At 49.0% G+C, this 71,329-nt stretch overlaps 1 protein-coding gene across 2 annotated transcripts; it reads left to right on the top strand.

Annotated features, from left to right (window-relative positions):
* Positions 1 to 12,995: 12,995 nt before the first annotated feature.
* Positions 12,996 to 60,181, top strand: KY (kyphoscoliosis peptidase). Of its 2 annotated transcripts, XM_019748076.3 has the most exons (11): positions 12,996 to 13,255; positions 16,427 to 16,489; positions 20,187 to 20,249; positions 31,405 to 31,479; positions 33,288 to 33,350; positions 36,302 to 36,384; positions 40,450 to 40,558; positions 42,128 to 42,245; positions 50,002 to 50,190; positions 51,566 to 51,756; positions 55,776 to 60,181. In XM_019748076.3, the coding sequence occupies exons 1-11, from the start codon at positions 13,120 to 13,122 to the stop codon at positions 56,669 to 56,671; spliced, it is 1,986 nt and encodes a 661-aa protein (XP_019603635.3). In that variant the 5' UTR covers positions 12,996 to 13,119; the 3' UTR covers positions 56,672 to 60,181. The 2 variants fall into 2 exon arrangements, with proteins under 2 accessions (XP_019603635.3, XP_019603642.3); XM_019748083.3 differs by lacking the exon at positions 20,187 to 20,249 and having other exon boundaries at positions 55,776 to 56,814.
* The last annotated feature ends 11,148 nt before the right edge of the window (positions 60,182 to 71,329 follow it).

Below are 71,329 nucleotides of genomic sequence, written 5' to 3'. Positions count from 1 at the left end.
CCTGGTGCATCATCTCTGACTGTCATTGGTCTGACCCCACAGTGGCATCTCCTGGGGAGCCTGCGGGAAATGCAGATTCCTGACGTTCCCTTGAACAGCATATCAGACTCTGGGAATGGGCCTGGCATCTGAACTTGAAATGTGCCCCTCTACCCCTCCCTGTGATTCTGCTGCCTACCAACATCTGAGAAGTACTGTCAGAACCCTGGACCAAGGGCAACGTCTTTGCTCTGAACGTGCCGATGCTGAGAGGACCTTGGTTCATAAGGCTTCTCCTTCCACCAGGAGCCTAACTAGAAGTATCTTTGTGTATCTATCCACTCCAACCCCAGCTACCCCAGCACGCACTCCCCTCTCTTTATTATTCTCTTTATCTGTCTCCAGGAATTTTTTTGCCTGCCTCTGTTTCTCTCTCCCTGACTCCCTCTGTCTCTCTCCATGTCGCTCTGATTCTCTCTCTCTCTCTCTCTCTCTCTCTCTCTCTCTCTCTCTCTCTCTCTCTCCCTCTCTCTCTCTCTCTTTCCTCTCCTCTCCCTCTCTCCCTCATGTCACTCTCCTTTAAATGCTCTCTTTGCTCCTCTGTTCCTATTGTTCTCTCTTCCTTTGTTTGTCTCCCTCTGTCCTATTTGTCACCCCATGTCTGTCTCTGTCTTTTTCTGTCTCTCTGTTCCTCTATCTCTCATTCTCTGACTGCTTCTTTCTATCTTTCCCTTTACATATCTCTCTTTCTGCCTTTATATAGCTCTTTCTTCCTCTCTCTCTTCCTCTGTCTGTGTCTCTCTGTCTGAGTGTCTCTTTGTCTCTCTTTGCCTCTCTCACTCTCTGTGTCTCTGTCGTCAGCTCACTCTGTCCCATTTCTCTCTGTTTCTTTCCCAGTCTTCACCCTCCCTGGAGACTTCCAGGCTGGAGGCCGGGAACAGATGGCTGTCAGGTCTTGGCCAGAGGCCCATGTCATCACAGAGGCTCTTCCCTCACTGGTGGCTTTTCAGCGACCACCTGGGGAGTGCAAACTGTCCTGCCACAAACAGGCTGCTGTCATCACTTGGATCTAGGGCCTGGCCCAGCCCTGGGCCGAGTCTGCCTCAAGTAACCCTGTAAGAGGCCAAGCTCCCTGCTTCACTTGCATAATAGCCACTCCAGGGTCCAAAAGCTGAGCCTCAAGGGAATGGGTTAGGGGAGCCTTGCACCCAGCAGGCTTTTCCCAGGCTTCCCCGGGGCAGCACTGAAAGGTAAGGGTCCTCCATGGACACAGGCCAGCCCCAGCCTCTCTCACTGAGAAGCATGGTCAAGGCATCCATCCCAGCCCCCTCCTATTCCAGGAGACAGGGGGAGGAGAAGCCAGGGCACTGAGAGTACCCTAAAGCCCTCTGCCTGATCTCTCCCAGACCTGCAAGGTGGGGCAAGAAGTGGCCTTGTACTGATGACCTGTGGCCAGCTCTGCCCACCTCAGTCTGCAGACAGTGCCAGTGTCTGGTGAGAAGCCAGGGCTCCCCACTCGCCTGTTGCCCATCCTGTATCCCTGCCATTCTCTTACTTTCTTCCCTGTGGCATACCACAAGACAACCTAAGGGAAAACTCTGCACTGGATGCAGGAGAGGGCGGGGATATCACAGGAACCCTCATTTACTGTGTGCCATGCAGCGGCTTGGCTGCCAAATCCAGAATAGCTGTATCAGGCAGGAATCAACATATCCATTGTTCAGATGAGAAAACCAAGGCCCAGAGATATGACATGATTCCATCAAGGTCCCACAGCACCAGTGGAGACTCACAGAGGCCTCGTTACACACGTGCACACACATGGAATTACCTTACAGGAGCACCTGTCATGCGCAGGAAGTAGGCTGCTCTAGGAAACACAGGTGGATGGCACAGTCCCAGCAACAGGGCTTCCATACCCAAACACAGGTACACACAGCACCCTGTGAGGCTCCTGAGATCTACCAAGAGGTACAAATATGGGGCTGTTTCTGTCCTGGCTCCTCCTGTTACTGTACCAGAGACGTCCCTGACAGTGGACTCTGTGGTTCCAGGTTCAGAGACTGGCCCGACGTGGCTTGTGAACAGTCACCACCTCGTGTGGCGTGTGCTGGGCCACACTCTGCACCACTGCATGCTGTCCTCTCCCTGGGAAGTGGTGTGATTGCCATGGGAGACTGAGTCTCTGGTGTGCCTGGTGGCACTAGGACTGAAGCTCACTGGTTCCTACATGGCTTTTTATGGATGAAAATAAAAACACCCGTCAGGGCCTCCCATCCCAGACCCAGGGACATGAAGGGGAAGGCCTAGCTCGGGGGGCAGGAGAGGCTCTGCTGGCCTGAAGGGGCCTAGCAGTGTCCAGATGCCAGAGGAGACCAGAACCATCCCTGCGTGCATGTGTGTGGGCTCCAGAGGGAAGGCCTCTGCTCTGTGCTTTTCATGTATCCAGGAGGCCCCCTGAGCCTGGGAGCTCTCCCTGGGCCTGCCCTTCCCTGTCTCCAGCCCCCTCCCTTGTTCCCTCCTGGTGGGAGGGAGGACAGAGTGGCAGGATGCAGTGGGAGAAGGCCCGGCTCATGTTTCCCCCCTTTTTCCTGGCAGGGATTGCATGGTGAGCAAGGAGGACAGCTGAGCTGGCAGGTGGGTGGCCCAGCCATGCTGAGGGGAAAGCTGGGGAGGAAGGACAGCTGAGGTGATTTGGGCCTAGAGCAGCTACTCCCTTCATACATCCCCCCTTCCCAGACACTCTGGGGCCCTGCGTGCCCATGGCTGTTCCATTGGACTCAGCCCCAATACCTGGGCACCTGCATTCCGGCTTCCCCCAAACTCTGCTTTCCAGGGTAGGCAAAGATAAAGACAAATAGTTTCTCAACAGAAGCTGACTGTCTTCAGAGAATAGAAGGCCCACAAGTTTGTACGAGTAGGAAGCAGCAGGGCTCAAGTGAATGAGATCTATGTAATTCTAGAATCTCTAATTAGCACTGCCACCCTTACCCAGCCTCCATCATAACCGTCACGCCACACACTCTGCAGCTATTAAGAGGCATCTGTCTGGTAAACTGCAGAGCTACACCCCAGCCAAGCCCTTCACCCTGAGTTGTCACTAGAGCCCATGGTTGCTTGGGCCACCTAGCTAACCATTTGGGAATACTCCAGCCTTGGGACAGAGGTTGTCAATTGATGGTCTTTAGACATTCACCAGAATAATCAGGGAACAATTTGGTAGCATCAAACAATGAGAAATGGGTGTGGATCCAGAAAGAGCCAAGAATGATGTGTCATCAGAAAACTGCACATCCTGGGTGACAGAAGGACCTGGGGTTGGGGCTCCTGGAGCCCAGGCTGAAACCCTAACAGATGGGAGATGAAGCTGAGCTCCTGCGTGGGGCTCTACTGGGTCTTCCCAAGCCTCCCTCCACCTCCGCCCCTCTCTCTCTCCAGGAAGAGATCTTGGGCTAGAAAAGCAAAGAAAAATAAAGTTGGACATTGAACTGGCTGTATGAATGCCTCTAGATCTGGCTTGAGCGTGCTTGGTGCATCCTGGCAGAGAGAATCCAAGGAAAGGAATCTTCCAGGAGGACTTTAGATCTGGTGTGGCCACCAAGGGATGCTCCAATTCCATGTCAAACAGATACAACCTGGCATCAAACTCCAACCGCTGTGCATACCCCCACACCCTCCTCACACTGGGCACCCTAGGAGCCAATCGACTTTGTGATTCCTATTCACATACCCCTTCAGGCAACACAGTCTAAAGGTTAACTGTCAGATAGCATGTTTTTCCATTGTCCTGGACATGTTAGCTTCAAGCTCTCATTCCGATGCTCTGTATTAGCACGCATCATGCATGTTCAACCCAGCCCTGCCCCTCATGTTTAACAGGTGTCCAATCTGAGCCCCAGTTCCTCATCTCTAAAATGCACGCAACTACCTCAAAACGTTATTGGGATAATTGAGACTAGTGAAAGCAGCTAACACAGGCTCCAGCATGGAGTGAGTACTCAGTACATATTTTTCCTTCCTTCCTTCCTTCCTTCCTTCCTTCCTTCCTTCCTTCCTTCCTTCCTTCCTTCCTCTCTTCCTTTCTTCTTTCCTCCTTTCCTCCCTTCTTTCCTTTCTTCTTTCTATAGTATTTTCCCCCAAAGCAGAGTCTAAGTATCTTAATTGATCTTCCCTCAGCCCCCTTCTTCTCCTTCAGCCATATTCTTTCTGTTGCTCCTCTCAAAACCCCCTTTAATTCTGTTTCCTTCATTGGTGAATCTGCACACTGTCCCTCTACGTTGACTACAAGAGAGACTCATTCATGTCTGTGTCCCCACAACACCAGATACAAGTCCTGGAACCCAGTGTCTGGGTCCAGATGGAATGAAGGAGTTGGTAATTGGATGGCGATGGAAGATGAATGGATGAATAGATGAGTGAGTAGATGATGAAATGTGTTCGTTGGAAGAGATAGATGAATGGGGTTGGCAGTTGGATTAAGGAGTGATGTCCAGGTAGAGATGGAGGGATAGGTTAACAAATGGCTAAGCAAGATGGATGGATGACAGGGTGCATAGATGGAGTGGATAGATATGAAAGAGCATGTGAGAGAGTAGACTGGTGGATGATGGACAGATGGACAGAGGCACATGCCATGGTTGGCTTTGGACTGAGGCAGGAAGGTACAAGAAACGTCAATGTTTTCATCTCAAATCAATATTTTCACTCTGTCTCCTTCTGCACTTAAGCCATAAAGCTGTGGCAGGGGAGGAAAGGCGTGGCTGACAGCAGCAAGGGCTAGGTACCATCTTCATTCCAGGTTTGCCAAGGCCTTACTTAGTGAGCCCTCCTCCAGGCTTTAAGCATCACACTACTCAGAACCATAGGCTTGGAGAAAGCACTGGGGGCACACTTGCCCCTCCCTGGCCATTTCCCCCAGTCTCCCTGTCTGAAAATGCTATCCAAAAGGGGAACTGACTGTCTCAGCAGACCTTAGACTGTCCTCATGCCCGATACCAAAGCCTGGAAACCTGCCAGTTTCACTTCCCAGTGTGCCTGTCCCATGGAGCAGGCTTATACTCTGGCCGTGCTGAGGTTCGGCTGAGAGTTGTTCGGTGTTGCCCTCACTATGTCCAGAGCTCTTGAGTGCGGCAACTGTGTTGTCCTCACTGCCTCATTCCAAGGAAAGAGTTCCTGACCCAGAGTTGGCATACAAAATAATGCTTGTGGTTAAACAAAATGGAAAATGAGTCTTGGATACAACTGACCATCATTTGGGGGAAAGTGGAATGTCTTGGAAATCAATGATCCACCTTGACCTGGGACACTGAGTTTGGACCCCAGCTGCACCACTTCCCAGCTGTGTGACCTGGCACATGTGTCTGTACCTCTCTGAACCTCCATTACCTCACCTGCCAAATCAGGATAAGAGTTGATACTGCTCAACCATCTACTGAGGATCACAAATAGGCTTTGAACTTAGTCCTTTTGAGAACCACACCCCCCAACCTTGATAGCCAAGCCCCAAAGCCCAATATCTCTCCTGCCCACCTCCTCACCTGAAGGGCAGCACGGGGCCTGTGGGTAAGGGACCAACATGCTCCACTTTCAGGTTCCTCTAACTCAGGCTGTGCTAATCACCCTGACCTCAATCTTTCTTGGTGAATTATAGAATGAGAGTTCTCTGAGAATGAGGCATATGCAAAAGTTCCACTGCCCTCCCCCTCGTCTCATCCTTCCCAACTTCACAAGGACCATGGCTTATTAGTTGTTCCTGTCCAGTTCTCTGTGTCTTGTGCCTGCACACGTGAGACTAAAAATATCCGTGGCTCCTATTAGAGGCTCTGCCCCAGGAACAGGCAAGGCTGGAGTCTGTACTGACACTGAAAACTGGCTCCCTCATACCCCCTGGGATCCAGCCACTGGGCCTGTCCTTCTTGGGGCAGATGTGCACCAACCCCCTCCTGCCAGTCCCCGGGGGTCTACAGTAATGATAAAAAGGCTGTTCTGATTTCATTTTTGTTTTGGTTCAGACACCCCAAAGCCATTTTCTGTGGCCCTCCTCATGACCTTATTATACAACCTCCTACCACCCAGGTGTCAGAGCTCTTGCCAAGAGGACATGTGTCACACAGAGCATTGCCCTGGGCCCTGCAAGTGACCTGCCCAAATCTCAGCCTGATCCTGGAAAAGATATCTATGCCCCTTTTCTCCAAAACATGCAGAAGAGCAAATGTGTTAGGTTTAGTGCCAGGACTGGGCCCGTCTAGGAGCAAGTGTCGACTCACTGGGAAAACTACGTGAACCATCTTCTTGATCCTCTGCTTCTTTGTCAATGAAATGGGCATAAATGCATCCTCCCAGGCTTGGCCTATCTCGAGGACTACACGAGTTCATGGAAGCAAAACTGCACTTCTGTATAGAAATGGGTGACTGCCAGCATACAAACTGAGAAGCGTGCAGTAGGTGTGAAGACTCCTTGTTTCTATCAGGGAGAGGCGCATCGAGGAATATGTAAGGGGCACTTCAATAGCTGCAATAAACACTTGGTGAAGCTAAGGAGGTAATCTCTCCATGGGCTTTCATGTGCCACTGGATACCTCTCTTGGCATGGCTTGAGATATTTTGGAAGTGGTGGTGAGAGACAAATTGATTTTCATCATCTCCATCCACAGGAAAAGGCCAAGAATGCCACAGAGTATAAACATTCCAAAATTCAAACCACCTAGAATTTGGAAGGTGATGTTTCCCACATGTGCACATCATTATATGCAAGAAGAGGGGGTTGAAATAAACTATGGTCAGAAAAATAAGGAAAGTCAGTGAAGGTGTCATGCCCAGAAACACTGAAACAGGGAATAGCTGGCAGACTGATTGGGGAGAGACATAACAGAAAGGTTGAGAACAGAAATCGTGTGTAACAGAAAAGTCATAGCTTATGGCTCTAGACTGGAGTGTGTGTGTGGGGGGGGTGGCTTCATGGGATGGAGCAGTGCTGTCAAAACCAAGCTTTCCCCAAATTTGTGCTCCAGATGGTTCTGTCAGCACTGGGAGAAGGTGCCTTTCGAACTGCTTGTCCTCATTTGACCTCCTACTCCATCTCCTGAAGGCCTGCGAGAAAGGCACAGAAGAGCAAATGCTACAAATCTGTGGAAGGCGGTTATACCTCCCGGCTAAAAAGAGAAGTCTTGGCGGGCTGGGAGCATTCATGCTGTCCAATTTGATTCAACCATTTATTGAGCACCTGCTGTGTGCAATACACATAGGAGGTACAGTGTACGGGGGAAGGAGGAGACCTCAGGAATGAGGGAGACTACAGCCTGGCCCTCAAAAAGCTTACCATGGTCCGAGGTAGTTTGGAAGAGTAACCTTTTTTCTTAAACTAACATTTAAGTGCTTGTGCCTTTCAAGTAGGAAAAGGAACTGAGGATAGAAATGCAAAAAATCAACACATACACATAAATTTATGTACAAAATATTGTTAAATATCAGTGGTAGTAAAAAATTAAAATTTGAAAGAGTTACCATATATCAACTATATTATGGCAAAGGTTTATGTAATGATAGTATTCAGTGCATGTGATGGTATATAGGGCGGTTGACATTCACAGATAGTGAGATTGTAAATAGGCACAATCATTATGGAAAGTAACTTAACATGAGAGATATAGATATAGATATATAGATATATATGGCCTTAAAATAGTGATAACCTTTGTAAGTCTACTACCCAGAATTTACTCTAAAAAATAAATAGATATGTGGTCAAAGGTATAAACACCATGATATTTATCATCACATTATTTATAAAAGTGAAAAAATGCAAAGCAAATTAAAAGTCCAACAAGAAAATTAAAAAATGGTAGCAATCCAAGATGGTGGAGTAGATAAACATAGTGCCTGCATTCTTCCATGAACACATTAAAATTACAAGTAATGCTAGAACAATCAACCTGCAGAACCATGTGAACTCTAGCCAAACAGAAGTCCTATAACTGAAAATATAAAGAAGCCACAGCGAGACAGGTAGGAGGGGCTGAGACGCAGAACAGGCCCCACACCTGCATGTGGTAGTTAAAAATCAGAAGGGATATCTCGGCTTCCTTGGTTCCCCCCAGAGGAACAAGGAATGGCTACCCCCACACCAGGCTCCTCAGCCCAGAGTACTGGTGTCAGAAAAAGGAGTCCCCATAACACCTGGCTGTGAAAAACAGTGGCGATTCCTACCATTTGGGTGGGCCAGAAGGCTGCAGGAAACCCAGACATCCTCTTAAACAGCACACACACAGACTCACTCTCTCACAGGCACTCACCTTGGCTCCAGTGGGGGGCCTTGGAGGTGTACAGGATGGGGCAGACGAAGGTGCATGGTTTCAGGGGAAGAACTGGAGGACATTTGGCATTCTCCTGGCAAGGGGTCCATCTTTCATGCAGCCGGCAGGCGTCATCTCTCCTGTGTTGAGCCCACCCCCTCTGGCCAAATCTGAATCTGATTGGCCTGGTGAGCTCTGCTGCTCTACCCTGCTGACTCACTGGGCCCTGCCCCACCAAACTTGCACACAGCTGGAGGCACTTTCTCCTCTAGCAGCCAGCCCCACCCACATTGCACTCTTTCTTGGAAAACTATGAGTCCAGCAGGCCACAGGTGAGTGGCGACTGTTCTGAGACTTAGTTGCTGAGTTGCTCCAGGTTCAGCACTGGGACCAAATCTTCACTGGTCCCTCAGCATTTACATTAACCTGGTGACCATTATTCTTCCCATTCTGGTGACTCGCTGAGACCCTGCCTCACCTAAATCATTTACTGCATGAGGCAATGTGATTTCACTTATATGTGGAATCTAAGAACAAAATAAACAAACAAAACAGAAACAAACTCATAGATACAGAAAACATTTTGATGATTGCCAGATGGGAGGAGGGTTGGGGATGTGGGTAAAAAAGGGGAAGGGATGAAGAAGTACAAATTGGTTGTTACAAAGTAGTTATGGAGATGTATGGTATAGCATAAGGAATATAGTCAGTAATATTGTAATAACTATGTATGTATCAGATGGGTACTAGGTTTGTTGGGATGATAGATGGGAGGGGTTTGGGGACAGGGTGAAAAGGTGAAGGGATTAAAAAGTACAAATTGGTAGTTACAAATTGGTAGTCATGGAGATGTAAAGTAAATCATAGGGAATGTAGTCAATAACATGGTAATAACTATGTTTAGTGCTAGGTGGGTACTAGACTAGTCAGCGGGATCACATCTTCAATTATATAAATGTCTGACCACTATGTGGTACACCTAAAATTAATATAAAATAATATTGAATGGCAAAAAATAGGAAAAAATGGATACCAATACATCAATATAATGGGTAATGAGGCAGCCTTTTAAATTGGGTTTTGAAGAGATTTTTTTAAACTCTTCATTACACATGCTAAATGAAAAAAAATCATGATACCAAACTTATATGCTGAGAACCCAATTTTAATTTTTATAAATTAAAATATATACACACATACATATACAAGTATATACAAGCATAGAAACATTTATTATATATGTTGTAGTAACTATATATAGTAGTGGAAGGAAATGCTAAATAGTGGAATGTTTAATGGTGATTATCTCTAGATGACAGGATTTGGGTTGGTTTATTTTCTTCTTTATATAGCTTTTGCATTTTCTAAATGTTCAATGATGAGCATGAGTGTGACAGAGCGCCTTGTTTCACTGACCCCCTACGGAGCTCATGGCACTTGTGTCTGAGGACTGAGCTGGGTCTGCCGTCCAGCTGGAGGAGAAGCCCCTCATCTCTCCTGCCTGCTCCTACCAGCACCTGAGACCTGCCTGGGCTCTCGCTCTGAGCCCAGTTCCCCACCCGATCTAGGCACTCTGTGCCACACGCCCAGATGCCCCTTTTCTCACAGAGCACAAGTGTGGCGTTTGGCTACCTTTTCATACCATCATCCCCCTTGCCTAGCATCCTCTCCAGAAGGCCGGTCTCTGGTGGCAATGGTTTTGCTCCTGCCCACAGTAACCATCAGGCCTGCCCCTCCCCATCGTGAATCCTCCCTACTCTCCTGTCCCTGCTGACAGTGAGTCCCATCACTGCTCAGCCTGGCACCGGAAGCCCCACCCACAGCAGTCCTCACCTCAGACCGGCCCTGACTGCTCCCCAGCACCTTTGAACCCCTTCTCCTTGTACCGCAGCATCAACCAGACCACCCTGCTTTCGCTTCCTAAAATGTGTCATCTTCTCTCTCAACTCCAGCACTCCCCCGGCTCCTCTCTTTCTCCCCTAGGCTGCTTCACTGCCTGGAAAGCCCTCACCCTTCTTCTGTGGTTCTCTCCTTACTCATTCACCCCAAGGCTACTGTTTAGATGTGAGCTCCATGTGATAGTCTTCCTGGACTGTCCTGTCTGGCACAGGTGCCCCTCCCCTGAGCTTATGTCATTTTTATCATAATAGCATTACACATAGTAGGGTTTCAAGAACAAGCTGCTGCCTGAGCCAGGTAACATCTCGGCAGCAAACAAAGCAGAATTGGAAAGCCCTCTTGACATTTTGACCATCCTCACTGCAGAGCTTATTATGGCACAAAATTCCTTTTTATTGCTCTGAAAATGGCAAACTTCTTCCTCCCTCTCCATTCCTGGCAGAGCTACCTCAGCTCCTGAAGGCTGCTAAATGCACTTGACCACAAACTTTTGACTACTGTCACTGCCACTAGGTCTCCTCAACTGATGCTGATAGCACCCACTTCCCAGTTGCGACAACCCAGAATGTCTCCAGATGTTGACATATGTTTCTGGGGGAACAAAAATACAGTGAGAACACTGCTTTGGGGCAAGCCCTTCAAATACGGGCGATGTCGCCTTAACTGCTCTGGGAGATGCTGCTGATCCTGAATCCCAATGCTGCCCAGAACCTGGATCCCAGGGATGCTGCTAAATATCCTTCAATGCACAGGACATCCCCCTAAACACAGAGCTCTCTGGCCCCTAATGTCCACAGTGCCACAGATGAGAAGTCCTGCTCCAAAGGATCCGTTTCTAGGCATCCTCTGGTTGGTACGCCCCCAGGTCATCATCTCTTTCTCCAGAGGCAGCTCTGGGAAGTGACACCATGGTGAGCAAGGTCCTAAGAGAGATACTCTGATGCAGGGGAGTAAGGGGGCGAGGGAAATGGGAACATGAATTTCAGATAAAGGAGCTTCCGCTTCCCACCGCCCACTCAGCCCCATCCAGTAAGGAGAGGTTTTGCACAGAAGCTTCTGCTGGGATCTGCACCCTCCAAGGAGGTAGTCCACATTGTCCTAGGTCAGATGGGGGTACACAAGAGGTGCCTAAGCAATCTCCAACCCCAGGAGCTTCGAATAATCCATAGTTCTGACTTTCCCAGCCACCTAGACAGCAGCCAGGCTTAGCCAACCTCCCAACCATCTGTGTGTGTGTGTGTGTGTGTGTGTGTGTGTGTGTGTGTGTGTGTGTGTACAGATAGGACAGGAGAGGACTGAACTCACTACATGAGGACACCTGCATTGGGAGCCACCTACCTTCACTGGTCCCTCGGCTCAACTCTCTAGGGACTCCAGTTCAACACTTATGGAAGTCAGTGACCTCTTGCATCAGATGCTCAGTGGGCGAGGGGGCAACGGTGATGCAATGAGGCAGCCACCTGTACAGACAGCCAAACTGTGAGCCTCAGTCAGCAGAGAAACATTTTCAGAGTCTGAGGGTACAGCTGTGTGACCCCCAGCTCCATCATTGACTTGTCGCTTTACCTATCGCTTCTTTTCCTCACCCTTAAAATGAGGTGAAGAATGACAGCTACCATTTGGAGATCACTCACTATGCACCAGGTACCTCGCCCGCATGTCATTCTCAAAACAGCCCTGGAGAATTTGTATGATGCCCATGACATGTGTGAGGAAATGGAGGGGCGATGGCTTGTCCAAGGTCACACAGGCAGCAAGTGTTGGAGCTGGGACTGGAACCCAAGCCTATGTAATACAGTCTGCCTCGAAGGGGGACAAAGGAGCTCGCAGGGACCATGCTGCAAGGTGAGGTCAAGACACTCCAAAGTGGGGAGGGTTTTAGAGCAAAGGCGTCCATGTGCTCAGCATTTATTAATGGTGGAAACTCAAGTTAGGGAACTGGCTCAGGCAGGGTGAGCCCACCGTGCCAAGGGCTACCAGGCAGATGCCGCTGTAAACACTTCTGAGATCTAGAGCCAAAGGCCTTGCTGCTGTTGGCTGGGCAGGCCAAGCCCAGCTAAAAATAGATGGGCTCTCAGGTCCGGCTCCCTGCCTACAGCAGGCAGGCTGCTCCCTGCGCTCCAGCCCTGTCCTCTCCTCCTACCCCTTTCCCCACTGGGCAGAAGCCAGGCTTCCAGAAAGAACAGAGATGTTAAGACTTTCACTGCAGGCCAAAGACTTTCACTTCAGGCAGAGAACTGTTCAGTTGATACCCAGTGGGCATGTTCCAAGTTCTGATGGGGCCATAATGGGGGTGAGGGGGTCTCACCTCAATACTCCATCCATCTCCTTCTTAGAAAGGAAGCTGTAAACCTCCAAAACCCACACCGGGAAGGAGTGGGGCCAAAACTCAAACTTGGCCAATTTCAACACAACTTTGCAATTCAGTTTGGAGCCCGCTTGCTGTTTTCCCTGTTCCTGAATTGACTCACTGTTGACAGCTCTGTGTGATTCTGTATTTGCTATGGCTTTCAGAGAAGGTCTGCTTAGGGCCCTCTCGGGGAACCCCCAACCCACCCCGGAGATGGCGGGGATGAGGCGCGCCTGACCCGCCAGAGGACAGCCCTGGAATCAGGGACCAGGGGGCGGCAGGCAGGGGAACGGGGCGGGAAGCTCTGGGGCGGGTGGCCTCTGCCGGCTGTGGCCTCGGAGCAGGTCTGGGCTCCGCCGGGATTTCCTTTCAAAGGTGACTTAGAGACACTTCATTAGAGGAGCGCACTCCCGGGCGGGCCCTAATGGCGTGTTTGGCAGAGTCAGCGAAACGCAGCGCGCAGCGGCTCGGCGACGGGGGAGCGCCCTCTCCCGCGCCCTCGCCGGCTCCCGCGCCGGGCAGCGACGCGCACGGGGCCATTTGCAGTGCAGGCAGCCTCGCGAGCGGCCGCGGCGCGCCGGCGTGGAGCGAGGTTGAACCATGGAGCTGAAGAAGGACAGCAATGCTGTGTCCATCGACATGCTGCTGATCGTGCACTCGGAGAAGCGGCGCACTGCGCAGGGCACGCACTCCGACCAGCAGGCGGACCCGGGCGCGCCGCCTCAGCGCAGAGGAGGTAAAGTGCGCCCGGCCCGACCCCAGGCGGCCCCCGGCACCTCGGCCTCTTCGCCTAAGGGCCCACTCGCCGCAGGGCGCCCCTATACGCCCCCAAACGAGGTCAGCGACACAGACCCTCTCCCCATGGCTGGGTGCGCCTCCACGCTGCGGCTCTGGCGTCCCATGGCAACGCGCAGCCCGTGATTGCCCCGGGCCCCGGGTTGACTCCCTGTGCAGGCCTGTGGGTGCTTCTGTCACTCCTGGCAGCCAGTTTCCTCCAGCCACTTGTTAAAGGGTGCAGATCAGGGTTGGAAGATGCCCTGGAAGAAGAGCGCCAGAGCCTCAGGCCTCACCCCTGGGTGGCTGAAGTCTGCTCCCCACATGGCACATGCAGGGTGCAGGGGACCCGGGGAAATCTGTGTGCTGAGTCAGACTTGAAGTTGGGGAGCTCCCTTGGTGTCCTTGCACAAGTCGCGGCCTCAGTTTCCCTTTCTTGAGTCCTCACCGCACTTCTTACAGAAGGCATAACAAGTGTAAAGGGTACACAGACTTGGGTAAGGTTAGGTTTGAAATCTATTCTCCCCACCTTAACTTTCCTATTAATTTTACTTTCCTACGGACTTTTTGGGGAAGGGTAGACTGGAAAAATAAAGTGGCTGTTTATAGAGTGATTGTGGAAAGCAGGTCCTAGGCTTCTATAGTCTCCAGAGGAGAGGACACAACGTGAAGAGGTTACAGATGGGTAATAATGGAGATTAAATCAGCCCCTCAGACGTCTGGGAACCTCTGGGTCCTGGGTCCAGGAGGAAGCCCTCGCGAACCCTGGCGGAGTGGTGTTCGCATGCACTAGGCTGACAGTGCACCAGTGTCGTGGGCGTGATGCTTGACAGTCCACGCAGTCAAATGACTCCTGCCTCCCACCGCCTCTCCAGCCCCGGAGTTCCTAGGAGTCTGCCCTGGCTCTTCTGTCCCCAGAGCCTCTATACACATTGAACATTCACTTTCTACCTGCCTCACTGAAGCAATGGTGCCGTGGATGGCTTTGCCCCACCAGCTGAAAAGGCTGGAGCTGCCCCACAGCTCCTGGTGACCCCTTGGGGAGACAGGCAGGGGAAAGAAATAGATTCTGGAGAGCTGAGAATGTTGACAGATACTCCAGTCTCAGGAGGAATTTAGGGACCAGCCGTTGTCTGGGTTCGTTGGTTGGTTAGTTCTCAGAGCTGCTCCAGGAAAAACGGAAAATGCCTGCCCGAGGTATTTGTAACGAGGAAATGGGCAGAAACCATCAGCTCCTTGATAGAAATGAGACTGCTTTACTACACACAACAGTCCAGAAGGCCTCCCACAGTATGCGACATGGCCAGAGGGCCCCCAGGAGGCCCAGCTCTGCATCAGTCCAGGAGTCCCCACCTCCCTCTCCTGCTCTGATCACATCTCTCCTAAAGGCTCTGTCACTAGAAAGAAAGGGCAAGGAACACAGAGAAGCCCCGAGAATGCCAGGGATCAGGAGTGCTACGGGAGGTGTTCAACACCTACCACAAACCCTGCATGACTCCAGAGCAACGTCCTTCACACTCATGACTGGACTGTGACTCAGGGAAAAAAGACCCTGCTTGTGAGCCCCTTTTGCTGATATTTTTCTCCAGAGATTTTCATCAGAAAGAGAAGAGGGAGGGTGCACAGACTCCAAGAACTGTTGGGCAGTGGTGATGTCTAGGAGACCCCTGGCTAAACCAGCTTGCAGGCTGACGCAGCCTTAGGAGGGGAAACGCTGAGCAAGACTAGCTTGTTCTAAGGCCTCTTTGTGTTGGTGCACAAAATCCAAAACATGCCCATGCCCACTTCCGGGCATCTCCTCCTGTCTCCTACCCACTCCAGGTCCTCAGCTCTGCAAAAGAGGGCCTGAGCTCAGTTACTGTTACCATGCAGAGGACTGAGTAAAGATGTGACCAGGTGGCTTTCTGCTGTGCCCTTGTAGCAGCAAAGACTCAGAAGGACAGGAGGCAAGGAGCGTGTGCACCAGGAGACTTGGGCTGCAAGGCCACTGGTGCTCTCTCCCCTTTCCTCTAGGGCCTTAGTATTTTCCCAGCCATTGCCTTAGAGCAGTGCTTCTCAAAACTGTGCCTGGAGGCCCTCAACTCCTCTCAGGTATTCCTCTGGCCATGGAGGAAGCAGCCTAAAGCTTCCTGCACCAGGTCTGAAAGAGTCTTAGGTTTTATCTCCAAAGTCAATGTGACATATGCATTCAACTCCACAACACGGTCAGTGAGGGTTCCAAGTGGTAAGTCCCAGACCCTGACTGTGAAGGGCTCTGCAGAAAAGAGGGACTGGGGTTGTCTCGGAATGGTTGAAAGAGCTGGAGAACCAGGCTTGAGGCTGAGCTTCCAGGAACAGCACCATAAGCTGCACAGTAGAACTGGACTGGTGAGGAAAACTCCACTGTCACCAGGGAGCACGAGGTGCTCTTTTCACACCAGGAACTTGATTTCATTGCAGCTTCTCCCACTGCCAGAACGTATGACAGCTCTGTGCCAGGAACTCGACCTTGCAGCCACCACTTCCAGCCAGCACCAGAGAGAGAGAAAAAGAGAGACCATGCATACTTCCCTTCCCTGCCCTGTTGCCTCATCAGGTCCCAAGACGGAATTGGACACAGGTGCCACTGACCAGCCAGGCCTAGGCCACACACATCCATGCTCTAGCTGCAAGGGAGGCTGAGAGAGCAGGCAGCTATCACTTTCAGTTCCCAAAAGGATAGGCCGTCTTTACCCACCCCCCACTCCACATCAAGACTCTAAAAGTGAGAGATTAGGCACACACAGAAATAGGCAGGCAAAATGAATGGCAAACATTTTCTGTAATCATGCTTCCATATTTACGCAGTGGAGACATGGGAGTGAAAAACGGTCCTCTGTATTGCAAAAATTCTCTCTGGATGATCCTAATAACCAACCCCGCCACCCTTGAAAACTCCTGTTTTAATATATTTTTAAAATGTTTTAAATGTTAAAGGTTGCATTCATGCTCCCAAGTGCATCTCATTCACGGGCAGCCTCCCTCAGATCCCAGGAGAACCAAGTTCCCCCAGCCCCACTTTAACCCAGAAACGTTTGTACCTGCTGCTCATCACTCACTGGGCCTGGGTCTCAGCACCCCAGAGAGCCTCATGCCAGTCCTTGTTATTTCACAGGACTCCAAAGCATCGGAAACGGAATCCGGAAATGGCAGAAATTAGAAGAAAATGACCTGTATGGTAAATTCTCTCTTTTCATTTTATTTTTTAATCTCTGGAATTCAACACGTTGAGAAATGACTGGAAGCACTGGGTTTCCCTTGTTTGAAGACTGACTGTAGACATCTAACCATTCAGAAAGTGGCTGCTCATGACTCAGCCAGGCCTCTGAGGCCACTGTGACCCTGGAAAGTTTTCCATGGCACCAGGTCCCCTGGTTTCCTGGAGGCTGGAGGGGGAGCAGGCAATGTCATAGGATTGAGTTACCACTTGTTCACTGGTTGAGCTGTAGGGAAGGACTTGGCATCATTTGGATGATGAGGTATAAGGTGGGTTCCCACAGAGGTGGTGCTACTCACATCGTGCAGGTCATCCATCTTTTGAAAGTTTTTCTGAATGGAGAGGACAGCGCCTGCCTTAGGATGGTATTACTTAAGGCCTGGGAGATGCCAATGGCTCCCTACTGGCCTGGGACCCAGAATACAATAAAATCTGAGAGAAGTCGGCTTCCAAAGCCTCCTCTCCCTGGTGCCAGGTGCCTGTCGCCCTACAGGCCCAGGATCCTCTGAGAATTCTATGCAAGGACCAACTATACTGGGCCTTATTCTGTGCCCTCCAGAGATTCATTAGCCCAGCCTCCAGGAACAAACATCAGGGTAACTATACTGTGGGCATGTGAGAATTCTAATAAGAATCAGACCTCTACTCACAGAGCCCCAGTAGGGGTCTCAGTCAGACCCCAGGTCAGATGACTGACTCATCAAATGCCAGTGTGAAGGAACCACCTTCCATAAATGGGGAAACAAGACGGCAATGGAACAAGACTGAACAGCTATGTTCTGCTATCCTTGTGACAATAACAGAAGGGAAGGATGAAGTTCTAAAAGTAAACTCATCCATCCATTACTTCAGTAAAGGTCAACAGTGCTTACCTTGTGCCAGGTAAGGTTCTAATTGTTGGGGATGAAACAGTGGGCAATACGGTCAAGAACCCCTGCCCTCATGGGGTTACATTAAAATGATTGCAATCATAATGTCATTCACTGCAGTTCAGTCTCAACATCCTAGAGGTGAAGAGATGGCAATATGTCATCTTCAAGACACACACCCCTAGGAACCACCCCTCTGAGTCCCAGCTGACCTGCACGCATGGACAAGATGGCTTCCTTAATCTCGCTGTGCTCCCGCTCTAGCTCTACTGAAGCAGACACCAAAGTTAGTGAAACTGTGCTGAAGGCTCATGAGAATTAAATAAGAATCATACCTCCAGAGACCTGTCAGCCACAGAAATGCATGGGCAAGTGGGCAAGTGAGACGACGCAGTAGGAGGGAAGAGACACGGCATCCTCATTTGCTGTAGTCCCTTTACCCTGCCTGAGTTGTCTGAAATTCATCTCCTGTCTTCTCGGGCATGCTATCACATCAGGAGAGGATTGAAATATACTGAATTTATCCTCTTTTCACCATCTTCAAGGTTCCTGGTTTGGGGGAAGTTTATTGGGAAAACACAACAAAACACAAAGGGACACAGTCAGTATTACAAGACTCTTCTAAAAGACAGGGAGTGGGTCTCAGTATAATGTGTCAGCTGATAAAGAGGATGATTAAAGTAGTTCTTGCACAAATTGAGAGTTTTGGGTAAATGCAGGGCTGGAGAGAAGCTCCACAGAGGTCTTGAACCCAGAAAAGATAATGGTTCCACCACTCCACCAACATGTGTAATTTAGAGTAAAATTTTATTTATTTTTCAAATGTCACACTTGCCTTGGGCAGAAATTAAAATTATAGCTTCTTTCTGTGTTTTCTGATGGCGAGATTGTGAATACATACTTGCCTTGCTGGTGCTCAAGACACCCAGCCCTGGTAACCAGCTGGCAGCCCAGCCCTGGAAACTGGGTGGCAAGTTCATCCGAGAAGGAAGCAGCTGAAGGCTTGTGCTGGTGGAGTGTGCATGAAAATGGCTGAGCATGGGGTGGTCCAAAGGGGCATATGTGCCCCCTCTTGCTGCCTGTACACTCCTTGGGCTGGGGCATTGACAGGGTGAGGGGAGCCTGGAGTGCTGCAAACTTTTCCAAGCAGCTGGTGTTTGGGCTGAGCCACCCTTCCCGGCTTGCCCAGCAACGGGCTTCCCCTGCTGTGATTGGCTGCTTTCCTTGGACCTGGCTGAAGTCTGCCTAGCAGCACGGGGACTGACGCCCCACAGCTACAGGGAAACCAATTGTGCAGCCCTGACTATAAATACCCCACAGCAGCTATGCCAGCTAATTGCCCTCCTTGAGGATTCCCTTCCCAGATCCTGTTTCCCCCATCGGCCAGCCGAGCAGAAATGCAGCCAGTTGTGTCCACAGGAGGTGGCCTCCCTGTCCTAGCCTGAGTCTGGCCTGGAGCTCCAACCCAGAATACCACATGACCCTGGGGTGGAGCATCTGTGAACCTGGCCCTCGGCCGACCAACCTATCGCAGCCCGCGGTCTAAGGGTCCTGGCTGGCCTGCTCATAGGAGAAGGCTGGAGCAGGCAGGCTTCTCCAAGGCAAGACCTTGCCAGGTCGATCGCAAGCCCAGCCCAGCTCAGTGCCTCACCCACCCACCATGACTGGCTTCTGTCTGGGCCCAGGCATGAGAAGCACTGATAGCAGATCTGGTTGGGTGCGAAAAGGATGTCATCCGAATGGAACTTGGTCAGGCCAGCACCCCAGAGGCATGCTGGTTTCCAGGCTCAGGCACTGGTCCCAGTGGGCACCTGGGACCAGTGCAGCCTTTCTGCAAACCAGTGGGAGGCCAGAGGAGAAGATGGCTGGCCAGAGTGGTAGCAGTGGCAGAACCTCCGGCTGCCACAACCCTAGCCCTTCCCAGCCCTTCCCATTCCCCCTCTGAAGGAGAGATTCAAGGGCAACCTCAGCAAGACAAGACCCTCACAGCCGCTGTAAAGGGAGAAATGTATGAAAGGTGATGCCTCCCATAGGAGGGGCAGGTAAGCCTGTGGGTTCCCGCTCATATTCTATGGCAGGAATAGGGCATCTCTCCACAGCAGCCTGACCCCACTAGGCTCAGGACAGCTCTGTGTCCCAGGGACATACATTTCTCTAGTGAGTGCCCTGCAAATGTTTGTGAAACTGAACCAAACTGCAAGTCACCCCAAGTCCTAGGCTGGAGTAGGAGGCAGGCTGCCCCCAATTCTTCTCAGACGGAGGTGAAGGCTGAGCTAGGAGTCAGGAGACTGGGGGTTCAAGTCCCGGGTCTGACTCTCCCTGGTCACAGGGTCTGACAAAAAGTTAACGAGTCCAAGCTGCAGAACCCTCAACTGGAAAATCAGGACAGGACCCTCTCAGCCTGCTCCACACAACGGTGGGAATGCCAGGCGTCCCAGGCAGTTTCGGGGATTGTACCTGGCAACACCAAAGTCTGGAGCTGTGGCTACTTAACCCATGGAGGTGTCCCCAGCTTCCTGTGCTGGCACCTGCCGAGAAGTATTGAGCATGTGTATGCAGGCCTCCCAGTCATTTGCCTCTGCGTTCAGGTGTGTAAATGTGCTGATTCCCACGTGTGCATGGCGTGGGGTATACACAGGGGCGTGCATGTGTTAAAGCCAGGCCTGGGATGAGCTTGGCCCCAATCAGCCTGCCTTTCTTGCAGATGCACTCAGCTCCCAGCTCTGCCTGGGGAAAATTCCACTGTCATCCCAGTGGTCACTGCAGGTCCCTCTGTCTTCCTTAAATAGGAAACCTGGCAGAGAAGCAGCTCCCTCAGCAGACCCAGGTCATCACTTCCTACGACAACCAAGGTAAGGGATTTGCCACTAGCCATGACCGCTTCTCCAGCTCCTGTGTGCCAGAGACAGCCTCAGCTCTTAACCTTCACACAGCTCTGCTTCCACCCCCACCCCCCCGCCCCGAGAAATCAGCTGCCCCCACTGGCTCATGTGGAGCAGGAGGGCTCCACTGCTGTGGCTGGAGGCAAAACCAGCTTAGAGGTGTCCCCACTCCGGCCTCAGTTTCCTACTCTGCATTAAAGACCCAAGGCCTGGTACGTGAGAGCTCTCACAGGTTCAGCCCTAAGAATTCACCACCGGCGCTCTCAGCACTGTTGTCCTAACCTGTAAGGAGATGATCTGATGACATCCAGGGGACTGTGGTGTCTCCCTGGAAGCAGGAGGCTTCTGGAGGTCCTGGAGAATTCAAAGCCTCAGGGAAATTCTCTCTGAAACGCGCACGTAGGAAGTGCCTGTCAACTTGGTTCCAGCTCGAAGAAACCAGCTCTCCTTGCAGCCTTTAGGCCAGAATTCCTGGGAATGCGGCTCCAGGAGAGGCCCCAGAGCCACTTGGTGGGCAGACTGCTACCTGCCACCCACCTTGGGCATCATAAGGACAAGCCCAGGCCCCACTGCTTCTCCAAAATGAACTAGCAGCACACAACTGGCCACCAAATAAGAACAAGTGTTATCTCGCTAAAATGAGAGTAGGTTACTAACCACTTATCTCACTGGCTAGTTCTAGCCACATCCCGTGATGGGGTCATGATGTTATCCCTGTTAGTACACTAGAAATTGAGGCTTAGTTGTCTCCGAGCCGGACAGTCAGGCCAAACCTCCGTCCTGCACTGCCCCTCCTGTGTCACAGGCAGATGGGGGTGGGAGGAGGGGATGAGGCCTGCTAGTCCCTAGAGCTGCACCTGGCACACCACACCCTGGCTCATGCGTGCCACTCACATGCCACCTCCCAGCATTCACGGCTTCCAGAGGGTAGGAAAGAGGATGGCCTCGGCATCTTACAAGAAGGATGGAGCCTCATGTAGGTCAGGATGGGACAGCCCAGTAGGGTCCTATGGGTGGCTGAGCCACAGCAAGAAAAGGGCTCCCCCTTTTTGGGAGCCTAGCCAGAGTCTACACTGATACCAACCCACTCATTCCATGTAAAGCTGCTCCTGACACAGGCACTGGGGATCCGTCAAAGAACAAAACAGACACAGGCTCCTGTCCCTGTGGAACTGACACTTCAGTGAGGCAGATGACGTCAACAAGTAAAATACAGGTGTCAGATGCAGCTGGAGGAGAAGCTAAAGCAGGAAGGAGAATAGGGGGTGGGTGTGTGTGCACGTGAGTATGTGTTAGTGCCCTATGACTGCTATAACAATGATCACAAACGGGACTTAATACAAATTTACTCTCAAATAGTTCCAGAGATCCCAAGTTTCAAATCAGTCTCACTGGGCTAACGTTGAAATGTCAGCAGGGTGAGCTCATGAGGAAAAATCCATTCCTTGCCTCTTTCATGTCTAGAGGCTACTGGCACCCCCTGGGTTGTAGCTGCATCACTCCATTCTTCTCTGCTTCCATGGTCACGTTGCCTTCTCTACGTATAAGTAACTAAATCCCCCTCTGCCTCTGTTTTATAAGAATCCTGTGATTACACTAGGCCCACCCAGATAATCCAGGATGATCTTTCTATCTCGAGATCCTTAACTTAAGCACATCTGCAAAGTCCCCTTTGGTGCGTAAGGCAGCATTCACAGGTTCCTGGAATTAGGACATGGATGTCCTAATTGGCCCATAATGGCCCCTTGAAGGGCCATTATGCAGCTACCACAGGGAACAATTTAAAATAGAATAGTGAGAAAGGCCTCCCTGAGAAAGTGACATTTGAGCGAGGGAGGAGGTGAGGGAGCAAGCCATGCAGGCAGGCATCTGGGGAAGAACTTCCAGCAGAGGGAGCACCTGGCGTGAGGACATGAGGGCATGAGGCAGAAGCAGGGAGCAGGTTACTGTGGCTGGAAGGGGTGGGCGAGGTGGGGGTAACAGAGATGAATCAGGGAGGACACGGCAGATCTTTTAAGGCCTACAAGGCTACCCTCAGAATGCTGGTTTCTAATCTGAATGTGATTGGACACCATAGATGGTCTGAGATATGAGAGTCCCAATGGATGGAGAATAAACAGAAATAGGCAAGGGTAGATGCAAGAAGACCCCTTAGGAGGCAGCGTGATAATCCAGGCAAGAGAGGTTTTCCCATGGTGTGGATTTGAGATGTCTAGAAAGAGAAGACTCAAGTTTGGGACCTTAGGCAGGAGATGGAGGAGATACCGGAGGAGCATTTTAGGGAAGGAATGTGAAGAATTCAGATTTGGCCTGAGTCTTAAGGTGCCAAGCCATCATGTACCTGCTGTTTTGGATAATAGTGACCAGGGGCATCATTATTCTGTGTGCCACTTTCCTACGCCACCAAGGAGCCTCAAAACTCATGAGCTTGGTTCTGTGAACCACACCAGCCCTCAGAGGAGATTTCTCAGCAGCTTTTTATGTCACGATAAGATCAGCGCACCAGGAGGAGCCCTTGGTGTGGGCCAGTCAGTGACCTCAGCACCTTTTGTGGTTCAGCTCATTTAATCCCACAACCACCTTCTGTATAGGTTATCACCCCCGTTTTACAGATGGGGAAGATGAGGCCAGAGAGGTTTTAGTAACTTGCCTGTAGTTACATAGCTGGCACATGCCAGGTCTGGAAGTTAAGCCCATGTCTGCGTGCTTCCAAAGCCAGTGGGCTTACCTACTCCACCATACCGCCCTGTTCTATACAGAGCAGGGACCACTCTGGGGTGGGGGATTGATTTGGGTACTGGTCCCCCTACACCTCTCCACTGGACAAAAATTCCAAGATTTCAATCAGAACTTGTCGTTCAGAATGGTTAAGCTTTTTCCTCTCCTCCTCACCTTGTCATTCAATGGTAGACTTGATACAATAGGCAACAAAAGATTGTTAGAATCTTGGATCTTCATGTGGAAAGGGGCTTCAGAAGAATCTGTAACGGGTGTGTGGATTGAACGAGAGGAAAGTGCTCCCTAGACTTCAGGCCTCGAAAGTTATTCTTAAGCAGTTTTCTGTTGAGGCTTCCATCCTTCCAAGTCCTCCACACTTATCCCCACGCAGACACTTTGTGCCTTCTTTGATCACACATGCATAGGTCAAACTGCCACATTTCCAGACCTGGGACAACCGCATGGAGCTCCACTCTGCAGAAAGAATCGTGAATGCCCCTGTGTTTTCAAGAGCCCAGTGGAAGCCGGGTCAGTTAAGGTTGCAAGAGACACCCTTCATCACACATCCTGGCTGGTGCCCCAAGGGTTTCAGCCCTGAGCTCTGGCACACTCAGTTGTCATCTCATAACTAGAGCTGCTGAGTGAGGCTTTCATACTGTGTCCAGCAGAACCCCGTGAGCCATCTACAGGGCTGGACTGTCCCATCATCATCCAACATGCTCTTCCTAGGATGTCAGAGCTCACCACGTCCTGCACTAAAGCTGTCTACTGCACCCTGAGCAGAAAACTAGCCAGAGTCTGTTTAAGGATGTTTTTTAAATTACAAATGTTTTAGCTGAGGTTTCCTGGTGCTCAGCTACCACAGGAAAATAGTCCAAGGCCAAGAATCAAGGTTGTAAATGTAGCAGCCAGTTATGAAAAGAGTTAAAGAAGATCTTAAGTCGTGATGGCAGATACCTGATATGAATCCCTCCTTCCCTACACACACTTGTGTGTGTACACTCACATTCGTACACACCCATGCCTGACAGTCTTTGTTAATTGATTAATGCTCCAGGCAGCCACTTCCAATCAGTGAGAGTTAATGAGCACCACAAAATCTGTTTGCCATCCCTGCACTAGGCATTCTGAGCAAATTAGACCTTTAGACAAATCCTGAGTCAAACCTGCAGAGAGAAGCTGTCGGGTGGGCGATCTCTCCTGACTGGGTAAGAGGCAAACCAAGGCAGTACACCAGGGACATGCTTGGGCTCACCTTCCACATCTCCATTACTGAGAGGGTAGAAAAAAGGAAGCAGAGCCAATAGCATCTGGGGGAAAGGCCTAGGAGCCACTTCTTAGGGTTAGCAGAAAATAATCAGTGATTCACGTTCACTGAGACAGACAGAACCGCAGCTTCGGAAATGTTATTCAGAAACATCCAGGAACTTCCAACCATTCCCAATACAGCCATATCTCTTTGTCAAAGAATTAGGGAGCTGAAAAACAAACGACTGTTAAAGCCTTTCCAAGGGTGGGTGTTGAGGTAGTCTCACACGCTGAATGCAGGTGATAAGTGGTAGAACTGGGTACCGGTGAGAGAGACAGCCAGGTGACCTAAAGACCCAGGAAGCGTCCCCGTTGGGTTTGATCATGACTGTTAAGATTGACATAATGGTGTCGGTACTTAGGGTTTAGGTCTTATTTTAAATTTTGCTCCAAGTGATGTTCCTCCACTGTCATTGGAGATTGGTCAAATTAATTGTTTCCCTTAAATTAAGTGTTATTTGATACAGGCATGCTATGGTCAGCCAACTTACCACGTCACTCACACCTTTAAGAAGCATGGGACTACACTGTGAAAGCTGCTCACCTGGGAACAGCAGGCCCAGACCCAGTTCCTGGGGTACAGAAGCCGCCCAGAAGTGCCCTTACACACCTGGAAATGAGAGTGGGATCACACTCTCACACAGATCAGCGAGGCCAGGAGCCATGCTGTTTTCCTCAAGAGAGTACTGGTCAGCAGCACCCCACTGAGGGAGGCCAGGAAGTGGGGCTCAGGAGAATATTAGACATCAGTTCCTGTCCAACAGGGGAGAGAGAAGAGGAAGGAGAGAAGGGATTAGATATAGTGAGGGGTGGAGCTTCGTGTCCAGGGCTGCCTTCAGCACGTGAGACTGCCTCAACACCCACCCTTGGAAAGGCTTTAACAATAGTTTGTTTGTCAGCTCCCTAGTTCTTTGACAAAGAGATATGGCTGAATTAGGAGTGGCTGGAAATTCCTGGATGTTAAAAGAAGTTTGGTGAAGAGGTTGGTTGTTGAACCCTAAACCAACAAGTTGTTCAGTTTTGCAGCTTCTCTAAGCTACTGGAGATTGTTCCAGTCTAGCATTTTCCAACTTGTGTTTGACAAAATAATACTGGGTCAGATAGGCTTCTTTGCTGCAGGACTTCTCAGAGCATTGTGCATTTCGTCTTACAAAAGGGGAGAGAGTGGGCATGTTTCTCAATTCATTTTTTTCACAAGGCATTTTGCAGCTAAGTACAGCTTGGTATCCCCTTTGGAAAACACCTCAGAATGCTTCAGGTGGACAGTGAAAAGAAAAAGGAGAACAGGCCCAGGCCTCAGGCATCACAGGAAGACACACAGGAAGTCTTTGCTGCTAAAGGATGGATAAAAATCAAATGTCAGGGAGTGCATTGGCGATCTACGAGTATGCATACATTTATGTAACCACAGAGCACAGAGAAGTTCTGTCACCCCAAAATATCTCTTGTGCGAGTCTTTGTAGTCACATCCTCCCATCCCTCCTAAGAGTTTCTTTGTATCGTTGAGAAGTATTTCTTGATATGGATGTACCACAGGGCGTTTATCCATTCACCCATTGAAGGACATTTACGTTGTTTCCAGTTTGAGGTGATTATGAATAGAGCTTCTGTAAACATTTGTATATAGGTTTTTGTGTGAACATACACAGTTCTATTTCTCTCCAAGAGTGCAATCATTGGGTCATTTGTTATCTATTATGTTTTGTTTTATAAGAAACTGCCAAACTATTTTCCATAGTGGCAGTACCATTTTACAATACCACCAGCAATGTGCAAGAGATCCAGTTTCTCCACAATATTATCAGCATATAGTATTATCACTATTTTTTTATTATTGCTCGTCTAATAGGTTCGATATCTCATTATGGTTTTACACATTCTAGTAGCTAATCATGTTGAATGTCTTTGCATGTGCTTATTTTCCATCTTTTTTTTTGTGTGTGTGAAATATCTGTTCTTTTACCCATTTTCTAGTTGGATTGTCTGCACTTTTGTAAAAAAATCAAATTGCCATATTTGCGTGGGCCTATTTCTTAACTCTTTATTATGCTCTGTTGATCTATGTCTCTATCCCTTTGCCAACACCACACTGTCGTGATTACTGTAGCTTTTAGTACATCTTAAAACCAGATAGTTAGAGTCCTCCGACTTTTTGTTTTTCAAAATTGGTTTGGCTACTCTAGTTGCTGTAACTTTCCATCTAAACTTTAGAATCATCTTGCCTATATCTACAATCTCCAAGGAGTTTGATTAAAATTGCATTAAATCTATAGCTCAATTTAAGGAGCTGGCCACTTGGCAATGTTCTCCCGATTTATCTGTCTTTTTTAATTTGTTTGATCATATTTTGTAGGGTTTTTTTGTAGGTTTTTCTTATTTTTTAATTAAAGTTTATTGGGGTGACAATTGTTAGTAAAGTTACATAGATTTCAGGTGTACAATTCTGTATTACATCATCTATAAATCCCATTGTGTGTTCACCACCCGGAGTCAGTTCTCCTTCCATCACCATATATTTGATCCCCTTACCCTCATCTACCACCCCCCTCCCCCTTTACCCTCTGGTAACCACTAAACTATTGTCTGTGTCTATGAGTTTTTGTTTCTCATTTGTTTGTCTTGTTCTTTTGTTGTTTTTGGTTTATATACCACATATCAGTGAAATCATATGGTTCTCTGCTTTTTCTGTCTGACTTATTTCGCTTAGCATTATAATCTCAAGATCCATCCATGTTCTCACAAATAGTCCAACTTCTTTATCCATTCATCTATCGAAGGACATTTTGGTTGTTTCCATGTCTTGGCCACCTAAATAAAGCTGCAGTGAACATTGGAGCACACGTGTCTTTATGGATAAATATTTTCAGATTTTTTGGGTAGATACCCAGGAGAGGGATTGCTGGGTCATATGGTAATTCTGTTCTTAATTTGAGGAACCTCCATCCACACTGCCTTCCATAGCAGCTGCACCAATCTCATTCCCACCAACAGTGCGTGAGGGTTCCTTTTTCTCCACAGCCTCTCCAACACTTGTTACTATTTGTCTTGTTGATGATAGCTATTCTAACTGGGGTGAGGTGATATCTCATTGTGGTTTTTATTTGCATTTCACTGATGATTAGTGATGTTGAGCATTTTTTCATATGTCTATTTGCCATTTGTATGTCCTCTTTGGAGAAATGTCTCTTCAGGTCCTCTGCCCATTTTTCAATTGGGTTGTTTGTTTTTTTGTTGTTGAGTTGCATGAGTTCCTTGTATATTTTGGATATTAGCCCCTTATCAGAAGTACTGTTTGCAAAAATCTTCTCCCATTCTGTTGGTTGCTTCTTTATTTTGTCGATGGTTTCTTTTGCTGTGCAGAAGCTTTTAAGTTTAATATAGTCCCATTCATTTATTTTAGCTCTTACTTCCCTTGCCTTTGGAGTCAAATTCATAAAATGCTCTTTGAACCCAAGGTTTATAAGTTTAGTACCTATGTTTTCTTTTATGCAGTTTATTGTTTCAGGTCTTATGCTTAAGTCTTTGATCCATTTTGAATTAATTTTGGTACATGGTGACAGATAGCAGTCCAGTTTCATTTTTTTGCACGTGGGTTTCCAATTCTGCCAGCATCATTTATTGAGGAGGCTGTCTTTACTCCATTGTATGTTTTTGGCTTCTTTGTCAAGAATTATCTGTTCATATTTATGTGGTTTTATTTCTGGGTTCTCAATTCTATTTCATTGTTCTATGTGTCTGTTTTTCTGCCAATACCATGCTGTTTTGATTATTGTAGCCCTGTAGTACAAGCTAAAGTCAGGAAGTGTGATACCTCCAGCATTGTTCTCTTTTCTTAATATTCCTTTGGCTATTTGGGGTCTTTTGTGGTTCTAAACAAATCTAATGATTTTTTGTTCTATTTCTTTTTAAAAAATGCCATTGGGATTTTGATGGGGATTGCATTAAATCTGTATATCGTTTTGGGTAATGTGGCCATTTTAACTATGTTGATTCTTCCAATCCATGAACACGGAATGTCTTTCCATTTCTTTGTGTCTTCTTCAATTTCTTTTTAAAATGTCTTATAGTTTTCAGCATATAGGTCTTTCACATCCTTGGTTATGTTTATTCCTAGGTATTTTATTCTTTTTTCTGCAATTGCCAAAGGAATTGTGGTTTTTTATTTCTTTTTCTGAGATTTCATTGTTAGTATTTAGGAATGCAATGGATTTTTGTACGTTGATTTTGTAGCCGGCAACTTTACTGTATTCGTTGATTGTTTCTAAGAGCTTTTCGGTGGAGTCTTTAGGGTTTTCTATATATAGCATCATGTCATCTACAAAGAGTGACAATTTAACTTCTTCATTCCCAATTTGGATGCCTTTTATTTCTTTCTCTTGCCTGATTGCTCTGGCAAGGACTTCCAACACTACGTTGAAAAGCAGAGGTGATAGGGGACAGTCCTGTCATGTTCCTGAACGTAGAGCAAAGGGCTTCAGTTTTTCACCGTTAATTATGAGATTAGCTGAGCGTTTGTCATATATGGCCTTTATTATGTTAAGGTATTTTCCTTCTATACCTATTTTATTAAGTGTTTTAATCATAAATGGATGTTGTATCTTGTCAAATGCGTTTTCTGCATCAATTGATATAATCATATGGTTTTGTCCTTTATTTTGTTTATGTGATGTATCACATTGATGGATTTGCGTATGTTGAACCATCTTTGTGCCCCTGGGATGAACCCCACTCTGTCATGATGAATAATCTTTTTAATGCATTGTTGCATTCGATTTGATAGAATTTTGTTTAGGATTTTTGCATCTGTATTCATCAGAGATATTGGTCTGTAGTTTTCTTTTTTTGTGTTGTCCTTACCAGGTTTTGGTATCAGGGTAATGTTGGCCTCATAAAATGAGTTAGGGAGTACTGTCTCTTCTTCAATTTTTTGGAAGAGTTTGAGCAGGATTGGTATTAGATCCTCTTTGAAGGTTTGGTAGAATTCACTAGTGAAGCCATCTGGTCCCGGACTTTTGCTTTTGGGAAGGTTTTGGATGACTGATTCAATTTCATTACTGGTGATCAGTCTGTTTAGATTTTCCAGTTCTTCATGGTTCAGCCTTGGAAGGCTATATGTTTCTAAGAACTTGTCCATTTCTTCTAGGTTATTGAATTTGGCGGCATATAGTCCTTCATAGTATTCTTGGATGATCCTTTGTTTTTGTAGGTTATAACATACAGTTTCTGCACATTTGTTTCAGATTTATACTTAAGTATTTCAATTTTTGGAGCTACAGGAAATATTAATTTTAAAATTTGATTTCTGATTACTAATTGCCAATATGTATATAATTAATTTGGGAGTGCTGATCTTGTATCCTGTGACCATGCTAAACTTATTAGTTCTAGGGTCTTTTTTGCAGATTACTCGGGATTTTCCATGTAGATATGTCATCTGTGAATAAGGAAAATTTTATTTCTTCCTTTCCAATCTATGTGACTCTTATTTCTTTTATTGCACTGGGTAGGACTTCCAGTACTGTATTTATTAGGAGCAGTAAGATCAGACATCCATGCCTTGTTACCAATCCCAGAGGGGAAGAATTTCGTTTTCACCATGCTAGCATGCTGTTAGCTGTAGAATTTTGGTAGATGCCTTACTTCAGATTAAGGAGTTTTCCTTCTATTCCTAGTTTGTTGAGAGGTTTTATCATACTAAATTTTGTCAAATGCCTTTTCCTGCTTCAGTTGATATTATCATGGGATTTTCTTCTTTGGCCTGCTAATATGGTAAATTACATTCACTGGTTGTCAAATATTGAACCAGCTTTGCATTCCCAAAATAAACCACACTCAGTTGTGGTGTATTTTTCTTTTACTATATTTATTTTACTAAATTTTCTTTTACTAAATTTCTAATATTTTGTTGAGGATTTTTGTGTTCATAAGTAATTGTAATCTATAGTGTTCTTTTCTTATACTATCTTTGTCTGGTTTTAGTATCAGATTAATGCTAGCCTCATAAAACGGGTATGAATTATTCACTACTCTTCTGTTTTCTAAAGTATCTTGAGAAGAAAATGGTGTTATTTCTTTTTAAATGTTTGTTAGAATTTTCCTGGCATTTGTATGTTTTTGAATGATTTTGAACTAAAAATTTAATTTTAAAAATAGATATAGGAACATTCAGATTTTCTTTGGTGAGTTTTAGTAGTTTGTAGCTCTCAAGGAATTGGTCTATTTCATGTAAGTTGTAGAATTTATGTACATAGATTTGTTTGTATTTCCTTATTGTTATTTTAATACATATGGGGTCTGTAGTGATATCACCCATGTCATTCCTGATATTGGTATCTTGATTTCTGATTTGTGTCTTGTGTCTTTTTTCTTTCTTTTTTTTTTTTTCTTTTTTCTTTTTTGTCAATCTGGTTAGAGATTTATTAATTTTACTGATCTTTTCAAAGAACCAGCTTTCTATTTCATTGATTATTCTTCCATTATTTCTTCAAATATTTTTTCTGCACCATACTATTTTTCCTCTCTTTCTAGGATCTCAATGACATGAATGTTAGACCTTTAGATATTGTCCCACAGGTCTCTGAGGCTCTGTTCACTCTTTCTTCCTGTTCTTCATATTGGTTGCTTTCTAGTGATCTATCTTCAAGTTCCTGAATTCTCTTGGAGCACTTTTTCTCTGCATCCATTGTGCACTTCTGGGTTTGGGGCTTCCTTTGAGTTCAATCTAGGTAATACCATAGAGGGAGGGGAATGGTAAACTCATTGCCAATTTGGTGACGCTTTATATTCTAATCTTCTTCCCCAATTTGCCTTGTATCACTTCCATAGTCCTCAAATAATTGCCCCACGCATTCTTTCCAATATTTATAGTTGCATTTAGTGAGCAAGACAAGATGGAATATGCTTACTCAGTCTGGCCGGATCTGGGAACTCACTGTCTGCTTGCTTTTTTCTCTTTGCTTTTTCAAAAAAAGAATTACTTGTGTATTCAAAAGAAAGCTGTAAAACCAATTGTGTTTTGTTGTTCAAACATCTGTCGTGAGACATTGTATCCTTTCCTAGCAGAATCAGGCTGAGGATGTCGCCTCCTATTCCTTTGCAGGGACACAGCTAACTGTGGAGGTCCACCCTCAAGACGCCATGCCCCAGCTACTCAAGAAGTTCTCCTTGGCTAAACGTACGTACAGAGCTGCTCATGTGTGGAGGGCTGGCAGGGAGGATTGAGGGCAATTCAATGGGCCAGAGCCCAGCTAGGGCGTCTTCTGGGATGAGGAGAGGAGTGACCTGGACCTCCACACTGGTAAGAAGCAAAGGCATGACAGCTCATGCTGGGGGTTCTCTTTCTTATCCATACCCAATAACCACTATTCTTGAGTGTCTGCAATTAGGCGTGGGTAACACAAAGCATTTAGCTAAAGATGAATTTCATCATAAGAGTATTGTTGTTGTTTTTAGATACTATTTATTGACTGCCTAAAAAGTAGTATGCACAATGCTAAGTTCTTTACATTTATTAACTTTTTAACCTTTTGACACATACCGTTATTACCCCCACTTTTTAGATCAGCAAAGTGAGGCTCACAAAGGTGAAGTAACTGCCTAAGTGACCAACTAGGAAGAGGGTCAGACCCCAGGTCTGACTGAGGCCTGTGCTCTTACCCACCAGAGTTGGCTGCCTTCAGCGCAGGGCACAAGCCCCGACCCAGGGCCCTGCTGTCTCCTCCATTCCCTTCTGGGTCCTTTCCCTGCATCTCTCCATCTTGTGCCTAAATAGGGGCCTGGGCAAGTGCCAGTCAGGGAACGGAGGCTGCAGAACAGCCAAGACTGAGTGGGCAGTGTACACTCAGTAAGCCAAGGCAGGCCCTCCATGGCCGCCTGGTCCTGCAGCCCTCAGCAGTCAGGCTCTCAGGAGGGCAATCAGGTGTAGAGGTGACAGGCCCTAGGAGTCAACTGCCTGGATTCAGATCTCAGCTCTGTGAGTGTCTTGGGCAAGGGTCTTAATCCTTCTTTTAAACTCAGTTTCGTCATCTATAAAAGGAAGGAAATAATTCAGTGTCCCTCATAGGATTTTTATGAAGTTAAATGAGATAGTCAGTATAAAGCATAAGCCAGGTGTAGTGAGTACACAATAAATACTAGCTACTATTCTAAACCCCCATTACTCTACCAAAGAATGTAGATGAAAACAAAATATAGGTGCAAGAAAGAAAAGGTCCGTTGTGTCTCAGAATGGCCTACATGCATTGCAACCTTTCATTGTTATATTTACAACCTACAGTGGGCTTCAAGTGCATAAAACAACCTGCTTTGGCACCCCAACCCCAGCTCTCCTGGTTTCATCAGGGACCCACATCTTCCTGACCTGGTTTCAAATCAGCAGGAAGAGTTCCTCTCCTGCTGCCCATGGAGTCAAATAGCTATTGGCGACCATTCTGCCTGAACAGTCCTGGATTTATAGGATTTGATTGCCCTTGAACATTCCCAAGGAATAGTTTAATAATTACTTGACCTGGGTTTCAGCTCCATACAAACCACCTTCCCCTCGCCCCCCTTCCATATCTGTCCATGGTCAGTTCTTGTTCTGGGATTCTCTTGTCCAGTGAATTCTCTGGTACGAATTCACTGGTGCTCTTAGCATCCCCAGCTGTGTTCCAAGATGGCAGGAGAATGTAGGGAAGGGCAGGAGCAGCCGGCTCCAGGCAGACCCACTGAATAATCTAAAGTGTTGCTGTCGGAGGAAATGCTACCTCGGCTCACAGACTGTAGGTGTCTTTCTTGTCATGCATCCCTGGTTCCCTTTGCCCCACCAGGAAGTTCAGTGCAATTCCAGCAGCCAGAGCAATTCCAGAGTCCAGGGGATAGAAATAAGAAGGCTGTGAGAAGGAGAGTGGGTTAGCAGCAAGGACCCCCACCCAGAGAATCATCTGTGCTTGCATTTCTATTTCTTCTGAAGTGTCTCTACTTCTGACCTTTGGGATATTGTAGGTTTACAGGGTGATAAAAATGGAAACACAAGACCCCGGCAGCCTGGAGGGAAAGATGCCCACGGTAAGTTGCAGGGCCTTCTCAGGGGCCATTCTGTGAAACGGGGAATTGGTTTAGCCTCACGGGGAAATGCCAGTCAATTGAAAATGGCTCCCTAGGGCACTGTGCTGAGAGTCTGGGACCACCTCTGGGCTCAGGGGAGAGGAGTATCGTGACTGACTAGCAGTGTCTGCCATGGACGCGAGGGGCAGCTCCCTCACCAGCTATGAACCTGAAGTTAAAGCAGAAACCCCACCAATAACAAGGCAGTCCATTACGGGAAACATATTAAAAGCAGAATCCAGCATTATGTTAACATTAAATGAAGTCTAAGCGTCCATAAAGTAGGTGGAGTGTGAATAAGCAGAGTGGGGCAGAGGAAGAAACCCTGAAAGGGCTGATAGATGGCCTGGGTTTGAACCCTGCTTTTGTTCTTCACTCACCTTCCCTGGGCCTCAGTTTCTCCCTCGGTAGATGACATGGCATCTAAGGTTTGGTACAGCTTGGCATTTCTTCCCATTGTTTTACTTTAAATTTAGAATAATTTAGTTAATGTCACTGGCATTTTAAATGTATTTGTGGAAAACTGTATTTGGATCTTACATAATCTGCTCAGAAGGTAAATTTAATGAGGCATAAATCATTCTGGGTATTTTTAATGTTTAGATATTGTAAAGTGGAACCAAGAAAAGGTAGAACTAGTAATAGGGTTTTCAGACCCATTTTAGAAATGCCATCTTTCTTCTAAATGGGAGTAGGGTGACCTCATTTGCAGATCTGTACTGAGTGGAAATTGTTCAATATGTAAGTCCCCTTCATATCCACTTAGGTCACCCTGATGGCCCTTGTCAAAGAGTGGCAGGAGCCAGATCTGTGAAGGGAGAGGGCACTGAGAAGTGGGGATGCTCAGGAGGGCCTGCCACCCTGTCTCTGTGCCCTCCTGGGCCAGGGCTGCCCTCAGACCACGCAAGATAGGGACTGATGGTGACCTAAGCAATGGAAGACAAGCAGTCCCGGCTTCGGCAGCAGAGGGGAGGCCACGATGGTGCTGGGTTTCAAGGGAGCTCTAATGTAGGGCTGCAGGCGGCGGGGGGTCCAGGAAATGTCTTAGTCATTGCAGAAGGAGAAGAAAATGAAGAAAGAAAATGCTACGTTGCTGGTGAGACCCCAGGTAGGGTTTGCACAGCTCCCTGCCCACCACACACCCTGTCCCCTCTTAGGAGAAGAACAGCCTTCAGATCCTGGATATGTCAGAACATATGACATGGTGAGAACCCAGTCAGAGGCTTCAGGCCAAAAGGACCAAACCCCCCAGGGGCTGCTGCCATGTGGCAGCAGGGAGCAAGGGAGCAGTGTGAGGTGGCCTTGGGGAAGGTGCCAAATCCAGCCTGGGGCTGAGAAGGAAGAAGGCCTGGATCCTAAAAGGAAGGGACCTTAGAGCAGTAGGGAAATGCAGAAGGAGCCATGTGACCAGCTCCTGATGGCTAAACTTGACTATCTCCCTAACCAACTGGCATTAGCCCTCATCCATTGCTGGCGCAGTGTGGGTCATGGAGCAGCTCAGCCCAGAGCTGGTGGTGACACACCCTCCCCACCTTTTCACCACATCTCTTGGGTCTGTAGCACCAAGGTAGGGAACTCTCACAACCCTCGCGGGATGTGGGCAAATGCACTGGCACAGAGGCTTCAGAGCCCTGCTCCTGCACTTATTGGCTGAAAACCTCCATTCTGCACACTACAGGGAACAGAGGAACGCTGACCTTACCACATGAACCGTCATCTCATTCATTCTCCCAGGTGCCCCGTATAGATGTGCCTGAGGCCGAGTGGCTGAGTCCAGCACCCCCAGGGAGGTGGAGGTCGGGTCCCAACTAGAACCAGGCCTTCTGTGGCACCACTAGGCACTTTCCCGCATCACTTTACTCTCCCCAGGCTTGCTGCTGCACCCTGGGGCCCCACCAGCACCCCTCACGCCCCCAAAAGGCTCCTGAGATGGCATGCTGAGTGTTGGGTGGGTCCACGTGAGTCAGGGATCAATGCCCCTGTGGCCCCATCCTCCTCTCACCCACTCCCTGTCCTGCCACCCAGCTTGCCTAATTTGGGTCAGCTTGGCTCAGGGGGGCTTGAATATCAAGGGCCCTGCCAGAGCCCAGAATCTCTTCTGGGCTGAATAGGGGTTTGCTGCCCATCCGTCAGTAGGTCTGACCACTGGTCCATTAGCCCTGCAGGAGCAGACTGGGCCTGTCCTGTGTCCAGGCTTTCTATGAAAAAAGCTGGACAAAGATGAGTGATTCTGGGGTGCAGTCTCCCTCAGCAGCCTCCCCACAGTACTTTGGGTGCCTGTTGTCAGAACACTTGGCTTTCTTGGGATGCTCCACTCTCTCGCTGATCAGGGACAAGGGAGAAAGCCTGTCTGGGTGCCGAACCCACCTTGCCCTACTGAGACCCAGATGGCCTGGCTCCGTCCACCATGCCCTCTTCCCACACCCAGAATGCTCTGCAGCACCTCCACCCCAGGATCATGGCCATGGCACAAACCCTCCCTCCTCGAGCCTATCAGGAGCTAGCAGCATTGCCTGGACACTTCCCAAAGAGCACTCATTCCTGGAAAAGTTAGCAGGGAATCTACAGAAAACTAAATGGTGGGGGGAAAGGGATTTCGTCATCAATCTATATGGGCACTGCTGAGTTAACTGGGGTGAAATTCTTTCTTTAGTACTGGTTTCACAGGGTCTACAAATAAGTTTATGTTCCCTGTGAGTCTCCAAGGGGACTAGAGGAATTGCCATAGTCCCCAAACGAATTTGACCAAGGAATCCTGCTAGGAGAGACAGTTCTTAGGAGCAGAGTTTGAGGCTCTGGGAATCATGTTGAAGGTTGCGCGGTCATAGCTCCTCAAAAAGACAGGGAGGCCTGAGCCTGGCAGCCCTTGGCAGCAGGTTGCAGCAGCTGACCTAGCCTCCCTGTGTTTCCAGCATACCCATGGGATCGGTCCAGCCTGAAATCCATGCCCCTGGACCTGCGGCAGTTTGAGAAACTGGACACCTATGCCTCGCAGGTAGGAGAGCCGGCCCCTCTGCCTCTAGGCCCCACCAGGTAGCTCAGAGTTCCCTGAGCCAGGGTAGCACAGCGTCTCCCCAGGCCCCGCCTGAATGCATCCCAAGTCCCTTGCATGGGTGGCCCAGAGTGCCTTTCACAGCATGTGGATGAGGGACGGCAGGCCCAAGGCAGCAGGCCCCTGCCCAGGACCACAGGCCATTCCATCCTCCACCCAATGCACAGTCCTAACTCCTCCACCCCAGGCTGCACACCCTTTCAGCCAGCCCTATCCTGCCTTCCCCCTGCCCATGTGGCATTGCCACTGCTGATCCATAACAGCCCCAGCCCAGGAAAGATGGGAGCAAGATGATGGGGACAAATGGCCAGCACCCACTGTGGCTGCCGCCATGCTCACTCCTGGAGCATGTGGGCTGCTGAGCTCACACCTCTGGGCTGGGCACATCTGGGGTGGGGGGACAGAGGGGCAACTACAAGAGCTGAGGCACTAGGGGCACACTTGGGTCATGGGAGCCAAGCAGGACCCTCACCACAGAGCGTCTAATTAGAGGGACCAAGGATCTGGACCTGCTGCTGACATCAGAGTGAGCCATGCTGGACCAGTGAGCAGGGCAATCGCCTACAGTGTCAGAAAGACCACCCTGTGGTTAGCACATGATGGGCACGTGGGAAACTTGCTTGTTGAGCTGGTGAATGGATGGAGAGGAGAATGGACCAAGACAGTCAGGTCCGAGGCCACGACGTCAGTGGGGACACAGCCAGCTGTCCTGGCAGGAGGAGGCCTGACTTGGATTAAGCAGGGGACACTGAGAACAGAGAGGAGCAGAAGGCCAGCACCGAGCTGAAGGCAGGGCAGAAGGACCGGATCCCCAGTGTGTGTGAAGTCGAAGGCGGGGAGAGGAGCGCTCAGGTGCTGGACTGCGTAACAGAGGGAGGGCAGGGCAGTTCCTCACCTCAAGGAGCAAGGGAGACGGAGCAAGTCTTGGGGGATGATGAGTTTGTTTGGGGGTGATTGCCTCTAGTACCTGTGGCACATCCAGTGGAAATGACCACTTGGCAGCTGGATGGCCGAGCCTGGAGCCGTATCCAGCCTGGAGAGGTTTGGGCAGAAACACTGATTCGGGAGCCATCAGATTAAGCTAAGAGCTGAAGCCATAGTGTGGGTGTGGTCTTGGGGAGGGTGAGGGAGAGGTCCAAAGAGCCTGGCACCACCTCAGTCTGGAGGAGAGAGTGGAGAGAAGGCCCCACAGACGCCTGGCAATGAAGGGGAGGCTAGATGTGGGCAGTCCTGAGAAGGAGATTTGGGGGCATTTTGAAGAGACACGGCAAACAGGAGGGCATAGAACAGCCAGGACAGGAAGGAAGGAGGTGATGACACAGGTGAGTGAGGGCAGTGCCTGAGAAATAGCAGGCCCCGCAATGGCAGGAGGCCTGCACCCAAGGCTGACAGAGAAGCTGGCTGAGCAGGAGGAAGAGAGGAAGGGTGGAAGCAGGAAGGAGGGCTCATCAGTAAGGAGTCCTTCCTGGGCCTCATTGAGGCCAGATGAGCGAAGGGAAGGCGGGTGTCCACAGTCTGAGGAGGGTGGAGTACATGGTGATGACAACCAGAGGGGAAGGAACAGGTTGCTGGCCAGTCTCAGAGAGCAGTGCCAGAAGCCCAGCTGAGGCCAGGGACGCAGCCACAGAGCAGTGTTCAGCTGCAGCCAGCCAGGCCCAGGTAGGGTTCGGGGTGGGGGGTCCAAAGGACCGGAAGCCACAGAACTGAAGTCTGGGGTTAAGTCAGGAACCAGCCAGGTCATTGTGTGGGCCTGCAATGTGGTGGGCACTGTTCTAGACCCCAGAAGATGGGCAAAGGCAAGGACTGTGGCTTTGGAGCTGGACATGGAAGAAAAGGAGGCAGAGAACAACAGGGTAAGGGGGCGACAGACAAGGGGCCCGAGTCTTGTGGTCAGAACAGGTCCTGGAGCTCCCAGGTGAGCAGTGGATGGTTCTAGGAGAGAAGAGGGCTGGGCGTACCCTAGAGAGGGGGCTGAGGACGGACGGCACGAGCGACTATTGCAAAATTGAGCCCCCGGTTGCCCCAGCTTCTCTAGAAAGATTGAATACGAGCAGGACCACCTTTCTAGCAACCCCAGCCCTGTTTCCTCCTGAGGGCCCCTGCAAGAAAACCGAATTTGTTCCTTTCTTTTCTTTTAAGTATGGTAAAATTTATATAACATAAAATTTGCCATTTCAATCATTTGTAATTACAGCTCGGTGGCATTAATTACATTACCAATGTTATACAGCAATCACCACTCTCTACTTCCAAAATCAGAAACTCTGTACCCGTTGAGCAATAACTCCCCATCCTCCTTCCTTTCAGCCCCCGATAACCTCTAATTTGCTTCCTGTCTCTATGCATTTACCTATTCTCGATATTCCATATAAGTGGAATCATACAATACGTGTCCTTTTTTGGTCTAGATTATTTCACTTAGCATCATGTCTTCAAGGTTCGTCAGAACTTCATTCCTTTTAGTGGGTGAATAATATTTCACTGTATGAATATATCACATTTTGTATACCATTCATCTGTGATAGGCTCCTGGGTTATTCCTACCTTTCGGCTATTGTGAATAATGCCACAATGAACATTTGTGAACAGTATCTAGTTGAGTACCTGTCTTCAGTTCTTTTGTGCATATAGCTAGGAGTGGAGTTACTGGATCATATGTTAATTCTATGTTTAACTTTTTGAGGAACCACCAAATGTTTTCCACAGTGGCTGCACCGTTTTATATTCCCACCAGCAATGCAGAAGGGTTCTAATTTCTCCATATTCTTGTCAACACATATTCCTATCTATCTTTTTTATTATTGCCATCCTAGTGGGTGTGAAGTGGTATCTCATTGTGGTTTTGATTTGCGTTTCTCTAGTAACTAATGTTGTTGAGTATCTTTTCATGCCTTTATTGGCCATTTATATATCTTTGGAGAAATGTATATTCCAGTCTACTGCCCATTTTTAAATTGGGTTGTCTTTTGCTTGTTGAGTTGTAGGAGTTCTTTATATATTCTGGATATTAAACTCTTATCAGATGTATGATCTGAAAATATTTTCTCCCATTCTATAAGCTATCTTTTCACTTTCTTAATAATGTCCTTTGATGCACAGAAGATTTTTATTATTATGAAGCCCAATTAATCTATTTTTTTCTTTTGATATCATATGATCTCATGCTTTTGATATCATATCTAAGAATCCATTGCCAAATCCAAGGTCGTGATGATTTATCCCTGTGTTTCCTTCTAAGAGATTTATAGTTTAAGTTCGTTTGTTTAGGTCATTGATCCTTTTTGAGTTAATTTTGTGTATGTTGTGAGGTAGGGATCCAACTTCATTATTTGGCATGTGGATATCTAGCTGATCAGCACCATTTGTTAAAGAGACTATTCTTCCCCCTATTGAATGGACTTGGTACCCTTGTCAAAAGTCAGTTAGCCATAGACGTATTATGAGTTTATTTCTGGACTCTCCGTTCTATCCCGTTGGTTGATATGATCCTTATTTTGGTACCACACTATTTCGATTATTATAGCTTTGTAGTAATTTGTGAAATCCAGAAATGTGAGTCCTCCAACTTTATTCTTTTCTCAAAATCGTTTTGGCTATTTTGGGCCCCATGCAATTCCATATGAATTTGAGGATTGACTTCTCCATTTCTGCAAAAAAAAAAGGCTGTTGGAATTTTATAGGGAGTGTGTTAAATCTGTAGGTTCCCTTGGGTAGTATTGACCATGACTAGGGACTCCTACAGCCACTCAGATACCCACCGGGCTGGGCCCAGGATCTACAAAGAAAAGATGTGGTGGCTCCAGGGCCAGCAATTCAGCTGGTCAACACTACCCACCATGTCCAGCCCCCACACCAAGGGTTGCCTTCAGCCCAGACTTTGTCTTTCTGGACCTGTCCTCCTCCTTCTCTGCCCAGAGGAAAGGCAGCACTGGCTGCAGTTGGCAGGGTGCTGGGCTCCCCGCAGCCCTTGCTCAGGCCCTGACTCAGTACACCTCTCCCACTCCCCAGGTGACGGTCAAGAGTGGCCTGGACGAGCTGGTGAACGACTTGCTCCAGGAGGCCCACAGTGACCTGGAGAGGGTCCGCGCAATCTGGATCTGGATATGCCACCACATAGGTAGGACCACCTGTGATGCCACTCCCTGCAGACCTCTGATCCCAGGGAAGCATCTCTGCAACTCACTCACCAGTGTGTGTGGAATGAGATGGAAGGTGAAGGAGAGGGTTCCTAGATGGCTGAATTGAATAACCTAAGACTAACCAAGGAGAGTAAAACTCACTGTGTGCTGACAGTCTAGTCTCCATGAAGGGTCATTGAGTGGGGGGTCCCACATGGCTCTCTGCCCACAGCCAGTGGCCAGAGCTGAGGCCCTCCATCCAGTGGCCACCTTCCCTCAGTCCTGGTTTTTTTGTAAACCTTCTCCAGAGAGATGAGAGCCCAGGACAGAAGGTCATCTTCAAAAAGGATGACCATCAGTTGGGAAGGAGTCATAGCTATTTGAAAAGTTATTGCAACACTAGAGGTTGCTTAAAGTATCAGTGCCGAGAAAGGTGGGCTGTACTCTCCCAGCTCCTCGATTCCACACTGGCAAACCCAGGCACCAGTCTCAGCCCAGTCACTAAGTCTCAGAGCCACTTCAGAGGGCCTGGGCCGGTGCAGCTGCCCACAGCTCTTCACAGGACAGCCTTGGGAGTCTGAGCAGGTCAAGCCAAGCCCCACAGGTGGTTGCTAAGGGTTTCCTGGATGCTGCCCTTTGCAGTTGATGGAGGAACCAGGTGGTGGTTCCAGTGTTTGCCCTATGACATAACGACCAGGAGGGCTGTCCTGACCTGCTACCACTGGGCTTTTCCTTTGTCTTCCCAAAGCAGCTTAAAGGATGAACTCACCTGACACAGGTAGGGGGTCTGACCACAGGGCCGAGGGGCCACCTGCACCCACACCAACCCCAGCAGCTCAGCCTCAGCCTTAAGGGGGCAGGATAAGAAATAAAATATTTGGTAAGACTTTGTTTACTGCGCTCTCCCTCTCTCTCTCTCTCTCTCTCTCTCTCTCTCTCTCTCTCTCTCTCTCTCTCACACACACACACACACACACACACACTCCCTTTGTGCCCTCAGTGGCCACAGTGATTCCTGCCACAGGGCCTCACTGCAGGCCTCAGGCTCTCTTGTTAGTGAAGTGACAGGCTGTGGGAAAGCATTCTTCTCTATGTGGGGCAGCTGTAATGGTAGCTCAGTGTGTGCCTGTGCGTCAGTGTGCGGCCCTGGCCTCGGGGATCTGCAGCAGGGACAGCGAGCATCTTCACTGTAACATCCTGCAGGGCTGAGTGGTGGTGGGATAAGGGGGTAGAGCCCGCCACCCTGGGTGCTGTCTTGGTCCCTTCCCCTCCCAGCGCTTCCTCAGAGACCTAAAGAGCCAGGCAGCTCTTTCTGCCAGTGACTTGCTTTTCCGCTCACCACCTACACTAAGCGGTGACAGTTCCCAGAGCACACCTGGGCTGGGGCCCTGCTTCCATTCAGCCCACAGTGGTTGCTCCCAGGCCTGAGGGAAGCCAGCCCAAATGCTGCTAAAAGCACAGTCAAGTGAAGGGGTGGTGCCTCGGGCAGTGGACCCCTTCTCTCCCTGTTCCAGCCTCAGTGGCCTCTTAGGACCTCATTCCTCACGGCCTCCTCCTCTGCCCTCCAGAGTACGACATCAAGGCTGCCCAGGAGAAGGACCGCCAGGCCTTCAAACTCACCGACATCCTGAGGACCCAGAAGACAAACTGTGATGGCTATGCCGGGCTCTTTGAGAAAATGTGCAGGTACAAGAGGCGTCTGGCGACCACACTTACCCATCCCTTTCCCCTTCCAAAGTGCTGTGTGTCTTTGCCCACATGCCAGTCCCGAAACCTGAGTTTGCAAACTCTGCTCTGGAATCCAAGTGAGTCCTGAAAAGGTCAATTTCTCCCATTTTAACACCAGCATAATTGACTTTGTACCATCTGCCGGGCTTCATGATGCATTAACATAATGGCAGATGAATGCACAGAGATAATTTGGTTATAAAAGGCCCTTTTTTCCACCGTCTCCCATCTCTGTGCAGCTGAAGGTTAGAAGAATGGCAGATCTGGGAACGGGAGGACAGTGGCTGCTGACGCCAAGGGGACTGTGAAAGGCTTGTCCTCGGGGCTGGCACAGGAGCCCTGTCTCAGGGGAAACAAAAGGTCTCCTACCTGAAAAGATCTGTCAACTGGAAAAGCTGAACATCTAGGAAGCAGCGTCTCTCTTGGAGCATGTGAGCTCCATTTTCATTGCTCTGGGAGTGAGCACCTGGTCAGGTTGCCTGGGGTGGGTGACAGCATGTGAGTGGCCAGTAAGGAAACCATTTGTATTTGGGGTCATCATTGCTGCTTCTGGGTGCTCTCGAGACAGAGTCAAGACTGGGGGAGCCCTGCCGACCCCTGCAGCTTCCTCTGCCCACTCTTTGAAGTCTGCTGGGTTCCCCATGAAACAAGGAGCCAGCCCTAGGGGCCACTGAATAGCCCCCTTCAGAGAGGGGTGAATGGACTTCTGCCCACTGTCTCTGCAGGCTGCTGAGAGGGGGTCTTCTCAGGCACCCAGATGCCAGTCAACCAGCCTGCAGGTAGCTAGTCATCAAACCAAGTACAGCGACAAACACTGAGTCTACAGGCGAGCAGTTGTGATGTGTCAGTGTTCGCAGGCAGCTGCAAGATGTCCTACGCCGTTAGCTATCTGTGCAGCCAGTCCCTGCCTGGCCCGTGGTTTGCCTCCCACCCCCCATCATCACCACCAAGCATGGACATGCACCTGCTCCCCACGTTACTCTGCCCTCTCTGCCCCTCTCTTCCCCCACCTGCAACCAGGGCAGGTCAGGGTGCAGAAGACACCATCCCCTCCGCTCCCCACGCACTCAGCCAGAGCAACCCCCTCCCCCCTGCACATTCCCACTTCCACTCCCCACCCCAGCCCTCGTCCCACCACCAGGTGCTTGGGGCCTCTCCCCAGGAACCAGGATCCCCACGAGCCCCCTGCCCGGGCTCCCCAGGCCGTAGGTTCCTGAACAAGACCAAATAAAGGCTCACACGGTCCCATCAAGTCCTCCAAAATCTGACATCCATCGTCCAGTCCTGCACATTTTGATGCTGCCCGCACTTCCCTCTCCTCAAGGTCACTTTGCTGTCCTCTCCCCAGCGCTCTTTCTAGGCCCCGTTCCAGCACGGCCCTCCTAACTCACCATCCCGTGCCATCCACAGCACACCTTATCCACAAGCTCATGTCTTGCTTTATGTTTTTATTTAATAACTTTTCTAAATTAAAAAAAGAATACTTGTTAATTGTAGGTGATTTCTAAAATGCCCAGAAGCAAAAAGAAGAAAATTAAATTACTCTGAGTCTTACCACATAGAGATAGTACCTAACATTTTGTCTTATTCTTTTGTGGACTTTGTTCTGTCCTAGGTACTACCTGTGCTCATTTCCTTTCATATGCCTATTGGCCTTATATGTCTTTATATGTCGTTAGTCCCTCTCTGTCTTTCTGCTCCCCCTGTGACCACCCATCTCAGAACCCTACACACAGTAAGCCCTCAAAGACAGGAAATGACAAGCTATTCCAATGGACTTGTACGAAATGGACCTTATTTTCTTTTGTAAAATGGGATAACCATATTTAAATCTGTCTTCAGTTTTTTGTGCCTTCCATCTTTCAGACTGTAATTATTTTCATCTGAATTTGCAAATTTGAGAACACTTGGAGTTTTATTGAAGCCGTAGAATCTATCCTTCTCTATCCAGTATAAGCTTTCCAGCATGGTACACCACGCTATACCAGGAGTGCCAGATTGAAAGCCAGAAAGACTTTCCCCGTCTTCGGTTTTCCAGTCCTTCATTTGCCACTTATTAGTTTTGTTCCTTTTGGAAGGCACTTAACCTCTCGGAGCCTCAGTTTTCCCATCTGTACACTGGGACTATGTTGCCCACTGACAGGACTGTAGGACTAAATGAGAAACGCAGTTTGGGGGTTGCGAACCTGACTTTGGGATTGTTTTTTTAACTTCCTTGTCTTTCCTGAGTACTGAAGTGCTTTTGCTCTGTGGAACTTTCCTACAGACCCACATAGACTCCCAAAAACGCCGAAAATTGACACTTGCCTTGAGTGACACTGTCAGCTTTTTGGCCCCGTCCGGATGCCTAACGATGGCCATATTCTGGCCTACAGCTGATCATTAAAACATATTCCAACATTTTGCATCATTTAAAGCTAGGTTCCAACCTGGCAGTTACCATGTGCAAAACTCCTCACATTGCCTGGGATGTTTAACAATAATAGCTCACGGTTCCCTGAATTCCTTTAACTTTTGCTTTAAAGATCAGTAACCTCATCTACGCATCACTACCCTAAATTCCCCTTACCTTTAAAATAACTGCCGGAGGTTTGATAAAGTCATTAGCTGATTCCTTAATAACTGAAGGCATATAACCCACACTTGCTGATTTATCCCTGTTTAGTTATCAGAATGTCCTCTTAGCAAGAGTTGGACCCACACGGCCATCATTACAGCTGCCAGTCCATTCCGCCTCCCTGCAACGGCCTCATTAAACTCTGAGTTAATAAAGTAACTTGGTGGGAAATTCAGATATTTTCATCACATCATTCATTCCCTCATCGTCTTTCCCAAGTAACTGATGTGAGGTATTTTGTTGGTGCTATTGCTTGTAACTGCTAGTCAAGTTTCTTTCTGACTTTTCATCATCTGGCATTAATGTCTCCCCTGTTGCCTCAGTTGTCACAGCCTTAATGAATTCTGCTTAATTTCCTTGCAGCGCCAAGCTTAATCCCCCCCAATTCCTGCCACCAAGTCAGCCTCCAGTACATTCCCGCCCCCCATTATCACAGCTCTAGCACCACCATCTAGCAGATTTTCCAGAGACTTTTGTTACAGCCAGGAGCTTATTACCGCTTTGAGGCTTTGATGCTGAGAGGACTGGTTGTCACCAATCAGACATCAGTCCGTTTTCCATCCATCCTTTAGCTGTCACAGAGAGCAAGAGCCGTGGCATGCTTCTGCCTAGCATGTTGTCTCAGACAATTCCAAAATATCTGTTGTTTCCAAAGTCCTCAAAGACTGGGGAGTGACCATCTCAGCCTCCTGGGCGAGGCAGATACATTGGATAATCTTAAATTATCTTCAGATCTGACTTTGTCGTGTAAGGCCTCCAAAAGAGACATCTAAATAACCCCACCCTTGTAGATACATCAAAGAACAGTGCTTACAAATATGAATCACATCACTACAGCAAACCATCCTTTAATTTTGCTCTGTATACACCCATAAATTTATAGATTAAAACAAATCTTGGTATACAAAAGGGCAAAGCCTCCCAAACTGGGCATTAGGACAACTGAGTCTGGTGCTGCTTTGGCCACTGGCTGGCTGTGTGTTCACAGGCAAGTCAGCCTTCCTCTCTGCACCTCTCACTCCTCCGTGTTGTAGAGGAGGCCCCTGAGATCACACCTCAAGAGGCTCTAAAAGAACAGGCTTCGTTACCTCTCCTGCACCACCATACCTCCCTCTCTTTTCTCCCTCGTGGCTCAGACATGCTGGGGCGTGGGTGATCGGAGTTGGGGTGTCCTTATGGTTAGCGCCTGTTGGGTGCATGCTTCTGCAGGAAAGCGGTATCGCTCGGCTCCTATGGCAGGGCCTGGACCATCTCTGTACAAAATGACAGTTGGGATCCACCACCTCCTCAACTAATACCAGTGGCATTTGGATTTTCAAAACTGTCGAAGACAAAAACCAAGATTCTGCAGCCTGAAGATATTAAGTAGATCTCCTTGGGTGATATTTTGGACTCTAGGACGATGGGTGCGAGCTCTTTAGAAAATGCTTCTTGTCCTCTGTCCTCTCTTCAGTGCTCTCCCAGCTCTTTCCAGCAAATTCCTTCTCCATTGGGTTTCCCAGGGTTTGCTCATCACTAGCATTTTAGTGATGGTTCACATATCTGGCGCCTTCTGACTCGGAGCACATTTAGGGCAGCCAGTGACCTTTATTTTGAGAGTATTATATTGTATTATGTCATAGTATTTATTATGATATGATATATGATAGGATAGGGTAGGGTAGGGTAGGGTAGGATACAATAGGATACGATAGGATTCCCTGGTGCCTGACAGAGCTTTGCATGCAGTGCATGAGTACACAGTTAGTGATCTTTTGATGGCATGAGGTGGTCATGGGTCATCCTGACTAGTAACCAGCAGCTGGAATTCCTGGTTCCATAATTTTGCATGAGAATTACGGATTATTAATAATAAGGCTTTACATTACGACTGCTTTGTCCAATTCATCTTGCACATTGCTGCCAGGTAATAAAATACCCTCATGTCATAGTCAAGCATGGCAGAAGCTTATAGCTGAGTTTATTTTTTCATCTTTATTCTGCCCTAGGCATTCCCCACGGCACTGCCAGCTTCTCCTCAGCCTGTCAGAGGCGTCAACCCCTAGAGATCATTTAATGCCAACTTTTCTTTTTGCCCGTGATGAGCCTGGCAAGGTCACACTAGAGGTGACCATTAGAGCGGAGAGTAGAGCTGTGATCTGGCTCAGCCCAGTGACCATCCACTCCAGCCCGGAGCACGCCAAGAGTGAGAGCGCCCCCTCTCCAGGGAAGGGGGCGCTATCACTCCTGCTGGTTCTCAGTTCTTCCCTCCGCTTTACCCCCTTCCATAGGAGGATCCCCCTGGCACCCTGCCTGGGAACACGGCTTCACCTAAGGGGACCCCAGGCCAAGTTTGAGCAGGCCATACTGCCCACGTGAGCACACGCTCCATTTCACTGTAGAGTGCTCTCCGCCTTCCCTGACTCCAGGCGGCTCTGAGCAAAGGGCGAGCGTCAGTGGGCACCGTGTCCAGAGGTGCACGACTCCGCTCAGTCTGTTCACTTCATTGCACAACAGGCCGGTCTCTAAACACCTTTATCGCCAGGACTTCCCCTCTCTCTCCACATTGTACTAGAAATCGATATACACAGACATTTCTGGGCAAGAAAGGAAAATAACTCACCAACGAATGTAATTTCAAGTAGTATTTATGAATTTTTTCCAATTCTAAAAGTAACACAGAATCGTTATTGAAAGTTTAGAAAATAGAGAGACGACTAAAGAAGAAAATCAAAATCACCCATAATCCCATTACCAAGAGACCAGGTGATTTGTGCTGTTTCTCTCACTCTGCCCTCCCTCTGTTTCTTGTTCTCCCTGAATGTGTGCGCACATGCGCGCACACACACCACACACACACACACACACGTTCAGGCATTGTGCTGAAGACAGAGTTTTCTAAGCTCTTGTCAATTAGCATTCCATTGGGAGCATTTCTTACCTCACTATTTTTTCTCATTTCTTCTCCTCACCCGCTCTCTGAGTACTATGGAGCCATCCTGTTGAGGCCCACCTCCTATCCATACCTCCATCTCACCACTCTGACCTTGTTTTCTACCCTTCCCTCTCTGCTGGCTGTTTTCTCTAAGACTCTAAACGTATTCAGATCTCCTCATGCTGAGAACAAGGCCCTGGGCCCTGCACCCCTCACCCGTTCCTTGCAGCTAAATGAGGAAGGGGCTCTCCAGGTATGCATGCTGCACTCTCTCCTCCCGTGGGCTCTTAGGCCCCTGCCTCCTGGGCATCCTGCTTCCAGGAGGCCCCTTCTGCTTCTGAGAGTCAGTTTTGATCATTAGCAGCAGAAAATCCAGACGTCAGGATCCAGTCCCCTTGCTCTCTGCCCCCATCCCTCACTCGTTCCCAAAATCCTTCCCAGAGGGCCCAGCCGTGTGTTCTCTTAGACAGCCTGGAATGCCTGGACCTCCTTTTGTGAAGCTGCGGCCGAAGGGTGGGGCTGTGGAACAGCCAAGCCCATCAGAAGCCTCAGCAGCCGCACCCTGCAGCAGAGGGGAGTCAGGCCCATGTGAGAACAGGGGTCACCCTGTGCAGGGGGATCTGATAACCTGGAGGCTCCACATCTCACCTCGTTGATTCTCTCAACAAATGACAGGCAGATATAGATAAGTCATAGTTAATTCAATATTCTGCTCATTGTTAATTAAGCCCCCTTCTTGTAGGGGAAATTTCCCCCATTGCTATCGTGAATGTGTGACCATTTCATCACGTTACCTGCGAGTCTCCATGGCGCTCTTATTTAGAGCAACTGAAGCTGAAGACCTGGTCCATGGAAGGACCCTGGCCACCCACCAGAGGCGTCCTCCCTGAACCAGGCCTGCCATCCCCAGAGTATAGCATGGGTTCATCTGAGTGGTTTGGGGCTAGCACTGCTGTGGAGGGCTGGCTGGGTGGCCCAAGGAGCCCCAGCTAAGGCGCCACCATGTACTTCCAGGACGTCACAGATTTGCGTATTTATTGTATCAGTCTTCATAAGCGAGATGAAAGTGTCTTGAAGAAGGGGCACCTTTTTATAACTCACACGAAGGTCCCAGGAGGTCTAGCCCAGGTGACCCCTTGTCAGACTAGCGCCCCCCGTCCCTCCCCCACCCCCATCAGCTGCCATTCTGGGGGCAGGGATACCAAAGAGGCAACCAGCTGACCATGGTGGGACTCTCAGCGCTTTTGTTTGGCCTTGGGGGATGCCCACCATCCAGGTGAGGGTCTAGGGATTTCAGCTACAAATGTCCAGACTGCAGCTTGCCAGTAATTTCTGTGGTTCCCGCAGGTGCCCGCACCCAGTGCCCACTGTCCAGCCCCAAAAAGTATTGCCAGCTTGGCTGCGAGCAGCAGGGGAGCACACTGTCAGGGAGGCCCAAGAGCTCAGAAAAGGCTGGTCAGCATTTCCATGTCCCAAAGAACAGCTATGGGCAACTCCAAAACCATGCCCAGGGCAATCAGTCAGCATACGACCTTAATGCACCTCTGTGGCCCTGGCAGTCAGACCCAAACAATCCTGGCAGGGGGCCAGTCCTCCTGGGTCAGAGCTGGAGACACCGGCTGGCCTGCGCCAAGGGTCCCCAGGATGCCCTTGGGCAGGACATAGCAGGGTCAGAAGGGCTCTGCTTGCTTCTGCACCCTCATGTCCAGCACCCCTCCCTGACACCCCACCCATGTCACCTAGACACAGCTCTGTCATACACGTGCTTTGAGCCATTCTGCTCCTTCAGGAACGTGGTTGTCTCTCTGGTTTCCACATTCGTGAGGCGATCCTCGTGGTAGCGATCGTCGTCCTCATGCAGAGCTGCTGGCGAGCACGCAGGCTCTGAGCAGACATTTCAGAAGTGATTTGTACAGTCTCATGGGACAAGCAGGCAGCGGGACTGCAGCCAGTCTTCACCAGCTGGACCAGCCAGCCCTGTGGCTCCCGGTCTCGCAACCCTGGATATAAAAGCCCTCAGACTATATATATGACTGGGTGAGAGGCAGGGAAGGGAGATATGGCAGGACTCGTGGACAGCAGAGACACCTGAGGCCTGGGGCCACAGACATACGTGCAGGGTGGGGAGGGGGTGCTGGGCAGGCCCAGCAGGAGCCACCTCTCAGACTCTGTGCCACCCCCAGGATCGCTGGAGTGCAGTGCATGACCGTGCCTGGCTACTCCAAGGGCTTTGGCTACCAGACAGGGCAGAGCTTCTCTGGGGAGTTTGACCATGCCTGGAACGCCGTGTACCTGGAGGGGAGATGGCACCTGGTGGACAGCACCTGGGGCAGTGGCCTCGTGGACACCAGCACCTCCAAATTCACCTTCCTGTAAGTATACATCTCAATCCTGCCGGGGGTCTGGTCAGTGGAAATGGGGGAGGCTGAGGTTGAAGGAGGTAGCCGGTGGTGGGAGAGGCCCGGTGGGAGGGAAGGAGAGCCAGGGCGGTCTCAGCCCGCTGCTGGCCACTCCCACCCTCCCGTGGGCTGCAAGGTCCCAGGCCAATGATAAAGACCCAGACCTTTGTGTCACCTCACCCTCCACTGACTAAGTCCCTCCTCTGGCTCCCGATCACTCCCTCCACCCAAGCGCTAGAAGCCTACAGGGTTCACCCGAGGGCCACAGGTGAGGAAATCCAGGGCTGTGCATTTTCTGTAGCTTGTGTAGCTTCCCTGCCAGCCTCTGGCCCATTGACTATATCGCAATGCACAGATGCTTGAACTCTCTCCTCCTGCTGTCCCCAGACACCTGGGTGCCTTTCCTCTTCGCTGGGCTGAATACAGCCGTATCACGTCTCTGAGGGAGGAGTTAAGGTTTTCCAGGAAGGGGAGCTGTCATTGTGCAGAGTCACTGGGAGCCACTGTAGGGTAGGGTGACTGGAGCACAGGGGGCTGGAGCACGGCTGTTCTCCAAGGTTCTGGCAAACCCTCACCCTAAGCTAAGGCCATAACATGTATCATGGGCCATGATGTCCATCCGCAGCCCGGATGCTTCCGAGAAAAACGAGCATTGTCTCTGAGTGTCGCAGTTTAAACCTTGACAGTCACACCCAGGACAAGTCCAAGTGCATGCACATACCCCACATGCAGGGCCTGTCCACTCACACCCTCTTCAACCTCTGTCAGCCCTGGGCCCTACTCACCCTGGGCCAAGTGAAACCTCCCCATCTCAGAGGAATTGCCCCGTCTGCTCTTGATCCCCATAACTGACCTCCAAAGAGCCACATCTGGTCAGCCTCAGGGACCATGGAAGGTCCTGCACCCACATAGCTGCTCAGGCATGGAGACGACCTGGGCGGATGGAACTGGTCCACTCGAGTGCTCTCCCCACCCTCCACCCGCCTCCCTCCGCTCCACTGGCTTGCACCGGGTCTGTGGGTCAGGCCTTTTGCTCCCTTCCAATCTCTGTTAGGCGTTGAGGGCAGGGAGCCCGTCGCCCCGGACACAGTGGCAGGCTGTGGCCTTCTCTTAGAAGGAACCTCCTGTGCTGCCTGGCTTCCTGTTTCTGGAAGCAGACACTGAAGTGTGGTTTCCAGTTCCCATGTTAGGATTGGAGATGGTTCCTCTTCCCCTTCAGGGTGTCGGCATGACCCCTCCGGTGGGTGTGTTAAGCAAAAGAAGGCCCCAAAGGTACCCCGACTCCCCCTCTGCAGAGCGGGGGCCGCACACCCCACATGGCTACTGACCAGCTTCTCCTCCACTCCAGGTACAATGAATTCTACTTCCTCACCCATCCCGCACTGTTCATCGAGGACCATTTCCCAGACAACAAGAACTGGCAACTGCTAAAACCTCCTCAATCCCTGAGGCAGTTTGAGAACAACATGTATCACAAGAGTGAATTCTACAACAAGGGGATGCTGAGTGCCCACCCAGACACTTCCGTGATCAGAACAGGTAACCCCAGGGAGGTGGCCAGTGCACTGGCAGCAGGGACAGGGCAGCCTGCTCGGTGCTTCTAGGCGCCTGGGCCACATGGGACTGTCCTGCCAGGGCCCCAGCCAGGGCTTGTGAGCTCAGTGTGAGCTCGGTGTGTGAGAGCACGCAGGGGGCTACTGAGGCAGCCAAGGCTGTCAAGCCATCAGAACTGGCAACTAACTGCTAAACCTCCTCAGCCCCTGAGGCAGAAGGAGCCTGCTCACACTCGATGAACCAGGAAGAGGATGTGGAGGCAGTTTGCAGGTTTCCCTATCCCCAAGGACTGCTGCATTCACAGCCCAGCCTGTCAGGGAGCCGAGCTCGGGGTGCCCCAAGCTGGCTGAGCCTCTGTCAGCTCACACAGCAGGGAGTGACTGTCTCAGCCCTGGCTGCACACACCTCCCAATTCAAGTGTCCAACACAAGCTGACTAACCTGCTGTGTTCTCTTCCCGAACTCCTGACAGAGAGCATGTGTTGGCCCAGCCGAGCCAGTATCTGTGTATCAGTGGTCTAACCAGATATTTGGGGAGCATCAATGGGGTCTCCCAAAACCGAGGGTGGGGGGAGGCGGCTGCTGAGCGCGTCTTAGGAGCTGGAGTAGAGCAGGCATCGCGGTACACGGGGGACGGACGTGTTCCAGGAAGCTCTGAGCTCAAGTACCCCCAGACCTAATCAGTGACTTGGATGCCTGGTGGCCTTGCCCGTCTCTGCTCCAACTCCCTCCTTCCTGGTGTCAGGACCCAGCCATTTCCAGCTAGCTTCCCTGAGAGGCTGGCCGTGCAAGACCCAAATGAGCTGTCCCACGGCAGCCAGCTGGGTGTACTTGTGTACTAGGAGGTATATGGGGTGGAGGGGAGGGTAGCGGGCAGCCCAAGGGGTCCAGAACTGTTGTCATGGGCTTTGCAGGACTCGCGGGAAGACTATGTCTTATGCATCTTGGAAGCCCTGATACCTGGTTTCGGGCTGGACACACAGTCTACACATGCTGCCAGGCTCAGCACAGCACCACCAGTGCGCGCACAGGTATACACACACACACACACACACACACACACACACACACACACACACTTACTTCAGCAAAGGACTGCCTGCCTGTCTGTTGCATCTCTGCCACCAGGGGGGCCTGTGTATTCCCAGGAGAGAAGGCCTGAGCTCAGGCTGATGTTAGTGTGGGGTGGCCAGTGGGTGGGCCCAGAGCCCCTGGGAGCCACACTCTTCACTGCAGGGGTGATGGGAGCATCAGGGAGCACAGGTGCCCCCACATTAGTTCCAGCTGCCTTGTCCCTTCCACTTCACAATGGTTTCCTTAACCAGGGTGAGCTCTGGCATACTTCTTAAAACTACAAATACCTGGCAGCTCCTGCTGCTAAACTAACAGCAGGAGGTCTCTCTTGGATAATGCATTTCCAGCACTTCCGAAGCAGGATGGCCTTGGCTGCCTCAGACAGGGAACCTGTTCTGTCTGTAGTGGGCCATGGAGCCCCAGGAAGAAGGCCCCAGGCCACACCAATACCCAACTAATGCCACTGAGTGGAGTGCCTTTTCAAGAGACAGAAATGTAAACATTAGGTTTCTTAATATACAGTAATATGAAATTTGATTCCATATCCATGATGCATATTTAAAGAATATTTCTTGGTTGGAGGTAGTTATGGTAAGAGTGGGAGGGGAAGGAAGCAGAAGAAGGAAACTGAGATGCACAAAGGCAGGGAAGGAAGAGGACACAGGATGGTGGAGGTGGCAAGCCGCTGAGAGAGCTAAGGAGGATGAAGGGAAGAGGAGGTCACAGGCTCCTACAGTCCCCAGGGGTCTCCAGCCCTTTATCTCAAGTCTTCCCAGCCATTTCACTCCCCATCGCCAAGAAGCCTCTGGGCCAAGCACTGGGACGAGGCAGGAGAGGAGGCAGGGTCCACACCCAGCAGGGAGGACAGACATTACACAAAACTAATTCATTACAGCAGTGCTAAGTTCCCTGAGGGAGACACAGGGCAGGAGAGAGGCTTCCAGAGGTCTCAGCCTCATCTGAGGAGTCTGGAACGGCTTCTTGCAGTCAGGTCTTATCCAGCTTTAGGGGAAAGCGGTGGAGGGGAAGGTCATGTGTGAGGGCCCTGGGGTGTGAAGGGGAGCACCCCTGGAGGATGTGAGAGAATGCCCTGTGGCCCCGAGAAGAAGGGTCTGGCAAGAAAGGAGGGGACTGGTCTCCAGTTTGATGGTGACCCACAGAAGTGAGCTCAGGAGTGGCCAAGTAGATGTTTTCACAGGAGCCCTGGGGTTGCCATGTGCAGGTGCTGGGTAGTGCTCCACGCATCAAAGGTGAGCTGCACAGCACGTCACAGCCAACTCAGATGTGAGATGGAACAGGACAGGGGCCATGAGCGGTTGAGGGCTGAGGCCGCTCTGCCCACAGGGCTGGCTTAGAAGAAGAAGTGAGGGGAGAGGAGGGTTTCAACCAAGAGAGGATACCAAGTCTACTGTTCTTAATCGCTTTCCTGTGGAGGTTCCCATGGGACAGATGTCCCATAGGTGGCTGAAGGCAGTGGAGAAAAGGTATAGACAAAGAAAATAGCCCAAAAGCACAATGAAGCCCACAATTAGTGTGATGGAAAGGGAAAGAATGACAGCAGAAATCAGGGGGCAGTTAGAGGGGTGGGAAGAGGGCCAGGCTGGAGAGGGCAGTAGATGCAAAGGGAGGAGAGAACTTCCAGAAGGGCACGGCTAGCAGCCCAAATTGTCCAAGAAAGTCTCTGAAGACTTGGGCGAGTGAGATAGAGGCCAGATTTCAGGGAGGTAAATGGGTGGAGGGGAAGCGCAGTGAGGAGGGGTTGGGAATATACGGTAGGTAAAGAGTTGGCGGTGCCTAAGAAGGCCGGGCAAGTTTTCCAGATGGAGGAGCCCCCTGAAGAAGGCAGAGGGGGGAGAACCATTGAGCTCCTGTTCCTGTCCTGCTGCCTGTGTGGGGATTCTCATTCCCAAGCTGGGAGTTGGCACTGAATGCAGTAACTGAGCAGCCTGGAGTCTGGGGGCCTCATGGCAGATTTAAATGGGAAGTCTTGGGGGCATTTGTCCTAGAGCCCCAGCATGGCTTTCTGCCTCCCAGCAAGAGCATTGCACCCCACACTGGGGAGAGGTGACAGTGAGCGCAGATCAGACAGCCTGTCTCCCTCCTGTGTGCCCATCCAATACAGGGCTGGGGAGGTTGCTGGGACAGGACCAGGTAGGGGAGTGCTGATGGGCTGCAAAGATCAGAGAACTGAACACCTGTCCCCAAAAACAAAATCGTCAGGAAGGAGGAAGACAAAACTGTAGGACAAGAGGAGCGGCAGAGGGAGGGTGGATGCCTAAGTCCCTCCCTCGCAGGCACTAAGTCTTCATTCCAGAAACATGGCTAAGACACACCCATGCCAGAATCATGGGGGAGGAAGAAGGGGAGTAAAGAAGTAGCCTCACTTCTTGAGTGTAGTCCCCAGGAGCGATGCCATTCCAAACAATTTTTAAGATAATGTGTTGACATCACAGCTGTTGACATTGTAATGAACAGATGCCAGAGGGACCCATGTAAAAGCAAGACGCAAGAGTTGGAGGAAGCGGTCAAGGATGGCTCTCCAATCAGGGTCCCGGGGCCCTCCTTGCCCCTGGAGCCCCTCCCCTGCTCTGGAATCAGTCTAGGTGTCCATGCAACCTTCATCTAGTGTGAATCCAATGAGTGGGGCAAGCACATACAGCTGGGGGCAGATTTTTCTTGTGACCCCAGCTCTCAGCTCCCTCAAAGAGAACCGTATGCAGGAGGTAGTGGTGTGCTGCAGCTGGTGTCTGTTGTATTCAGTGCCGTCACATTGGCTGCTTAAAATCCATCATGGTGAAAGTATTTACACCACGGAAATGGGCAAACACTGCAAGTCAGAGCTTTCCCCACAGAGAGCCAGTTGTTAAACATGTACCAGCACATCGGCACATGCTGGACCCATCTCTCCTGACCCTGGCTTTCTCTCCACAGTGAACGGGAAGGCCACAATCACCCTGGAGAGCTGCGCCCCAACGCTGTTCATGTTTATGCTCAATGGCAAGCAGGAGCACGGGCTGCTGAGCCTCCGGAAGAACGGGATGAAGCTGGATATCTACCCTCCCACCATGGGCACCCACAAGCTGCAGATCTTTGCCAAAGGCAACTCTGACGTCTACAGCTCAGTGCTGGAGTACACGCTCAAGTGTAACTACGTGGACTTGGGTGTCCGCCTGCCTGCGGAGCTGCACCAGCCCATGGGCCCCAGCTGGTTCTCGGAGCAGATGGGCATCCTGAAGCCCTCCCACCCTGACCCCATCATCCACACCAGTGATGGGCGCTGCTCCATCACCTTCGGTGTGGAGGAGGGCATCAGTGTCCTGGCTTCCCTGCATGGGGACGATGACCTCATCACCGAGGAGACGCAGCGGCGCTACATCTTCCAGCTACACCGGGAGAAGCGGACAGAGCTGAAAGTCCAGCTGCCCCGTGCCGGCAAGTTTGCCCTCAAAATCTTTGTCAAGAAGAGGCAGGAACCGGGCAACTACATCTTTGTCTTCAATTATCTCCTGTGCTGCAGTAACACCAAGGTGACCTGGCCCATGTTCCCCGAGAGCTTTGGCAACTGGGGACAGGACAATGAGCTGCTGGAGCCTCTGTCAGGCGTGCTGCCTGCTAACCGGAATGTCCCATTCAAATTGAAGCTGCACGGTGTTGCCAAAGCCCTGGTGAAGGGGCAGGACACGTGGCCCCTGACACTGAACAGCGAGGGCTACTGGGAGGGCAGCTGCAGCACGGCCGGCTGCCAAGAAGTCTATGTCATGGTGCTGGAGAACGCCAACCACAACTTCTACTCCTACATCCTGAAATACAAAGTGAACGACCAGTGAGGGCCACTGCCCTGGCCACCCCCCCAGGGAGGGCCCCAGGGGAATGCAGAGAGCCCTGGACACCGCTGAGTCTGCATGACATCACTTCTAGGCCTCTGCCTCTGTCTCCCTGCTCTGTGTTCTGATGGCTTCACTCACTTGTGGCAACAGACAAGGGGACGGAGACAAAGGCCCTGTAGAAGAAAAAGGTGCTATGTAAATCCAAGGTATTGTAAACTGTACACCACTGCCCAGATGCCCCCTTCTTGTATTAATGCTGTTGTTTTTGTTATAGGGTCGATGTGGGAAAGTAGGGCTAGTGCCCAGGCTGAGAGCTTTTCACGTGATAGTGAGAAAATTCTCCTCCGGGTTCCGGAGGGACATGATTTGCAAGGCTGAATCATCTTGGATCACAGAGCCCCTTTTATGTGGCATCACAGTGTTTCTCACCCACCCCGGGACCCCAGGGAAAGTTGGGCTATCATAGTTTCCCAGACCTGACCATCTTCTGCATTCCTGCTGCCTCTTCATTAGGTGCTCCTTGCTTTTCAAGAGCCCTGGGGAAAAGAAGGTGTGGAAAGGAAGCTACTGCCCCCCAACTAGCTGGAGGCTGGTGGCCTCCACCACCCCTCTGAATATTGGCAATGTGACAACAGAAAAGTTCTGAGAATTCAAAGCAGAGAGCAGCCAGTGCCTACTCTTGGTGTCCGGGTAGGGGTACCATGGCAGTCCTGCAACCTAAGTGAGCGATAAGACCTCTGATTCTGCTCTCAGAGGAGCCTGCAGGGGGCTTCCCAGGCCCTCTCCAGCCTGCACCCTTCACTGGGAGCCTCGTCAATCACCCTAAATACAGACCTGGGCAGGGAAGCCAGGTGAGTGAGCAGTGCAAACGCTGCAATGCCAAGGAGACTCCCACAATAATAGGACTCTGCTGGTCCCCAGGAGCCTCTGCCAGCAAAACCACAGCTGGAGGAAACGACCTGCCCTGGGAGCAGTTTCTGTGCTTGTCCCTACCCCATCTCCCTTCCTCCCTTTCTCTGACAAGAGAGACCCGTGAGGTCCCACCTTCTGTGAAGACAGTTCAGAGCCCCTTGCTTGCTTAGGCCCAAGAAACCTTGACCACCCAGCTGGCCCTCAGCAGCTCCTCTGGCAGGTGTTGCTATGGCAACAGCAGAAAGGCTGGCTCCAGTGAGGGCAGCAAAGAGGGAAGAATGGAAAGGCCCTGTGTGGACACTGCAACAGCATCCTGGCACACGGAGACACTCAAAGTGGTCCCTGCTGACCTCCTGGCTTCTCCAGCTCTATGGCCCCTGCCTATCTCAGTGCCCCACCCCCGAGAGCGAGCACTGCCCAGCACTCTCCCCTAATTGCTGCTCCAATTGCCCCCCAGGCTCAGCAATAGCCAGGGCCAGCCAGGGATCCTCAGAGCTTCCGCTGCCTTCATTCCAACATTTGTGGATTCAATCAATGTTTGTGGGGCACTTAATAAGCACCATGCCCTGGGCTACATGCTGAGGCTACAGAGGGAACAAAGGGGGCCCTGCCCCTGCCATCCCAGAGCTCAGAGTGGGTGGCAACAGCCTCCGGACCCAGGCCTGTCTGAAGTTCCAGGCTTCTAACACGTCAGTCCATCATCCTCCTGGGCTCTCCCGCAAAGGTGCCCACTGCCACCCAGCACGGACCTGGCCCAGAGTGATGTGACAATACTGCCCATCCTCCACCAGGCTGGAGGCTGTGGAACGCAGGGGAGTACCCCCAGTGGGGGACTGCGCTGCCCTGGCCTGTGTCCAGTACCTTCTGGCAGGCTCTGCCACCCAGGCATTCAGCACCGTCACTCACGCCTGGAAAAGGCACAAAGGCCCCAGGGAAGGAACCGCTGTGCGCTAAGACAAGGAAAAGAGGGGAGTGTTTACACCCTGAAAACAGCCTTTTCTCACACCTTGAATGTTATGGGTTGAAAGAAATGTGCTGTTTCATCAAATAATAAGTGCCTTCCATGACTCGTGTCATTCGCTGGACCCAGAGCTGGCTGCCACGGCTAGTCCTGCTCAGAAGGACGTGCATCTTTTTAAAAACAATATAATTAATCAATGGGCCGCATGCAGAGGATGCCACCCAGCAAAATAGGAGCGGTCGTAAGAACTGGAGATGGGGGCCCAGCCTCTTAAAGTACCTGCCAACATACTGCCTCTCCCTCATTTAATCAGGTACCCCCTTTGTAAAGACAGCTGTAGGCACAGTCAGAAAATCACCTGCATTTCTTTCCACTGAAGTAAAAATACATGAAATGAAATCCCATCTTCATGAATTTTTACACGCATGCTGCTCAGGGTAGAATTTAGGGTTGCATTTTGAAGTCTTTTATTCAAATCCCAGTCTTTGTTTCCCGGTCGATGGGTCCCAGCGGCGGGTGGAATGGCACTGGCGCCCTCTAGTGTCCAATGTCCGGAGCTGCCGGCGCTGCACACCTCTGCGAAGCTGAACCTATCCGCAGGGTTTTTCCGCAGAATTTGAAAAATGCTGCTGAGATGTTAATGTTAAATTTACTTGGTGCTCTCTCGTGGCTTCTCAGCGCTTCCTCGTGTGTACAGAGCACATTTTTGCCACACACAAGCTGTGAAGCGAGTCTAGGGGACTGCCTGGCGAGAAGACACGGAATGTAATACGATTTGGGAATGCTTTGCCCAGAAGTCCCATCTTGAAATAGCAACACAGGGCATAGGATTGGATAGGACAGCTTTGACCACCCTTATTACTATGCCAGTGAAGGGCTGAAGTTGATCAAATTCAGGGAGCTTTTTGCTGGCAAGTCCCAAGATGGCAGCCCTCAGGCCACAGGCAGAAGGGTACAGAGCTTCTGGGAGGGTGAGACAGTGCAGGGGTAAATGCGCTACAAACACAACTATAATTAACTTCTTTTCAGCTTATTTCAGAAGCGCCACGAGCACAGCTGGACTCCATTTTCAGTCTGATTATGATCATTGTGAGTTCCCCATATGTTACATTGTCCCATCAGGACAAACTCCACACACACTGCCTGCCGAGATTAAAGAGAAATAAATAGAGTAACTGAAGCATGAAGGATTTAGGCTAGACCTACAGAACTATTTCCTGTTGTTAAGCAGGAGGGAAAAGTTGCCGAGAAAGTTTGTGAAATCCTCTTCTCAAGAGACTTGAAAAGTAGAAAAGTTTTCTCAGTGGTCTGGAACTAACTGGAAGGACTAGGTTCTCTCCAAACCAGTTAAACTTAAAACACACTTGATTGCCCACAGCAAACACAGGGAGAACAGTATTGCTACATCCTTTGCTATGGGCAAAGGGTTCAAAGGTGGTGTATATCCGTGTCCTACATCCGTTTATCTGAGGTCTATCATGTCTTTTCTTTTGGAATAAATAGTTGGGCATCTTAAGAGGTGATCACTTTTCATAATGCGTGCATTGAGTTGTGTGGGCCAGTGGCTGTTGAGTATGCTTTTCCCACATTGTTGCTGGTGTTGTTTTTCAATAAAATTTATATTCATTTTTATCCAACAATGTGATTATCGATCCATTCTTATCACTGCTTTCACAAGGAGGAGAAAAAAAAAAAAAGGAAAAAACACTTTCATGTTCAAAGGAAGCCCTAGGGGGAAAAAAGAAATCAATGTCCCAGCCATTTGAATGTGATGGTGAGATGCAAATGGAATGTCAGGCAAATAGCTATTTCACATTAAAGAAAACATAATTAGGTTAGCTCCAGCCCCTCTCTGGCTCACATGCCTTTGAAGAACATGAAGGCAGTGTTTCTTTCATTGAGTCTTGTTTAACTTGAAATTTTTAGTCAGTCCTAATTTCTGTTTTGAATGGGAGGAAAAAAAAAAAGTACCCAAAATGCATATCATCGTACTTTTTTGTTGTTTGGAACATACAGAAATATATATTTCTTGATATTCATATACATGCAGAAACTTTCCAGCAGGTTACCTAAACAGATTATTCATAAATATAGAAAATGAAAACCTAGACACCTCTGGGAAGCTTCTGTAACCATGGAGACCATTCTCGTAGCTATAGTGTGAAGGACAAAAAGAACTTGTGTTCCCAAATCGCCCCGTCATGTCTCTCATTGCTAGATCCACAAACATGAGTCCCAGCACACTTCGCCTTAGGAAGGAGGCTCACAGGTGGACTATGTCTTTAACAGCATGTGAGGGAAGTAGGAAGAAACAGTCTCCCGCATAATAGGAGGAACTCTTGAATTACTAGAACAGTCTGAAAATGCCAACCCCGAGGCTAGAATGGATGACCTCTAACGTTCCTTCCAGTACAGAGAGTCTGTGATGCTGTGTCTCCGTGAACAGATGCTGGCAGGTGGTAGACCTGGGATTGTCAGTTGTGGAACATCTGACGGGTCCTGCTGTGTTAAGAGCCTGCCCTGCAACCCCCAGCAGACTGCGCTGCTGGCTTCTCTCTTGCCTGAGGGCAAGGAGCTGGACAGAACCCAGCTGAGAGACCAAAGGGTAGGCAACAGCTCCTGACAGGATGTTGCTTCTCTCTCATGGCACAAGCAGAACTAAAGAAAACTGAAAATCAGGCAGCAACTGGGATGTCCTCTCTTGGATGTTCCACAGGCATCCCAGAGTCAAAAGATACTGAACCAAAGACACTTTTCTCCCCCAGATTACCTCCACTCCTCCCAGGCCCCCAATGCAGTAAATGCATCCCCATCACCCAGGTACCTAAGCTAGACTCACGGTGGCCACTAGTGACTCCATCCACCTCAGTGATGAAATCACTGGCTGTGTCTCATATCTGACCTACTCCCCCATCTAGACGTCCACGCCATTGTATGGCCTTTGCCGTAATCCAGATCCTCTAACCTAAGCTTGGTGCTTCTATTGAGGAGCATACAGATAGAGCCAAAGGCGTTGGCTGGTCCCACCCACACCCATACAAACAGAGCCCAACAAATAAACCTTTCTGCAGAAAAGCTCCTCAATCCTAGGAGAACTTGGTATCTTAGGAAAGAGCTGTGAAATGGCAAATATTTAGTTATTTAAGACCAAAAAGCATAAACACTTTCTACCAACAAAGCCTGAGCATGTGGGACTATCTTCAGGAGAGTTGATATTTTAGAAAACGATGCTCAAGTGAATAGTCAAAGCTTGTGGTTTCTCTGATCCTCTAAAGGGAAACACCTGCAGAATGAGGTGTAAGAAGTTTGAGAAAGAGTGGGAAACCTGGACAGGGCCTGCAAAATGATTCCATGTCTTACCTTAAACCAGCTCTCCATATGTTTGGCCATTATTGCCTGGAGCACTGTGTTAAAAACAATTCTGAGGTCACATCAGGCTCCACAGGAAAGAGTGTTGTGATTAGCTAGTGATCCATAGTCCCTTGCATTTGCCAATCCTGACTTAAAGGCAGCCAAATCAGGCTAAGACCAAAATAACAGAGGGGATTATGCAGACCCACCTGTGAGCACTGGCTTCCCAGCAACCTAGTCCACTGACTGACAACCAGGCAACTACAAACCATTCGTCCAAGGATGCACTGGAGGCCTCCTGACCACCTCTAGACTCTAGGAGGATGCCACCCAACGTACCCGCCCGGAGCATACAAATGCACACAGACATTTCACTCCAGGAGGAAGGAGCCTGGGCCAGCCTTTTTTGCTATTTCATCTCCATGACCAAACGATACCTTGCATTTACAATAAGCAATCAGTAAGTTTTTGAAGTGAACATCAATTTGTATTTTCAAAAGTGAATTAATAGGTGAGCTCCAAGATGGCAGAGTAGATAAACACAGTGCCTGCTTCCTTCCGTGAACACATTAAAATTACAGCTAAATTACAGAACAATCAACGTGGAGAACCATCTGAGTCTGGCTGAACAGAAGTTTTATAACTGAGGACATAAAGAAGAAGCCACGTTGAGACTAGTAGGAGAGGCAGAGATGCAGAACTGACTAACTCAAAACTGCTGTGTGGCAGTTGAGAACCGGGAGAAATATCTCAGCCATGGAGTTTCCCTCCAGAGAAGTGAGGAACCGCAGCCCACACCAGAGTACTGCTGCTGGGAAGAGGAGCCCCCCACAACATTTGGCTGTGAAAAACAGCGGGGGTTCCAAACATCCAAGTGGCATGAAAGACAGTAGGAAACCCAGGCATCCTCTTAGAGGGCCTTGCACAGACTCTTTCACTTCCAGGCACTAACCTTGGGCTCCAGCGGAGGGAAGAAGAGTCAGGGGGCCTCAGAGACATTTGAGGGTGCAGACTGAAGTATGTGGCTTTTGGGGAAGAACTGAAGGACAGTCAGCATTTTCCTGGTGAGAGATCCACCTTTCGTGCAGCCCTAGCAGGCAGGCGCCATCTTTCCTGTGTTCAGCCCGCCCCCTCCAGCTACATCTGAATCTCATTGGCCTGGTGACCTCTGCTGCTCTGCCCTACTGACTCACTTGGACCCTGCCCCACCCAACTCTCGCACTACTGGAGACACTTTCTCCATGAGGAGGCAGCCCCGCCCACATTGCACTCTTTCTTGGAAAACTATTGGAGTCTGGCAGGCCCCAGGTGGGTAGCGACTACTCTGACACTTTTGCTGAGTCGCTCGAGGCTCAGCACTGGTGCCAAACCAGCATTTACATTAATTAACCTGGTGACCACTATTCTTCCCCCTCTGGTGATTCCCTGAGACCCTGGCTCACCCAATCATGTATTGCATGAGGTGTTATCAGTGGCTAAACCTTAAGGGAGCCAGCAGATGGCAGCAGGCTTTGGGGTGCCCTGGCTTTGGATGGAGCTACCTCAGTCCCAGTACTAGTGTCAGCCATCCTCAGTTCACAGTATGTCCTCTCTCATGTGCTTCCAGGTCCAGGGCAGGCAGCAAACAACTGCAGATCACTTCATAGTTTCTACCAGGTAGCCTGCAGCTTGTCACAGGCAGTGGCTGACCTGGGCCTGAACCACAGTCCCTCCAAAGAGGCCCCAGAACTAAAATATTTGGAGATTGGCTTCAGACCACAGCAGAACATTGCCCAATTAGCCTCACAAGCAGTACCCCCAAAGGGAGGTCTCATCAGATACCAGAGCCCTCTGGGGCGAATCCCACTCAGTGAGGTAAGCCCCCCCTGCACAGCAGCCTGTAAGCTGTGGACATGGCCAAACACCACAGCCAATCAGCCTGAGGCTTCATCCCACTCACTGACATGCCAATAGCAACAAAGGTTCAACTATAACATTAGGGCACACACAACCCACAAGGGACACTCCTGGAGCACCTGCTGCAGGTGACCAGGGAGACTGTGCCACTGGGTCCCACAGGGCACCTATTACATAAGGCCTCCTGGCCAAGACTGGGGGACGTAGCAGATCTACCTAATACATAGAAAGAAACAGAGAGGCAGCCAAAATGAACAAACAAACAAATACATCTCAGATGAAAGACTAGGAGAAAACTCCAGAAAAATAGCTAAACAAAATGGAGGCAAGCAACCTACCAGATACAGAGTTCAAAACAATGGTTATAAGGATGCTCTAGGAAGTAGTGAGAACTTCAACAAAGAGATAGAAAGCATAAGAAAGGACACAGAGACATAAAAAAGAACCAGTCAGAAGTGAAGAATACAATAACTGAAATGAAGAATGCACTAGAAGGAATTACTAGCAGACTAGATGAAGCAGAGGATCAAATCAATGATTTGGAAGACAAAGTAGCAGAAAACACCCAATCAGAACAGCAAAAAGAAAAAATAATACAAAAAAATGAAGATAGTTTAAGAGACCCCTGGGACAACATCAAGCATAACAACATTCGTACAAGAAAGAGAAGAGAGAAAGCAAGGGATTGAGAACCTATTTGAAGAAATAATGACTGAAAACTTTTCTAACCTGGCAAAGGAAATAAACATACAAGTCCAGGAAGCACAGAGAGTCCCAAACAAGAGGAACACAAACAGGCCTACACCTAGACACATTGTAATTAGAAGGACAAAGGTTAAAGATAAACAGGGAATCCTAAAATCAGCAAGAGAAAGGCAACTAGTAACTTACAAGGGAGCTTCCATAAGATTGTCAGCTTATTTCTCAATAGAAACTTTGCAGGACAGAAGGGATTGGCACAAAATATTCAGTGTGATGAAAAGCAAGGACCTACAACCAAGATTGCTCTACCCAGCAAAACTATCATTTAGAATTGAAGGACAGATAAAGAGTTTCCCAGACAAGAAAAAGCTAAAGTTCATCACCACCAAACCAGTATTACAAGGATGTTGGAGGAACTTCTTTATGATGGAAAAAAATTAAATTATGAATAATAAAATGGCAATAGCTACATATCTATCAACAATTACTTTCAATGTAAATGGATTAAATGCTCCATTCAAAAGACATAGGATGGCTGAATGGATAAGAAAACAAGACCCTGACATATGCTGCCTACAAGAGACTCACTTCAGATTGAAAGACACACACAGATGGACTGTAAAGGGATGGAAAAAAATATTTCATGAAAATGGAAATGGGAAAAAAAAAAAGCTGGAATAGCAACACTATGCCAGACAAAATAGACTTTAAAACAAAGGCTATAACAAGAGACAAAGAAGGACCCAATAATTCCACTTTAGGGTATTTATCTGAAGAAACCCAAACTTTAATTCAAGGGGACATGTGTATCCATATGTTTATCGCAGCATTGTTTACAATGGCCAAGATGTGGAAGCAGCCTGGGTGTCTGTCGATAGATGAATGGAAAAGGGGAGGTGGTACATATATACAATGGAATATTGGTTGGCCAGGGAAGGGAATGTGTTCTTGCCATCTGCGTGGCATGGACCTGGGGGGAATTGTGCTGAGTGGAGTGTCAGACAGTGAAAGACAGATGCAATGAGACAGATGCAATGAGATATGAAGAACAAAATAAACAAACGAAACAGAAACAAACTCCTAGATACAGAGAACATTTTGGTGGTTGCCAGATGGGAAGAACGATGGAGATTAGTGAAAAGGGGGAAGGGATTAAGAAGTACAAATTGGTTGTTACACAGTAGTCATGGGGATGTAGGGTATTTCATAAGGAATATAGTCAGTAATATTGTAATAGCTATGTATGGTGTCAGATGGGTACAAGATTTGTTGCGGTGATAGATGGGAGTTGTTGGGGGGCAGGGTGTAAAAGACGAAGGGAGTAAGAAGTGCAAACTGATAGTTATAAAATAGTCATGGAGTTGTAAAGTAAAGCATAAGGAATATAGTCGATAGTGTGGTAATAACTATGTGTAGTGCCAGGTAAATACTAAACTAGTCAGGGGGATCATTTCTTCAATTATACAAATGCCTAACCACTATGCTATACACATGAAATTAATATAAAATGATATGGACTATCAATTGTAATTGAAAATTTTTAAAGGGGGGTAGAAAGGTGAAGGAGAATAAAAGGTTCAAATCTCCAGGTAGGAAACAGATAAGTCATGAGGATGCAACGTACAGCATAGGGAATAGAGTCAATACTATTGCGATAGCGTGGGACAGTGTCAGATGCTTACTGAACTTATGGTGATCACTTCTTTAGGTATATAAATGTTGAATAACTATGGTGTACCCCTGAAACTATTATAATGTTGTATGTTAGCTATATTATAATAAAAAAATTTTTTTAATGAATTAATAGATCACTGGATTGATGTGGCTGTTAACCAAAAAGAAGGTTAGTCATTTCCTTCTTTATCACAACTAAAACAGTGTATGCTGGGCACTGAGCTCCTTTGGCCCTGTGGGAAATGTATATTTACAGGAAGAGAAAAATGGCCACCTGACTGGGAGTGCTCCTGGTGTTTGCCACTAGGTAGCAATCAGGACAACCGATCGATGGGAGGAGTCCCACCGCCTTCAGCTTGTGCAGAGATTGCTTTGTTTCCATCAGGGGGATGGCTGACTGCCTCCGTGACACAAGGAATCAACCATCATTTTGCCCTGGCTGTGCAGGGACCAAGACAGTGCCACACCCCCTCCCAGGTGGCAGGGAGGACTGCAGAGAGGCTTGTGGCATGAGGGCAGAGAGGCAGCCACACTGTGAATGACCAAGAACAATCGGGCTGCATGATTAATGTAGTACAGATGTTAGGAGTGAAGAGCCCCTGGCAGCTCCCATATGGACAAAGAATGGTGATAAGGAAAAATGAGGAAATGTTTATTTAATACAAAATGACTGCAGGGTTACAGCTCAGTGAACACTTTGCTGATACGTATATATGTATTTGTATGTATGTGAACACCAAGGCGATCTGAAAATTAACATTTTATTATATTATGAAAAATTAAGTGCAGCCAGGATGCCAAAGGCATTTGGAGGCTGTCCTCTCCCCCGACTCCCATAGCCTTTGTGATCATCCTGCCCTTGGGACTGGGGTGAGTGTGGGCACCATGAACCCTTTGGCATCCATTTCATGAGCATCAGACCCCCTTCCCCGTCTCCCAGGAGAAACACAGTGAAGGAACACACTAACCTGATTGTGGGAAGAAGTCCACTCTGTCACTAAAAGCTTCACTTGACATTTTCAAAGCTCAATAAGAGTGTTAAAAGGCCATTTCAAAAAGAAGCAAATAGGCTTCTTTCTGGAAAGATGGCCGTTTAACTACAGGTTCCCTGTTTGACTGAAAGATGTCTTGTGCAGTCAGGAGCCATTACTGTAGGACTGAAGCCTTGGTTCCCCTCTCTAAACACGAATTTGACTTGGGGAAGCCCTGTGGTTAACTAGAGAGCCCTCCTCACAGAGCTCTGGCCATTCGGAGGCTGGGGGAGGCCCGGGCTCAGATACTGGCCTCAGACGCCACCGCGGACAACAGCAGGACGGATAGGGCTAAGAGCACAAGCCCTGCCTGCAGTCAGCCGCTGGGTCCTACCCCAGCTCTGCCACCTCCTAGCTCCTCTGGCAAGTTACTGAACCTCCTGTCTTAGTTTCCTCAGCAGTAAAATGGGACTACTCAGACCACTTACCATGTGAGTTTCTTATGGGAATTGAACGAATTAACACCAACACGGTGAACAGAATAATCCCCAGCACATAGTAAGTGCTCAATGAGGGTGAGCTGTCATCACCACCGTACCGTAGCTGTCATTAGCATTGTGAGGATGTGGGTATGTTTTTCCCTGACGAATCCAAAGGTTGCAGGCCCCTCATGAAATCACAGCACTCACTGAAATTCTGTCTTTAACAGTTGGCTACTCTGCTTCTTCTAGAATCCTTCCAGAGACCAGGAGCTCACCACTCCACAAGACAGTTGTTACATTATTGGATAGCCTGTTAAAAGGCTCTCCCTTATATGTAACTGCCTTAAATTAGAGCAGTTGAGCCAATCCACCTATTGGCTCCTGAATTTATCTATTATGCTCTAAGACACGGCCGGAGCCCTGAGCCACCAGTACAAAGCCTGGCTCTAGTCTGGTTTCTGGAAGCCGGATAGAACAGCTGTAACCTAGACATAAGGAAAGGGAGCCCAGAGAGAGGGAAAGAAAAGGGGAATCCCCCACTGAAGAGAGCCTACAAACCAAGATCTGAAACCACATGAAGAAAAATAAAGGTTAAAACATAGTATACACAATCTGCGCACTGAATGGTGAGACCACCCCAAGCACTTATCCCGCCTAACACCCTAAACCTGACTGTCTGGTTTATACCTTCTAAGCAAAAACTAGAATATGTCTCTCTGAGAAACTTCTCTCTTGAGCAACCCACAGGTACTCTCTGTGAGCAGCACTCCAGTGAAAAGACCAGGACACCATATGGCCACCTCTAGTTGCAAATGGCAACTGTGGTGGTTGAAAAACACGTCTAAATATTCTTTGGTACCCTCTCCCTTTATAATTCTCATCCACTTAAACTGGGAGCTAAATTTAGTGACTCTTTTCTAACAAACAGAATGTGGCAGAAATAATGGTGCGTGATGTCCAAGACTGGACATAAAAGGCTTTACCACTTCCTCCTTGTTCTGTCTGAGATGACTTGCTCTAGGAAAAGTGAGCTACCTTGTTGTAACGACTCTCAAGCCACTTGGAGAGGGCCACATAGTGAGGAGCTGAGGCCTCCAGCCAACAGCCATGTAAGTAAGCCCTCTTGGAAGCTGATTGCTCTGCAGATTCCACAGCCCTGGCCAACTTCTCGACTGGAACCTCATGAGACACTCTGAGGCAGAGCCACTCCCTTACACCACTCCTAAATGCTTGACACATCGAAATTGTGAGATGACAAAGGTTTGCTCTTTGAAGCTGCTACAAATAGGTGTAATTTGTTACACAACAGTAGATGACTAATACAGCATTTTAGTGTCTCAATCTTTAAAATGAAAGCACCTCCGGAGATCCCCAGACTTGAGGAAAATGTCTGGCTAATAGGAGTTCCAGAAAGAGAATGATAACACCAGCAAACACCATGGTGCCTAGTTTTGTGTCAGGAACAGCTGAGGATTAAATTATTAAACACATCATTCAAGAAAATTTCCCAGGATTCTGAGACACAGTGAATGAAAACAGACCCATTTAAATGCTCGTGATTGTGCATTAAAGAACACTGGGGATAAACAGGTCCTCGAGACAAGAAATAAAACAAGTGACCTAGAAAGGATCAGAAATCAGATGGCTTCACACTTCACAAAAACACTGGAAAAGAGAGACAGTTGAGCAATGCCTCCAATGTTACCCAGGAAAACGACTTCCAACCTGGAGTTCTATACTCAGTCAAAATTTCTCTAGGGTGAGAGCAGAATAAAAATACTTAGAGATATTCAAAGTCTCAAAGAAAATTTACTTCCCATGAGCCACTTGTCTGGTGGAGTGCGCTACCCAATGAGGGGTGTAAACCAAGAACAGCGTACATTTGGGACCAGGAAGCTCCTACACAAAGGAACGGCAAAGGGAACCTAGGAGGATTGTAATGGAATGTGCCTGGAGGATGTCTGTGCAGTGAGCGGGATGAACACAGTCTAGAAAGGAGCAGGGCAGAGGGAGCCAGGAAACACGTCTTGGTTACCTGATGCCACTGATTTTATTGTGGGACTTTTACAGTGACATTGAGGAGTTTGAGGGACTATTTGGAGAAAGGCATGCAGAGAGCAAAGCAAATGCTAACTCCATGGTGGAAAAATTGTACCCAAAAAAGTCGTATTAATCATAGTATACATATGCTGACATTTACATGGTCACAATAATGTAAATGTCACATACCGATGCGTTAGACACTATGTTTGGACATCTGATGCCATTCCAACCCCATTTTCCCTTTCCCATCTCCCACTTTAGAGAATGAGGGAGCAAATTCTTACTTTCTCTCAGTAATGTTTAGAGGAATTTTGTACAGTCTTGCCTTTCTTTTATTAGATATATTTCTAGGTATTTGCAGGTATATTTTTCATGATGTGGTAAGTGGTTATTCATTTTTAAGTTGATTTTTAAATTGTTTGTATCTAGTGTATAGAAATACAATTAGAATGCATGAAATCATGCTACATGTTCTCTATGGATGTGTACAAATACAAAAAATACGGTTATGAAGTGTTCACACCATGACAACGACAGCCCCTGCTTCTGGAGATAGAAGAAAGGGCAGGCATGGCATTAGAAAGGGCCACAAAGCAATTGCCACAAGCCTTTTATTCTATGTAAGTTTTGAAGCACACACGATGACATGTTGGCATTTATTAAATCTAGGGAAAAAAATGATCCGTGTCACCATTTTTAAAAAAAAGAATTTTGCCTAACCCAAGGTCACAAAGATTTTCTCCCGTGTTCTTCTACAAGTTTTATGGATTTGGCTCTTAACAGCAGTCGCTCTATTGCAAAATAAGCTCCATTTTCCCTGGAGAATGGAACAAACACATAGTGGGTGGTCAGTTTTTGTGGCATCGGTGTCCCTTAGAGCCCTGCAGACAAGGGAAGGTGGCCTCTCCTCCTGTTGCCCTCCCCACCCCGTTTCCTGGGGCCTTGCCTGTGGTAATGGGCCCTGGCCCCAGGTCATCCTTTTCACCCCAACACTGCTGTAGGCGGAGGTTGCAAACTTTACTGTTCAGCCTGCTCGATGTTTAAAAAAAAGAAAGAAAAAAAGAGCTAATCAGTGCCAATCAGGAAAATCACATTAAATCTGACAGGCCAACTATGCTCCAAAAGCCTGTGAACACCTCCAAACAGAACCAAGTTGCAGCATCCCCTTTGGAGCAGCTAGCTGTCCAGGTCACCCCATGTCTGCCCCTCTGATTGTCCTCCAGACCCTAAGCCAGGTCCACTGCCTGACTGAGTTTGCTTTCCGACAGCTGCCTTCTTCCATGACTGACGTACCTGCGAGGCCCACTCTACAGCTTTGGGATTCTCTTCCCTGAACTGGTGGCAGCCTTGCCCAACGAGGATCAGAGTCCACATTCTGCATATGAAGAAACTGCCGAAGGGCGTACAGCTGCTGAGTGGAGAGCAGTCTTTAAGGCCCTCATCTCTGCTTGGACTCATTTCACTGGATCCCATCAGCCTGGGCTCTGAGGATGTCTTTAAGCATTGCTGATGCAACTCGCTAAGGGCACAGTGTGTTACTAAGCCACCATCCACCCTTGTCAGAGGTTTGGGGAGCATGAAGAGAGCGGGGGTCTGTGTGGTATCCTCAGGGAATAGCAGGAGCTCAGTTTTCTAAGATCAGAGTTTTGCTTGATTAAATGTTTGA

Source organism: Rhinolophus sinicus, chromosome 5, assembly GCF_057876585.1.
Source record: "Rhinolophus sinicus isolate RSI-liver-muscle chromosome 5, RSI-T2T, whole genome shotgun sequence".
NCBI classification, from domain to species: Eukaryota; Metazoa; Chordata; class Mammalia; order Chiroptera; family Rhinolophidae; genus Rhinolophus; species Rhinolophus sinicus.
This window is presented reverse-complemented; position numbering and strand designations above follow the sequence as displayed.

Bases quoted from the DNA above. Each gene is read 5' to 3' on its own strand.
- KY (XM_019748076.3), top strand. From the start codon at position 13,120: ATGGAGCTGAAGAAGGACAGCAATGCTGTGTCCATCGACATGCTGCTG. The intron at 31,480-33,287 runs GTACGTACAGAG...GGGATATTGTAG, and splicing joins GAAGTTCTCCTTGGCTAAAC to GTTTACAGGGTGATAAAAAT. The intron at 33,351-36,301 runs GTAAGTTGCAGG...CTGTGTTTCCAG, and splicing joins TGGAGGGAAAGATGCCCACG to CATACCCATGGGATCGGTCC.